This window comes from Labeo rohita, chromosome 20 (assembly GCF_022985175.1).
Source record: "Labeo rohita strain BAU-BD-2019 chromosome 20, IGBB_LRoh.1.0, whole genome shotgun sequence".
NCBI classification, from domain to species: Eukaryota; Metazoa; Chordata; class Actinopteri; order Cypriniformes; family Cyprinidae; genus Labeo; species Labeo rohita.
Window position 1 is genome coordinate 9,661,523 of NC_066888.1, and position 66,435 is coordinate 9,727,957.

General features: G+C 35.1%; 2 protein-coding genes across 3 annotated transcripts in view; one reads left to right on the forward strand and one right to left on the reverse strand.

The window, feature by feature from the left end:
* The window catches only part of prkaa2 (protein kinase, AMP-activated, alpha 2 catalytic subunit), a 24,409-nt gene extending 13,067 nt beyond the window's left edge, over positions 1-11,342 (reverse strand). Inside the window, exons 1-2 of the mRNA XM_051138884.1 lie at positions 11,120-11,342; positions 4,394-4,535 (exon numbers count right to left, since the gene is read on the reverse strand). Coding sequence (XP_050994841.1) covers positions 4,394-4,535; positions 11,120-11,213 — 236 coding nt within the window. The 5' untranslated portion in view covers positions 11,214-11,342. The remainder of the gene's footprint in view (positions 1-4,393; positions 4,536-11,119) is intronic.
* Positions 11,343-14,168: 2,826 nt separating this feature from the next.
* On the forward strand, positions 14,169-59,882 carry plpp3 (phospholipid phosphatase 3). 2 transcript variants are annotated; one of them, XM_051138885.1, is made up of 6 exons: positions 14,169-14,670; positions 36,923-37,080; positions 40,066-40,346; positions 41,740-41,797; positions 49,158-49,334; positions 58,380-59,882. In XM_051138885.1, the coding sequence occupies exons 1-6, from the start codon at positions 14,535-14,537 to the stop codon at positions 58,506-58,508; spliced, it is 939 nt and encodes a 312-aa protein (XP_050994842.1). In that variant the 5' UTR covers positions 14,169-14,534; the 3' UTR covers positions 58,509-59,882. The 2 variants fall into 2 exon arrangements, with proteins under 2 accessions (XP_050994842.1, XP_050994843.1); XM_051138886.1 differs by lacking the exon at positions 36,923-37,080 and adding an exon at positions 36,422-36,576 and having other exon boundaries at positions 14,170-14,670.
* The last annotated feature ends 6,553 nt before the right edge of the window (positions 59,883-66,435 follow it).

Here is a 66,435-nt window from a genome sequence, read left to right on the forward strand (position 1 = left end):
TAATATATTATAACAAATAAAATTATAATTACTTTAATAAGAGATTTAATTGAATTGAATTTATTTAATTTACATTTTTTATTAAACTTAATTCAGTGTATTATTTCATTTGATTTAATTCATTGCATGTAACAAATATGTTTCCAACAATTGAATATATATATAATGTTAAGTTGGAATTATTTAATAAATTGTTTGTTAACTGAACTGAGTTGAATTTAACTTCCTCATTATATATAAGTATGTTTCTATATAAAATGTAAGTTATAATTATTTTAATAAACAATTTATTTACAAATATGTTGCTAACAATTAAATATAATTTTAAGTTTAATAAATTAAATAAATAAAAAGTTTGTTAACTGAATTGAGTTTAACTGAATTGAAATGTACATTTTTAAGTTAGAATTATTTAAGAATTATTTAATTTAATCTTTTTGCTGGCACATAACAAACACGTTGCCAACAATTAAACAATTATATAATTTGAAGTTAGAATTATTTAATAAATTGTTCGTTAATGAATTTAAATTCATTAAATTTAAAATGTAATTTAATGTAATTTAATTTAATGCTGCCACATAACAAATATGTTGCTTATACATATTGCTAAAGAGAAATTCAGTCAAGGCAGGGTTTAGTCTATAAAAACATCTCTTTGTAAAAACAACTAAAATGTATTGGATAACAATACAAGACAATCAGCATGTTGAGGAGTACTACCCTACAGTTCTTAGAAACAGAAATGTTGATGAAGGTCAGAAATGTTGATTACAATTTCTGCAGGGAAACCTCCTTCTCTGCTTTGTAGTTGTCCCTGTTTATATTCAACAGAAGAGCCCTTATAATGGGAGACAGCCTTTCAAACAGCAGTAGAGAAGGACCTGAGAGAAGGCCTGTATTCCTCAAAGGGGTTTAATATGGAGAATACTCAAAGAGTCTGCGATACCTGATGTGATTTTAAATAAACATAATGTAATTCTACAGAATCTAATCACCGAAAAAGAATGATAAAAGCAGAGAACAGAACATGTTGCGATAAAACAGAGCAAATTCACAGAGACGCACAGCAGGGGCTTAACGTGGAATGTGTCCAGAATACAATAACACCTATTGCATTATGATTAGAGACAAGGGGAATAAGTGAGAGTGGAGAAGGAGACTGAATGATTGAGACACGAGAGAGTACAAAGATTATGCTGTCACTATTTCTATCACTAACTTCTGATCACAACAATCCTGAAATTAGTGAATGTCAGAACAAGAAATGCACTGCATAAAATGTAGCTGAATGTCATTCTACATTGGTCCGTTTTATCCAAATTAAAATATGGAATGTATTTGGTTGTCTTTACACTTTTGTTGTGTGACTTTTAATTTGTAGGTCTGTCTTGTTCCTGTTCACCTGTGCCTTATTATCCGATTAGCTTTTGTGTTTGTTGCTAGTATCTTGTTGGACTCTTGCTGGTGAGTTTTGTTGCTTGTTTCTTGTGCTCCTTGGTTTTGGTTTCTTGATTTATTCACAAAAACAGATTTTAAAGTAGTGATGGGAGAAACAGAGCTTGTTGATATTTTGAGTCAAATAAACCAACTGCTTCAGGAAATGATTAAAACTCTTCAAACATGCATAAAACACCTTTTACAAACGTTTTCCTGAATGTGCAATCACTTTAATGCTAATCAGACAAATAAGAGGCACTTAACTACTACATGTTCTGTGTTGTACAAATGCTAAAAACTAAAACTGACCTGAGATCAGTTTAAAAGCCATATCAGGGCTCAACGCTAAGGATTTTTTTCTACTGGCCCGGTTTTAATATTTAGGATAATATTTCCAATATTTTGCGCTTTGTGAACCGTGATCTTGCTCTGCTTGCTACAGTACGTTTTCCTATTTGAGTTCGTCTTCAGCGTCTCTGGTCTCTGTCATCGGGTGTTTAAAGAGTTCGTAATATTTCCACACACATGACATTTTGAAAAATGATTGCATACAGTTCGTGTGCAAGACTGGAACAGAGATCGGTAAGTACTCCACTGTATAAATTAAATTAAATATAGATAATTCATTGTTAGTCGTCAAGTTAGTCGTCAGGATGAGAATTTTGGCATACTTTTGTAGGCTAATTGTCTGTCAGAGACATGTCTCTCTATGATAGCTTGACATTTTTAATTAACAAGGCTTAAAACACTTGCAAATAATAAACCTTTGTGGCGACGCAGCAGTGGCCCGGTCGGGCCAGTGACAAATTCGTCAACTGTCCCGAGCGTCTTTCACGCTGGCCCTGGGCCATCGGGCACTCCTTATTGTCGAGCCCTGCATATAGAAACAGGTTCACTGAGATTGTGCCCTAGCAGTGACCCACTAAAATTTCAAAAGCCTGAAATGTGACTTTGGCAGCTTTGACATGTGCTCTGAACTACTGTTTGGAAATGTGCAAAGGTTTTAAAACTTTAAAAAGCATGTTTTGGTGTTTTCATGTGTTTTCATCAATCAGCCATATTGGTGCCACGGAACATAAACAATCTGAAACTAACAAAACTCGCATATTTTGCTGATTATTGCTGCTGAAAATAGTCAATTACTGTCATGTTTTGGGCTGTACTAATCGGTTGGACCGGGAAGAACATTTGGAGTACTATAGACCAGCGTTAATGGACTTCATTGGTGCCCCGAATTTGAACTTCCAAAATGTAGTTTAAATGCAGCTTCAAAGGACTCTAAACAATCCCAGCTGAGGAAGAAGAGTCTTATCTAGTGAACTGATCAGTTGTTTTCGGAAAAATAAAAATGTGTATACTTTTTAAGCACAAAAGCTTGTGTAGCACAGGTTCTGGGATGCGCGTCCACGGGTCGTTCTTGAACGATTCATGCAATTTGAACAAATCTTTAATGTGACTCGGGAAGAACGAGTCGTCTTGGGGAGTGATTCGTTCATGTCTTGCATGCGCAACATCCTATTAGGTTCTGTACTGGAATTAGTTCACCTGTTTCCGAACTTCCCATCACTACTACGAATCACGTCTTCGAGTCACCACATGTTCATCGTCTGTGTACTCCGGCTCAAAAAGGTAGAGTATGTCGAAAAACTCCATCTTATTTTCTCCTACAACTTCAGAATCGTCCGACATGTTGTACCTTTTTGTTTGTAAACAGCGTTTGACTTACTTGCACTTTCTTAGTCTTTGTAAACACTGGGTCTGTAGTTCCACCTACGTTCGGCGTGACCTTTTGACATGATTCGTGAACGCGCATCCCAGAGCCTGTGCTACATGACCTTTTGAGCTTAAAAAGTATACAAATTTTTATTTTCCGAAAAAAATGACAGATCGTTTCGCTAGATACGACCCTTCTTCCTCGGCTGGGATCGTTTAGAGTCCTTTGAAGCTGCATTTAAACTACATTTTGGAAGTTCAAAATCAGGGCACCAATGAAGTCCATTATAGGAAGAAAAATCCTGAAATGCTTTCCTCAAAAACCATAATTTCTTCACGACTGAAGACAGAAAGACATGAACATCGTGGATTATTATACTTGGATATTATTTTTTTCCTGTATTTTTGATCAAATAAATGGAACTTTAAAAATCGAAATACATGGAACATTAAAAACCTTACTGAATATTACTGTACATACACAAAATATTACTTTTTGAAAGTCTTATGCTCACCAAGACTGCATTTACTTAACTATTATTTTAATATATTTTAAAACGTAATTTATTTGTGTGAATGCAAAGCTGAATTTTCAGCATCATTACTCTTTAGTGTCTTTAGTGTCACATGATCCTTCAGAAATCATTCTAATATGCTGATTTCAGAACAGGCCATTTTTGCAGCTTAGCTTCAGTAAATGCTAGAGAACATAATTGCTATACGAGCTTCCAGCACACACCAGACTGGACCAGGATGAAAACATAAGCAGGTCAAAGTTGGTCTTTTCAGTAGGACTCATTAAAATCAATTACTCGCACACATCTAACCATACAGTGAAAAGAAATCTGTTCTGACATCTTCAGTCAAATCGCTTCTGAAGCATTTGCCCAAAAAAAGCATTACTCATCAAATCTTTGTCGTTAGTGAAGTTGAAGCTCATAAAAGTGACAGACATCAAGTACATAATGTCAGCACGTGTAATGATCCTTGTAATACTCCTAAAGTTTTAATTGTGCTATTTTAAAGTCTTCTGAAATTGCAGTTAAAAGACACAAAGCTTCTTAATATCTTTAAGAAGCTTAAGTTGTCAGTTAATCTAGTGTAAAAAATGATTTTTCTTTCAAACAAGGTTGATAATCGGCTTACCAGTGCACTGCACAAACATACTCATTATGATTTTCAGCTGATTTTGTTTCTATTGATTGTGTTTTTCGTGTTTTTCTGTGTGCGATTGACTCACAGCTTGATGATGTGTGGATGTCTGAAGAGCTTGAGGTTCTGAATCTCTCGTTTGATTTTCCCCACAACATCGAGACTGCGGATCTTCTGTCTGTTGAGGATCTTCACAGCAACTTTATGTCCTGTTAGCTGGTGCTCTCCAACTGTTGGCCAAACATACACACATCAATGAAGACTCAGCTGAAATACCATCACCAGCAGTTCGGTATTGTAAACACAGCTGATGAAAGATAAGTTTTATTCCAAAGAAAGCAAGCATCGGCGCTGTGGGCCGGCGACCTCCAACACAAACCTTTTAAGAAAACAAAGAAAGAGAGGAAACTCTCATTTCAGGTCTGAGCCCTCTATTCAAACAAACAAAACCTGATCTACTCGAGAGTCTGGACTTTCGTATACTAGCCTTAAGACAATTGCTTATATAGTATTATATAGTGCTCAGTAAAATTATGAAAACAAATACCCAAATTTGTTTGATTTGATATATTATCAGTCCTGCACGTTATTGTAGCAAGCAAGAGATATTTCTATAAAATGGCAAAGGTGGGGATCCACACACACATACAAGACCTCCCATAAACTGATATTGCTATTTAATTATAATAACTACACTCTGACCTACCCCACACAGTGGGTATTTTCTTGTATGCGTGTGCGCGTTTTTTTTGTTTGTTTTTTTTTTTTGACCCTTATGCTCACAAAACAGTATTATTTGAAAAAAAAAATAATTGCTGGTTAAATAAATATATTTAATAACATATTTAATGATACATTTTATATTTAATAAAAATGTAAACATATTTTATACAACTATATAAATATACAAAGTTTGGGATTGAAAGGGTTTATATATATATATATATATATATATATATATATATATATATATATATATTAAAATTTATTTTATTTTTAAAATAAGTCTTCGTGTGTACCAAGGCTACATTATCAAAAATACAGTAAGACTACAATTTAAAACATATTTGTAAAGATATTTATACAACTATAAAAATACACACGTCTGAGATTAGAAGGATAATTAAATGAAATTTAATTTAATTTAATTTAATTTAATTTTATTTAATTTTATTTAATTTTATTTTATTTTATTTTATTTTATTTTATTTTATTTTATTTTATTTTATTTTATTTTATTTATGTTTTTAAAATAAGTCTTTCATGTGTACCAAGGCTACATTATCAAAAATACAGTAAAACTACAATTTAAAACATATTTGTAAAGATATTTATACAACTATAAAAATACACAAGTTTGGGATTAGAAGGATAATTTAATTTACTTTAATTTAATTTAATTTAATTTTATTTTATTTTATTTTATTTTATTTATGTTTTTAAAATAAGTCTTTCATGTGTACCAAGGCTACATTATCAAAAATACGGTAAAACTACAATTTAAAACATATTTGTAAAGATATTTTATACAACTAAAAAAATACACAAGTTTGGGATTGGAAGGATTATTTTATTTTTATTTGATCTACTCGAGAGTCTGGACTTTCGTATACTAGCCTTAAGACAATTGCTTATATAGTATTAGATAGTGCTCAGTAAAATTATGAAAACAAATACCCAAATTTGTTTGATTTGATATATTATCAGTCCTGCACGTTATTGTAGCAAGCAAGAGATATTTCTATAAAATGGCAAAGGTGGGGATCCACACACACATACAAGACCTCCCATAAACTGATATTGCTATTTAATTATAATAACTACACTCTGACCTACCCCACACAGTGGGTATTTTCTTGTATGCGTGTGCGCGTTTTTTTTTTTTTTTTTTTTTGACCCTTATGCTCACAAAACAGTATTATTTGAAAAAAAAAATAATTGCTGGTTAAATAAATATATTTAATAACATATTTAATGATACATTTTATATTTAATAAAAATGTAAACATATTTTATACAACTATATAAATATACAAAGTTTGGGATTGAAAGGGTTTATATATATATATATATATATATATTAAAATTTATTTTATTTTTAAAATAAGTCTTCGTGTGTACCAAGGCTACATTATCAAAAATACAGTAAGACTACAATTTAAAACATATTTGTAAAGATATTTATACAACTATAAAAATACACACGTCTGAGATTAGAAGGATAATTAAATGAAATTTAATTTAATTTAATTTAATTTTAATTTATTTTATTTTATTTTATTTTATTTTATTTTATTTTATTTTATTTTATTTATGTTTTTAAAATAAGTCTTTCATGTGTACCAAGGCTACATTATCAAAAATACAGTAAAACTACAATTTAAAACATATTTGTAAAGATATTTATACAACTATAAAAATACACAAGTTTGGGATTAGAAGGATAATTTAATTTACTTTAATTTAATTTAATTTTATTTTATTTTATTTTATTTATGTTTTTAAAATAAGTCTTTCATGTGTACCAAGGCTACATTATCAAAAATACGGTAAAACTACAATTTAAAACATATTTGTAAAGATATTTTATACAACTAAAAAAATACACAAGTTTGGGATTGGAAGGATTATTTTATTTTTATTTTATTTATTTTTTTATTTTTTGTATTTTTATTTTATTTTATTATTTATTTATATTATTTACTATTTTATGTTTTTAAAATAAGTCTTTCATGTGTATCAAGGCTACATTATCAAAAATACAGTAAAACTACAATTTTAAAACCTATTTGTAAAGATATTTTATACAACTATAAAACATATACAAGTTTAAGACTGGAAGGATTTATTTTATTTTATTTATTTATTTTTTTTATTTATGTTTGTTTTTTATGTTTTTAAACATATATGTATGTGTGTGTGTGTGTGTGTGTGTGTGTGTATACAGAAGTCAGTTAATAGAGCTGCACCCACAATCTACATGTCTACTAACAGTTGAAGAGTCACTTGCAAACAAATGTTCCTCCCCTGTGGATATTTAAGTCCAGTGACACCCTAAGCATGCAGTATGGAGGGAGTCAAAGTGGCTATATTCATACAACACACCTCACTGCTGTACAGCAGGGCCTTCAGTATTACCAGACCAGGAATAAATCGTTTTTAAACTGTTAATAAACTGCTTTTAGTATTATGGGTTTCTCTGAAGTTACATCACATGAGAGCACTTAAACCCCAGTCATGGGATCTCATGTGGAGCCCAATGGCTGTTAGATTTCCCGTCTTGATAAAATTCCTTAGGCTCTGCTCAAGGACATTTGCTCCACTGGTGATTGATGATAAATGCAAACTGTTCAACCTGTTTTGCAAGTGTTAGACTTTTGGATTTGTCTCAAAATCCGAAAAGCGAGACTACCTAGACAGCAATAATAACCCCTAGACGTTGTATCTTTCGTTATGTGAATGCAAGGAGCATCTTTCTCAATTGATGGCCATACAGAAACATCTGTGCATTCGTATGAAATGCACAGATCACTAGAAAAGAAACCATTTTAACCCCCGCTCAGGACCCCAGAAGTTAGCCGTTTATCATGCCAAAAATACATCGTGTTATTTATTGTGATATACTTTTCTTCTTATTCAAAGTACCCAATACCCTCAATATGTAGTACAAATACTGTATATAGTGGTAGTGTAAAAACTTGTGCATATACAAACCTGGGAGGGTTAATCAGTTAGTGGTGTGCTAAACTCTCTTAATCAGCTAGAAGGAGGGGTTTCCAATCCTGCTCCTGTCTAGCAGCTATCCTGCAGTTTAGCTCCAATCCTAATTAAACATACTTAAACTATCTAAGGTCTTCAGGATTACTAGAAACTTTCAGACAAGTGTGTTGGAGCTAAACTGTGCAGGACATTGGCCCTCCAGGACAGGATTGAACACCCCTGAGCAAGAGGTAACGCTAACGGGCTAACTAGTTAACTTGTGAGCTCACTGAAAAACTGAAGAGTAAATGCAAATTTGATCATTGATATCTATTATATGATGCAAAATGTTTTAAAAGACCTGTTTACATAGGCACTGAATACAAACAGTCTTTCACATATTTAAATCTATTTTTAAAAATACCATGTTTAACACCTGAATGGACCCTTTTCACAACCTGGATTGAAATTTTTCCCGTTATTAACATTGTAAGCCATTGTAGCCAAGCTTTTTTTTCCCCCTCATTTGTAAAGTTATAGTTACATCTGGAAAACAGGATGGAGCTGTAATCAAAACTGTGTACGAAAACGATAACAAGTGCTCACTGTTTTACTGTCTCTGTTGAAAACTGCAGTGATATGTACTTATTGGTACGTAGCCTAATTTGCTGCTTATGAAAAAGTTCCCAGAGGTTTTATTTTTAATTTTATTTGTTATAGTTTCCATTCATCTCTGCAGAGGATTACTCATGATGACTTCTGCTCCATGGAATCATGAAAAATGTAAAAAGTGTCCTTATTTGGCGAAAAGCAACATTACCCATGATTCTGCAGAGAAATCTCCACCAATCAAATTGTCATCAGGGTCAGAAATTAATGAAGGCTTGTGGCAAAAATGGCAGTAAAATGAACAAAAATGCCTCATAAATTCAAGACAAAGCGGCAAAAAATGCCCCTGCACAATTAAACAATTATGTCGTGATGTCGTGAATAAAATGAAGAACGAATCAAGCACGTTTCTGTTAAATTTAGGAATGCATTGGCCAATCAGAGGCACTTAGATTTTTCAGTGCTTAAAAATGCTGGAGCTGTTGTTAAGTGTGCATGATCGCAAATTCCCTCATGATAAACAACACAGTGCAGATACAATGTAAATAAAAAATTAATTTCAAAACTTCAGTGATTATAACAAGGTCTTTTGCATAACGTCATGAATCCAGAACGTGATGTGCCCAAAATGAAACAAAAATATTTTATATTGTTTTCTACATCGATGTTAATAATCATTATTACTATATAAAGAACAATAGTCTATGATGTATAATTTAGATACAATTTTAAACAGTCTGTTGTTATTGACAACAGTTAAAAATATTGATTCAAATAACTGGGTAAAGTAAAGACAACATATAATTTTTATAAAAATAAGGTGATTAGAAAAATTTACCTCACAAATGTAAAAATAGAGAGAAAAAAAAACAGGAAATCAATTCCAGGGGGCAAATATTGCCCCTAAATAAATATTATATATATATATATATTTTTTTTTTTTTTTTTTTTTTTTTTTCTAAACTATAGCAAATAAACTGTGATAATGTGAGAAATTTTAAAGGTGTCTGAATAAATTTTGGTTTGACCGTAAATCATTTTTGATTATCAAAATACATTTGTTCAGACACAGTTTAACTCTGAGTTTTTGTCATATTTTATTACCATTTTCTAAACTATAGCAAATAAACTGTGATAATGTGAGAAATGCTGAAGGTGTCTAAATAAATTTTGGTTTGACTGATATATATATATATATATATATATATATATATATATATATATATATATATATATATATAATATTCATTATTATAAAATTACATTTTTACATCTGTACTTTGTAAGTCTTTAAATCATTAGTTTATTTTTCCATCGATTTTAATTTCTCATTTGCAATGCTTCATGGGATTGCAATTCTTTCTTAAATTAAAGCCATTAAGTATGCACTCTTTTATGATTTTCAAATACCTTTTTGCTTCAAATAAAAGTTTCTAATGTTGTGATTTATCTTGTAGCTGGTTGGTTTGGTTTACAGAATGTAAACAGACTTTTCAAAATTCCAAATAGGAAAAATACTTCCGGAACCAAGGCCTGAAAAAGGGGGTGGGCTAAGTTGCACTCTATAGAATCAGGTTGGGGTAAGAAGAAAGTATGATTCCGCTGGGGGACTGAATGTTTTCAGACGCCTGGGTCCCTCTAGCAGCTGTGCAAGATGGAAATGAATGAATGGAAATCCTTGTTTAGGAGCCACACTGTCTAAAAATGCTGCAGAGGCAAGCACACTGTCTAGATAGGCATCACAGTTTGAAAACACAGCATTTGAAATAATGCACACAGGGCATCAATATATTGTTTTATGTGCAGATGCATGTCTTTTAATGCGATTACGTCTAATGCAATAAAGTTTAACGTTAATAATGCCCAGCAAAGCTCAAACACGGGGTTATACCCGTGCGAAAGGTCATTCCCAAAATGAGCGGCATTCCCGCTCGCGCTTAGAATAGAAAATGACTGCAAGGTCAAAGCAACACTGCAGGTAAAATATATTCACAACAACATTTATTCCTGTTCTGCTTTTACTATAATCAGAAGAATATACGTTTGAGACAAACGTTTTAAAGATTTCGCAAATTGGGTGCTGGGAATTTATGCAAATAACATGTTAAAGAGCGCAGCTCAATGACTGGTCGCACTTCAGGGAGGATGACAATGCATTAAAATTTGTAAAATACCAAATACTGAGAAGGCGTAAATACGACAGCCCTAAATATTCCCGTAATACCAGACAGTTTCCCAAATGTTGTCATACTAAACATATACACAAACAAGATTGCAAGTGTAGCGTCTACTGTGGTGCTGAAAGAATTTCCAGCTCTGCGTCGTATTCACTAACAGCACACGCACTCTGGAGGACGTTAGCGCAGGTTCTCCCTACGCAATCTACACTACGTAAATTGCGCACAACGTCCGCCGGCAAGTTCAGCACTAGCAAGCCCGAAATCATACGTTCGTACTGTCATTCCATGCAACATTCAGACACGTATAGGAAACGAATAGACTTAACTCTTCACTTTTCCAAATGTCCCGACTCCCAGCGTGTCTCCGAGGATGTAGTGTCCTATCTTTACCCTGCCTTCGTGTTTCTGCTTTTCAGCCATTTTACTATGCGAGATCCTCGGGCTGCCTTACAGGAGGCGGGATTGAGCACATGAGGTAGAGAGAGCTGTACTGAACCCCTCTAAGTGCTGATCTGAATTCAGCTTCAAGGGAACTCTGGAAACTGTACACAAACAGACAGCTCTCGGATCAGCTGATAAGGCGTTCACTGGGGGGAAAGGGGGCGGTTTAGGTAAACAAGACCTCACATAGCCTATACGTCACAACTTAACCTACAAATAAATATAGCAACATTTCCACATTATCACTGTTTGTTTAGTATAGGTTTCTATTGTAGTTAGGTAAAATACTTTTGTAGTTTTTATTAATATTTTCAATTGTTTTTTATTTTTTCATTTTATTTTCAGTAATTTGTGCTTTTGTCATGTTTAATAGTTTTTTGTATCTATATAATTTTCACTCTGTTTCAGTTTATTTTAGACCAAGTTAAATGAAATGAAAATGAGAAACTTATATTTCTTTTTTTTTAATTTTTATCTTAATTTCTGTTTTATTATATTTAAGTTAATGTTTAGTTTCATGTAACTTCATTCTTTCTTTCTTTTTTTCTTTCTTTCTTTCTTTCTTTCTTTCTTTCTTTCTTTCTTTCTTTCTTTCTTTCTTTCAGTTTTAGTTAACAGTAGTAACCCTAACTATAATAAATGTTTTATAACAACACAGGGAAAACTACAACATACCATTTTATTTTATTTTTCTCTGTATTTTTTATTTACATGTCATTTACTGGACATTTAAGACCACCATAATAACAAATTACATCATAGAGTAAAATAATAGAAAAAATAAATAAATAAATAAACAAAACATGTAAATATGTGTCTTTTAAAGAAACATGGCTATTGTCCTGACAGAAGAAAGTGTTAATTTAACATTTTTTTTTCATAAGATTTCACAGCTGTGTGCTATTTTGTTTATCAACAGATATGTTTTGATGCCATAGTATATTTATGAATACCTTTATAAAATCAGGTAAAATCAAAGATATTCTTCATTCTGAATAATACTAATATTATAATAGTATTTTATTAGTTTAATAGTAATAATTGTGGTTAGTGAATACTTGACTTTTTGTATCTGATGGTGTGGAATCATATTGGTTTCATATCACACAACACTGCACATTTTCCATGTTTCCTTTGTCTCACACAGTCATTTCAGGGGCCAGTTACATAAACTTAGGGCATTCACACCAGGAAAGTCTGCTAGTAAAGTTTACTTGCTTTGTTTCGGACCAAATACAATGTTGATTTTTTTGTTGTTGTTGTTGTTTGGTGCAGTTTCGCTTTCACACTGCCCTTTTTGCAAGTTAACCAGAAGATGTAAACAAAATCACACGTGTGCTTAAGGTCATCCACTGATTAGCTGATGCATTCAACCGTACCAGAGTTCGTTTGGAACCGGACAGAGACCACCTTTTTAGCTTGGTCTCGGTATGGTTGTTTAGTTCTCATCCGAGTTGCACCAAGGGGGGAAACTAACTTGAGTTCGATTCAATCAAACCAAACAAGACAGGTGTGAATACACCCTTAGCCTCTGTGTAACGACAGTGTCTTAAGAGTTTGACCAACTAGCACTTAACCGGGGTAATCAGTCTTATATTTTGGATTCAATTTAGACTAATTCTCTTTATGTAACCGAATTTAAAAAAATTGACCAGTCTGGAAACCACTGGTCTGGTATACTTTAAGTGTATTACATGCTTTTCACCACTAGATGGAAGTGCTTCATCAGTGCTGAAATGGAGGGATGTTACGGTTGCCTATAATTTGTCGGTATTCCGTATTCAAGCCAAAATTAGTTTCATATATTTGAAAAAAAGCTTATATATATGTGACTATATTAAAATATATCCATAAAAAAGAAAATAAAATGGCAAGTGTTCTAACCACTTTTGCTGCAATAGCTTTTTTTTTTTTTAAAGATTATTTAGTTTTATTTTGCCACATTTGCTGCAATAGCATGATAATTGCAAGCTTTTATTTTATTTATTATTTTTTGTTATTTTTTATTTTATTTTATTTTGCCACTTTTGCTGATATTTTATCTTTTGTTATTTTGTTTTATTTTATGTAATTTTATTATTTTATTTTATTTATATATTTTTGTTTTCTTTATTATTATTATTATTTTTTTTTTTTCTGTTATTGTAATGTATTGTATTGTATTGTATTGTATTCCTGCAGGTTAGTCAATTGATTCTTGAGCACCACAATTATCTGATGTGGTGCCTAGATCCTCTATTGGACTGGGGTCAGATCTTTGACACAGGCAATGTAGCCCATTTTCCTCATTGTTCTGTTGCTAGTCAAATGTTAATTTAATCTTTATGGGTGGGATCATTGTCCTGCAAAACGATGAACTTCTACCATTACATTTTTATGACCACTTCTTTTGCAGCATATCCTTTAGATTTTAATGTCTTTTAAATTTAATGTGTTTTATAAACGAACAAACATAAATAAATAAATAAATAAATAAATAAATAAATAAATAAATAAAACTTTGTAGTAACATAAAACTGGCCACATTTATACAGTTTTATTATTATTTATAATAAATGTATTTATTATTATTTGTTTATTATTATTATTATTATTATTATTATTAACGAACAATTATTTGAAAAAAAAATCACAGTAAATCAAAATTTTAAAGGAAACACATTTTATGATATTTTTATTGCTTATACCTTTTATGAATAAACATGGGGTATCAAGGGAAAAAAATATGTACTGTTGAAAAAATAATTAAAAACCACATCCCTTTTGGTCCATTTAATCCTTCTTACGTATCTTCTGTTTAGGTGAACTGGTTGCAGGTCTGGTTACGGTGTGTTACAGCAGCGGCCGCTAGGGGTTCGATTCTCGGTGTGTGTGAGCACGCGTGTCCCGAAAGGCTGAGGGTTTCATTCAGCGTGGCTTTGGGACAGGAGAAGGGGGCTGAGCGCTTACTGAAGAGGAGGTGGAGACCAGAGGAGTATTCATAAACAGGAGTTCATCTCCTAGTTTTAAAACGCCGCTCTCTGTTCAAACCTTCAAGTAGCGTAGAATCTCACAACTCTCTAAGAGAAGCACTGCTCTGTGACGCCGCGGTTTCACTGGACAAAGTTGAATGGACTTGATTGCGCGGACAGCTCATTGTTTTCATTAACTTTCCAGGACGTCTTCCCACTTTAGCCGGGACTTTAACTCCCTTAAACTTTATACGACACGTCCTTGCTGACAAGACCACTGAGACGAACCGCTGCTGCAGTGAATCTGTGGGATTTTAGGAGGAAGACATCAGGAGGAACTCTCTCGCAAATGCAAAACTATATGTATGAGAAGGCGATGGCACCCGAAACAAGAAACGGAGGAACATCCACGTTAAATAACAACGGCGTAGACAACAGCAAGAGGAAACTTTTAATAGCACTAGACATCTTCTGCCTTGTTCTGGGTGAGTGTCCAACATGCAAAAAGTTTGTAACAATGAAAAAAAAAAAAATGCATTGTGTGTAAAATCAATGCATCATACACAGATTTAGAAATGGGAGTTTGCATTCAACACAATGTTATGCTATCATTTATATTGTTGTTAATGTTATGCATTATTTAAAACATAAATAACTTTAGAAATAAATCATTTTTTAATATGTATGATATAATTTAATAATTTTTGCACAACAATACAGAATGCTGGGAAGAGGAGAATGTCAAGCAACGGAGAAAAAAGTAAACAATAAAACAAAAAATGCATACATAGTACAATGTTTTGTACAACATGTTAGAACCAGGTGGAATAAATTTTCCCAAGTAAAGTTAAACTGTTTTAACTGTTATTCTACAGGAAAGTATGAAAGCTGAAATAAGTAAACTATGTTTTATTGAGATAACAATACAAACAAGCCATAATTTGCATTGTTATCTTGGTAAACAGAAGAATAACCGTTGAGCGCTCTTATCGCAGCCAGTAGGATGGGTAAAGTTGGCACTGTTAATGCAAACCACTTGTTTTTTCTTCATCAGATGTGTAAGAAACATCATTTGGATAGTTTAATGAAAGCTTTCCCGTTTATCAAATGAAGGAGGCAGTTATGTGGCCCCTTTGCGCCCTATTGACATCTTTTGAAGTGGCATGGGAACATGCCTATTATGGTTAACCTATCGCTTACATGTAACAAAATCATCTGTAGCCAAAACAAGTTCTGTAAACATGACTTTGTTCACAGCTTTTTATAGTTGTGATGCAACAGATTTTCAGGCAGACCATCACGACCATATGTAATTGATTTGTCTGATCTGCAGACAAAAGTTTATTTAGATTCAAAGTTCAGTACAGTCAATTGTCCGTGACAGAGGATACACAGTGATAGCTGTAAATTGCTCTCAGGTGTGTGTATTTTCTTTCTTTTTTTCTTTAAAAGGTGAGTTTTAGATTCGCAGCTTTCAGCGGCTCAGCTTGACGTTGATTAAAGTGGTTAAAGATGTGCACTTGTTAACCTAAAGGTTGTAGGTTCAGACCAACAAAGGACAAACACAACAGTGCCCTTAAGGAAGAAATGATAATTCCAGAAGAATTGTACCTACAGTGAGTCAGTATTTAGTCGCTAGGTGAATCCGATTTGTATCGCTTGCCTCCGATGCCTGGAAACCATCCCAGCGTTGGGTTCTCATCTTTCCTCAAAGCCTGTCAGTTCGAACCCTCCTCCTTCAGAATGAAAGGATTAACAATCTTCAGCCCTCATCTTTACACATTCTTCTAGAAGAGACCCTCCAACCCCCCGCCAGCTGGCATATGCCTCATTTAACTCCAGCCACGGCATCATATCAACTTTCTCCTCGCTTTTAGGGGCAGAATGAGTCCCGCTGCTTTTGTTCCCAGGAATGCGGAGTAGAATGGCTTAAACATGTCGCTTTGGAGAAGCAGGACAAGGCTTTTGTAAGCAATTAGAGTCTGTGGTTTTAAAACGCCTGTGAACCTTCTGCAGCATCCAAATGGGTTGTTGCGCTTTCAAAAGCGATGACACGTTAGGGCAGGTGGAGGCGGGAGAGGAGGACTATCGCTGATCCAAAGGTTTCTGATAGCTTCGCTTTGAACGGTGGTCCTAAATTAGAAGTTTATAGCGAGGTTGGTGACTAATAACTTCCTTTTGCCCCCGTATAGTAAATGAAAACGAACACCCAGCTCTTCCTGTGTGCGTTTTATGGTCGCTTTCAAACACGGCCAAAATAAGACATGTTGTCGTGTGGTTTATATAGATGTCCATATGTAGCAACTTCACTACACTCTTAAAAGTAAAGCTTCTTTACTGGCGTCAGCGGATTTGTGAAGAACCTTTAACATCCATTGAACCTTTCTATTGCATACTAGTTCTTTAGGATGGAAACTGTTTCAAAATTCATTTATTGGCATTCATGGAGCCACAAAACGTTCTTCAAAATGTTTAGAATGTTCTTCAAACTTTGAAAAAATATTATTTTAAAGAACTGCTCAGTAAAAGGTTCTTTGGGGATCGAAAACAGGTTCTTCAGTGGAAATAGAATGGAACCATGAAATGGAAACTCTTTTTTTTATTGCCATTGATGGTGCCCTGAAGAACCTTTAACATCCATGGAGCCATTCCATGGCACAGAAGATTCTTTAGAATGTTTAGAATGTTCTTCAAACTTTAAAAAAAAAAAATATATATATATATATATATATATTTAGATTTTTCCCTGAAAGGTTCTTTGGGGAGCCAAAAATGTTTCTTTCATGGAAATGCAATGTAACCATGAAATGGAACATATTTGTTTATTGGCATTGATGGTTCCATGAAGAACATTTAACATCCAGGGAGCCATTTTTTTTAGGATGTTTAAATGTTCTTCAGATGCCTAACTGTTCCCTGACATGTTCTTTGAGAAAACCAAAAATGGTTCTTCCATTAAAATAGAATGGAACTGTAAAATGGAATGTCTTTTCTATTGGCATTGATGGTTTCATGAAGAACCTTTGACATTCATAGAGCAATTACATTGCACAAAGAGTTCTTTAAAATTTTTAAAATGTTCTTCAGACTTTGAAAAAATGATTCTTTTGACAACTGTTCCCTGAAAGGTTCTTTGGGGAGCCAAAAATGGTTCTTCCATTGAAATAGAACCGGAACCATGAAATGGAACCACTTTTTTATTGGCATTGATGGTTCCATAAAGAACCTTTAACATTCATGGAGCTTTTACATGGTCCAGAGTGTTCTTTAGAATGTTTAGAATGTTCTTCAGACTTTAAAACCATTATTCTTTAAAGAACTGTTCACTGAAAGGTTCTTTGAGGAGCCAAAAATGCTTCCTCTATGGAAATAGGATGGAACCATAAAATGGAACCAACTGCCATTGAAGGTTCCATGAAGAACCTTGAACATCCATGGAGCTTTTTCATTGCTTCTTTAGGATGTTTAAAATGTTCTTCAAACTTCGAACTGTTCCCTGAAAGGTTCTTTGGGGAACCAAAAATGGTTCTTCCATGGAAATGGAATGGAACCTCTTTTTTCATTGGCATTGATGGTTACTTGAAGAACCTTTAACATTCATGGAGCCATTCCATTGAACAAATGGTTCTTTAGTATGTTTAAAATGTTCTTCAAACTTTGAAAAAAGTTTTTTTTAACGACCTGTTGTCTGAAAGGTTCTTTGAGGAACCAAAAATGGTTCTTCCATGGAAATAAAATGGAACCATGAAATGGAAACTTTTTTTTTTTAAATTGGCATTGATGGTTCCATGAAGAACCTTTAACATCCATGGAGCCATTCTATTACACAAAGGTTCTTTAGAATGTTTAAAATGTTCTTCAAACTTTGAAAAAATCATTCTTTTAAGAACTGTTCACTGAAAGGTGAACAAGCCCTGTTTGAAACCTTTATTTTTAAAAGTGTAGAATGTTTCTTGCAAGTCGACACTCATGTTATGTGCTTCAAAAGGAGGCATAAACAAACATGTTCTTTGTCATGTTTAAGATAGTGGGCTTGGCCTGTTTTTGGTGGTCTTTGGGGGGCTGTGTGAAAGAGAGGAGACTCATTTGGAGGGGATTTGAAAAGGATGGCTGAAGAATGTCTCTCAGTGAATAGGCTTTGTTAGCGCTGAAGCTGCGGCCCATCCAGTGGTCAGACACTTGAAGTTCCATCTGTTGTGGAGATCTGTAGATTAGCACGTTATCACCGTCTTTCCCTCTCCTTGGATTTCTCTCTCGCACTCTCACCGTCTCCCACATCAGATACGGAGCTGATAACCCCTTCTGCTCTCGCATGGCTGTTTTATTACAGTTAAATCTCCTTCAACCGTTGGTGTTTACATATTCAGTACATTTATCCACACTGAGACGGGCGATGCTTTTGTTCCTGCTCATTAGTAGTTTATCACTGAGGGCATTGTATCCGCAGTGCGTCTGATGCATTATGAATGTAAATGAAGACTCAGAGAGCAGCCAGACGGATTGTAGTATGTGTAGCGTTGCCTCCTGGTGAGATGAAGTAGAGAGGCTGCAGCTGAGCTCATTAGCATACAGTAGTTATAGTAACGTAAAGGAGGCGTGTCTCTGAGTGTCACTCCCCCCTGAGGGTGTCTAGGGTGGTGGGTCACACACATTCCTGCCCATGCCACTGATAGCTGAAATAGTTTACATACAGACACAAACAGCCACCCAGACTCTTTCTCTCATCCACACTGACTTTGCAGTTTGAGATGCCAGTGGTTTGGTTGTATAAATGGTTGTGATTTAAGCTACCTTTCTGGTACTGAGTGAATCATTTTAAGAAGGTATTCAGGTTTTCTTTTTCCCAAATCAAAAGAAAATAAATAAATAACAATTATATTAACATTTTATAAATGCATATGTATGTAAAGAAAATTATATTTTTTTAGCTGCTTATTTAATTAAAATAGTTTATACATTTTTACATGTTATATAATGTTAAAAATATATATTTATTTTAGTATTATTAACATTTTATATATAACATGAAGTATATAAAATTGTAAAAAAAAAAATACAATTATTGTTTTATAATATAAATAAAACAATTATTTATTAATGTATTACAATTAAATATGTAAACAGTGTGTGTATAAATAATATAAGAAAGTTAATATTTATTTATTTATTTAGTATTATTATAATTAAATATATAACATTATAGTATATTATATTGTAAAAAAAAATTAAATCTATAATTTATTGTACTTTTATTATTTATAACATTACATGTAATAATGTATTAATATATTATTTTATTAAATCTGAAAGTTTTCGTTTTGAAAGTTAATATTTATTTTATTTTGAATATATAACAATATATAGAATATTACATTGTAAAAAAAAATAAAATCATTTAATGTAATATTATATATAACATTAAATGATATATGATATATATGATTTATATGTAATTTATGTGTGTGTATATATATATATATATATATATATATATATATGTATATAATATATATAAATTGTATAGTTTTTGTTATTTAGTTTTCATTTATTTTTATTTACACTTTATAATATATAATATAAGAAATATATGCACATATGTATGTATGTATGCAATATATGTACATATGTATGTATGCATACCATACATACATACGTATATGTATATATGTATGTATGTATGTTCACATTTTATTCCAATTTTAATTTTGTATTTTTATTTACATTTTATAATTTTTAATATTACAAAGATTAATAATTATTAATATTAATTATTATTGTATTATTTATATATTTATATTACAATTTAATATACTTAATAATATTATTAAGTATATTAAATTGTAAAAAAAATAATTCTATAATTATTTCTTATATTTTTCTATATATATAGAGAGAGAGAGAGAGAGAGAGAGAGCGTAATATAATAAATAATTATAGATTTTTTTTTTTTTTACAATTTAATATACTTATATATACTACATATATATATATATATATATATTTATATATATATATATATATATATATATATATATATATATATATATATATAAGTATAAATAATACATAATACAATAATTATATAATATAACAATTGGGAATGGCAATTGGAATGGAAATTACGTAGTTGTCATGAAGGTAATGAAAAAAGAAATACTGATCTAAACATTTATTTTTTGAATTTGGGTTGAAATATTTTGATAGGCTTGGTGAAATTCATCCTAATATGATAAACGCATAACATTGGCGCTTTTTGCATGGTTAGTGATTGGTGGAAATGCCTGTTCGTGTGCTCCTTGTTCATACTCCACAGATGTGAAGCATACTTGGCTTACCAGTGACATGCAATCCAGTTTGCCGGTCTGAAAGGTTTGGCCAAGCTGCTTCCTTGTACCTCTCGTGGGAAGCATCAATTCTTAAAGAGTTTTCTTGTTTACTTGTTGGAATGAAAATGAGAACTCAACTCCAATACTGCAAGATATCACCACCGTCAACACTCAGCCTGAATGAAAACAATGTCTGAATGACTTTGGCCCTCAGTTGTTTACAATTAGTCATGTAACCTAGTGATGAGATCAAAGCGAAGGAAAAGGTTTCGGTCTCGTGATTTCTGGTCGTTTTTAGCTGCTTTTAACTTCTCCTTTATCCGTGACATTCCAGGAGGGCGATGCTAGAGTTATGGAGTGCCAGAGAACCCTTTGGGAGTCTCTCTCATTTAGGTCTGACTGCATTAACCTCCACCTCTGAAGCTGAGAAGGTCTGGCCCACCTCTATAAATATTTTCCAGAATTTCTCAAATTCTTCTTCGCAGACCGAGGGCGGCTTTCACTCTTGAAGTGACATCTGGTATAATTTTCTGTCGGTGTGTATGCAGGGGCAAACGCAGGAAAGGGAGGGAAGAGGAAAAGGTAGTCTCGCTAGGCCGTTCTCCTGTTTTCCCTCCCTCGCTACGACTCTTTGCCCTAGGTGTGGCCAGCTGTGCTGTGAAATGTAATCCCCCCAGTTTTTTTTTTCTGCGTCGTTTCCCCGAGCCCCAAACCCTCCCTCTTTCTCTCATTCACAGGGTGTAATTGCAGGAGACTGTCTAAAGCCGCCACATGGTGTTCAGGAAAGACTTTGACCGGCCGTAGCTGTCAGTCAGATGGACGGATGAAGTCCTCCTGTAGTAACGCTCCATTAACTTTTGCTGTTGCGACATTTCCACATCCTGTTTATATAGTTTACATGTGTTTTGCAAAAAGTTTGCGGTGCTTTTCAGCAATTCTTTTTAGTAAGGTCACTCAACTTTTTAGTAAGGTCACTCAACGGAGCATGTCCTCCGATACTGAAGTTACATGGTTTTCATGTAAGAAAATGGTTACTTTAAATTGTAATAATGTTTCACAACTTTGGTATTTTTATCAAATAAATGCATTCTTAGTGAGTAAAAGACGCCTTATAAAAACTTTTACAGAACTTGAACAGTATGTTTTTATATGAAGTTTTTATTATTATTATTATTATTATTTTTTTTTAAAGAAATTAATACTTCTGATGCATTAAATGCCTCTGAAGTAATAATAAATACTTTTATAATGTTACATAAATATTTGTCAAATAAATGTTGTTCTTTTGAACTTTATATTCATAAAAAAATTCTGAAAAAAATACATGTCCACAAAAATATTGTTCAGAACAGTTGTTTTCAACATTGATGATAATAATAATAAATGTACTAAAATATAAAATATATTAAAATAGAAAATGGTTACTTTAAATTGTAATAATATTTTACAATTTTTATTTTTACTGTATTTTTATCAAATAAATGCAACCTTAGTGAGTAAGAGGCTTCTTATAAAAAACTTTTTTTTTTTTAATTTACCAACCCCAAACATTTAAACAGCAGTATGTTTTTATATGATTTTTTTTTAAAAAAGAAAAAAGAAATTAATACTTTTGATGCATTAAATGATAATACCTTTATAATGTTACAAAACTATTTATATTTCAAATAAATGCTGTTCTTTTGAACTTCAATTAATTCTAAAAAAAATCCAGTTTCCACAAAAATATTAATCAGAACAGTTGTTTTCAACATTGATGATAATAATAATAGTAAATATATCAACATATATAAATGTATTAAAATAGAAAATGGGTGCTTTAAATTGATAATAAATTGATAACAAATTGATTAATAATATTTAATAGTTTGTTTTTACTGCATTTTTATGAAAAAAAATATACATACATTTAAGAAATTATTACTTCTGATACATTAAATGGCTCAGAAGTGATAATCAAGACCTTTGTAATGTTACAAAATTATTTATATTTCAAATAAATGCTTTTCTTTTGAACTTTATATTCATAAAATATTTCTGAAAATATCCAGTTTCTACAGAAATATTAATCAGATCAGTTGTTTTCATTTGTTGATAATAATAATAATAATAATAATAATAATAATAATAATAATAATAATAAATATATTAAAATATAAAAAATATATTAAAATAGAAAATGGTTACTTTAAATTGTAATAATATTTCACAATTTATATTTTTATTTTATGCAGCCTTAGTGAGTACTTGTTAAATAAACAACTTTTGAACAGTTTTTATATGAAGCTTTCCACAAAAATATTATCCAGAACATTTGCTTTTAACATTAATAATAATAACAAATATGTTAAAATATAAAAATATATTAAAATAGAAAATGGATGCTTTAAATTGTAAAAATATTTCAGTTTTTTGTACTGTATTTTAATCAAATAAATGCATAAAAACGTTTAAAAAAACAACAACTTTTGAACAGTTTATATGAAGATACAAATGAAAGATATTATAAAGTGTTACCAAAAAAAAAAAAAATCTAGCTTTTTTATATTGGTGACCCCTGATTTGACAGGCGTCGGAAAATGACGCGAGCAGGACTCAAACTCTAGTTGTCTGAAAGACCACCATGGCTTAACATTAGAGCTTGTGTTACAATAGTAACCTGCAGAATTAAGCTACAAGATTAGAGCTGGATAGAAATTCGACATTTAGTGAGACTTATTGCAGACAACCTTCAGCCTTCAGTGACTTTTTCCAGCAACTTTATATCTAGGAATGACAAAAGAATTGCTGTTTCTGCCTATTACATAATGGCGTGACATATTAGACAATAAAATAACACCTACTTTGCCATTGACATAAAATCAAGCTGAGTTCCATGAAACATAAAGCAGAAATTCAGAAGTCATTCCTCTGAATCAGAAGCTGCCACAGATCTTTGGAAAGCAATGTTAGGAGTCTCCGGAGGGAGCTGTATTTTGTAATACTCAGCATTAAGGCTGGAAGGTTACAGTGCGATGTAGGAATGGTTTCCATATGAGTGCACTTGGAGTACAGTAGAGTCATCTGGGCCTCAGATGGAGTCACAGACTGCCTCGCCTTGCCTCGGCTTCACCGCTGGTAATGACGCTGTCAAAACATAGTGCCCACGCTCTGCATTTGTGTATGTCTAAGTGCACATGTGCAATACTATGTGTTTGACTGTTTGCACAAGAACCTGCGAGGGTGTTTGTGTGCGTCTGAGAGAGGCTGGTTTCTGAGGTCGCTGCCATGTGGTTTAATTACATGCTTGTAGAGTTTATGCGATGAAGTGGGCTGCCGTAGGTAGCAATTAGACATGAGCACGAGTGACCATCAGCTGGCTGTATAGACTGTGTGTGTGTGTGTGTGTGTGTGTGGTTAGACAGTCGGGTGCATCTTTATCACATCTTGGAGCACATGTAACACACTCTTCAGGTTTGTTACGGTCACTAAATTCCTCCTAGTATGGACACTGTGATCTCCGACCACATATCTGACGGTTTACGGCTCTCTGTTTGCTCTCGGAACAATAGCGTAAGATCTTCAGGACTCTGGAAGCAAGGATGAGGAGCCCCTGCTGGTTTGTATGCCTCTCTACGAGGTAAACACACAAACGATTTGTTTATTTATTCTCAGTCTAATTGTAGTCTATTTCCTCTCGCTAGTCCATATTGTATCCTGTCAGCTATTGTTTTAGCAAATGAGGCATTGTGTGTGTGCGAGTCTGTGGGATGCATGAGGATGAGAAACAATCGTCCTCCAGTTCGCTCAGCTTCTTGATTTTAATTCCAGGGTGTTGGAATTTTTCTGGAGTGTGTGCATGTGTTTTCTGGAATGGGATTTCTTCAAATCCAGTGTGGGCATCTCATCTAGCACCGAAAGGCCAAGGCTGACCTCTGCAGCCTTCACACGACAAACGCTCTTTCACTTTTTCTGGGTCATATGGATTAAGTCCAGGGTGCTCAGCATTCCTGAGTGTAAGCCTAGCTGGCCCCTAAAGGGCAGTCACCCTGCGCGCATTCATATGCTAATGAGACCTGTGTCACCGAGGGTAATATTCTAATGTGATGGATAATGCACAAACAAATGATGTAGCTCAAATATATCTTTTGGTTTCAGTTTGTCGCACCCTTAGGTAAGGAATCCTCTTACAGCTTGGTTGGTTTATTAAAGATGAAGTGTGTAATATCTGAAAAGCTGGGGTGAGAAGAGTGGGTCTAGAAGGAAATGATGTAAAATCCGTTTCAGCAGATGACTCAAGTGTCAGCTTGTTTATATATAGCAGTGTCATAGTTAAACAATTAAAAGTTGTTTGCACTATTGGAAATAAATCTTAAACACAAAATATTAAATGAAAACGGTTCAAACTGAAAGTTTACGGTAACTCTTTATCTTAAGGTCCAATTCTCACTATTAACAAACCATTAGTTATGACTTTTGGCTCTAATACTAAAATAGTACTGATGCACACAACACATTCTTTAATGAAATTTAGTCTGGTATGTGTTTGTGGGTTTCAAAACTCAATTTTCATATAATTAAATTTTCACCCTCAGTAGTAGATACACTACCAGTCAAAAGTTTTTGAACAGTAAGATTTTTAGTGTTTTTAAAGAAGCCTCTTCTGCACACCAAGCCTGCATTTATTTGATTCAAAATACAGCAAATGCAGTAATATTGTGAAATATTTTCACTTTTTAAAGTAACTGCTTTCTATTTAAATACATTTTAAAATGTATTTTTTTTTCTGTGATCAAAGCTAAATTTTCAGCATCATTACTCCAGTCTTCAGTGTCACATGATCCTTTAGAAGTCATTCTAATATGTTGATTTGCTGTTTAAGAAACATTTATTATTATTTTCAATTTTCAAAACAGTTGAGTGCATTTTTTTTTCAGGATTCTTTGATCAATAGAAAGATCCAAAGGTCGGCATTTATCTGTAATAAAAAGCTTTTGTAACATTATAGAAATTATAGAAAATTATAGGAAATTATAGAAATTAATACTTTTATTTAGCAAGGTTGCTTTAAATTGATCAAAAGTGATGATAAAGACATTTGTAATGTTACAGAAGATTTCTATTTCAGATAAATCCTGTTATTCTGAACTTTCTATTCATCAAAGAAACCTGAAAAAATATACCGTCATTTCCCGCTATCATTTTAAGCACTGTTGAGCAGATTCTTAAATTGTCCATTGTGTTCACGCGCTTAACAGATGGATCCACAGATAGACTCGGCTTTCAAACGCTTCCGTGTGTTTCTGCGTAAGTGCTCAGTGAAGAGCGTGAAGCGATGAGCATTGTAGCCAATCACAGGCCAATCACAGACTTATCTGTTGAACGCGTGAACGCAATGACCAATCAGAGGTTTTTAAGAATCCGCTCAACATTACTTTAAACTGCTAGCAGGAAGTGCTGGTATTGTCACGTCTTTAAAATTTCAGTACCAACTGGTACCGACGCCAGTACTTTTGACGTTAGTTTATAGTAGAGTTTAGTCTTTCTTTTTTTTTTCTCTGGGATGTTTCCTAGTGGGTGGAGTAGTAGCAGGAGAACAATGCTGTGATCGTTTACACCTTTACTGTTATTGTTACTGTCTGCGGAAGCACACACCCACAATAAGAAGTGCAGCTTACACAAACTTGTCAATATAATACACTCATAGACATAATAAACACATTTAGACATTGCCATTTCCATGATCTCATTCCCATACACGCCACACCAAAAGCTTAAATGCAGCTCTCACACTTTGGAAGAGCGTAGATTGCTATTTTCAGATGCTTTGGTTGTAGTGTTCAGTCTGTGGCAGTTTTTTTCTGTTCAGCTTTAGGGCAGGGTGGGAGATGGGAGCAGTTCCTGGCCTCTACCCCAATGAAGATGCTCACACCAGGCTGTGGTGGCCTAGGTTAACCCCTAAATGCACACACCTCCAGAATCATAACACACCACTGACCCTAGGGTCTGTGAAGTGGCCGGTAGGGATGAAAGGATTGATGGAGAGAGAAAAAGGATACGCCAGTCCAAAGAAGCCACTTCTCCTGAGCTACAAGCATTTATTACTTTATTTTATGGCCTTGGTAAAGAAATGCATAAAAAGAGGCTGAGAGACAGTTGGTGTTCATTTGTTTAATTACAGTTTACTGTGAGAAGAAAAAGACTGGGTTTGACCCTTGACCTAGGGAAGCTGGCCAGCAGTTGTGCAGTTGTACATTTCCTCACCTAAAGGAAAAGTAAACAGACCTTCCAAAGAATGTGACACACTTGGCACAAGGACTTTTTTTGGGGAACCTTTGCCTTGCTTGATTTAGTGGGATCTCCAGACTTTTTTTTCGACATGCTTGGCCTATTTACTGCATGATTTAAATAAACACAGGAACACTTATTCACAGAAACCACTGTAAATTCTATTTATGTGTCCTCATGTATTCTGTAAGATAAATATATTTGGTTTGCTGGTCTCCTCTAGGGGCTGTTTGTAGGTGGGGAAGAGATCAAAAAGGTTAAATAACAGAGCGGCTTCGACACGTTTCCATTACACCCCCGTCCACTGTGATTTTACTCTTGATGGGTGATATGTTTATATATTTATAATTTTAATAAACATCTCATTTGGGAATGTTTGTTAAACACAGACAGTTTGACTCGAAGCTCTGTTAATAATTCTCCTCTAGTAAACACTTTTGACATGTTTGGGAATTGGAGGGCTTTTGTATTGTTGCAGATCATCCTAAATAGTATGCAAAATAAGAATTACTGCATCAGTATGTTGATAAAAGTAGGCTAAATGTGCCTAGTGCATATTCTTTTTCATCTGTACTACCCACAACCTCTTGCACAACACAAGGAGACTTCTCTTTCCCATCATTTTTTAATATGCATTCACCCAAAAGTAAAGAAACACCAGTATGCCTATTGAAACACAGCCCTAGGCTGTATCCAAAATCATCACGTAAATACTCATTCTGTGTTTCCTATATTAGCTCACTAATACAGTCCACTTGAAAGAATAAATGAAAACGAGTGAGCTAATCCAGACAAGGAGTGGCCCAGAAGTGCTGCAGATGTTGCCATCTGCTGAGACACCTCCTTATTATGATGCATTATGGGACTAAATGAGTGCACTCGAAAACGTCCATTCCGGACACCTCTACAAATGGGTATCCCTTCAAATAGTGCACTATGTAAGGTTATGGTGGGTGATTTTTGGACATGATCCCAGTCATTTCCACACAGCGTTATCAGCTCCCTTGCAAGGCTGCACTCAGATGCCCATGTGAAAAGGCACGACCCTGGCGTCGATTTCCGTGAGTTAAAATTGCTGTGCGTAAGCACATGTTTTGAGCTGGGCCCCAGCCCCAGAGCCTATCTAATGTATTGAGAGAGTGAGAAAGGTAGGATTGCCAATGTGCACGGCTTTGCTGACCACAGCAGCTTGCATAGACAAAGCTAATGGAGTGACACTGGTGCGTATGAGAGAGCAGAGAACAGTGACAGAAGGGGTCCCTCTCACATACAGTACTTAAAAAAAAAAAAAAAGTGAAGTTTTGGTCATAAACCAAACAAACATGCACAAGTCTGTTTTTCTTCCAAGTTGCGCACTGTGTCCTAACCAGGCATGATGCTCCTGCAACAAGTGGAGAATAATTTGCTGTTTTCTTGTTTTGGTAAGTTGTGTTTGATACCTCTGACCAAGGTTTGGACCAGTCTCTTTGACATTGTGCTTTTGGAGACAACAAAATATGTGATGCACAAAAAGTGGCCTGGTGGGCAGTGCATAGAGTGTGGTGATATTTCCATGTTGTCGAACTGAGAGACACAGATATAATTAGCATTGATTAGTTAGCCCGTTGGGTCAGATGGAAATGGGGTTAGTAGATCCAAGTTTGCCCACATTGATCTGTATTGGAAACGGTCTCTTTCTGACATGGATATCTGTAAGTGATGGGTCACGGGTATGGTTTTAGTGTTCGGGTCAGTGCTTCTGTGCCGCAGTGGGGGCAGAAAAGAGGAAAACATGCAGGGTGCTACTGAGACCACACATTCCAGAGGTCAGAGTGCATAGGTCAAAGGTGACAGTGAACGTTAATCTCTTTGTGTGTACTTCTGTGTGTGTTTTAGTGTTTAGTCTAGGTGGGTTTGTGGATTATGTGTCCGGGAGCCAGAATGGATCTGCGTGTGTTTCGGAAATGTCAATCAAGTTTGAAATGCACCTCTGACTTCTGAAGAATCCCACACAGGGCATTCTCATTCCACTGAGCAAGTGCAGAACTTTTTATAAATGGCATGTCCTCACCAAAGGGTCAAGGTCTGACTGGTTATCAAGGGTATACTATATACATACCAAGTTATACTAAGGCCCTGTTCCAAATGGTGCACTTGATTAGTCTTACAGACTTGCATTTCTTGGAATGCCTGTGAAGGTCATAGGGTATCCCATTTCTTGCTTTGCGCGTCGATGCACACTTTTGCAAGCGTAGACTTGGCTGAGCACCGCAAAGTTTTAGGGTGCCATTTGGGATAGGGTGTAACTCAGATTAGTCACTAGTGAAAGGTTTGGCCCTGTGCATGCTCTTGTGGTGACATCATCCAATCAGGATTGTCATGATATCATTTTCTGCCAAACTCTACAAAGTGATTAGTCACAGAGCATTTTATGTCATAGGTGATTGGGTCACAAACAATTGCATTGAGAAACTTCAAATCAGTGACTTCTTGAGGGTCCTGTGCCAGCTGAGCAATTGCTGTTGAGATGAATGGTAATGCTGGTATGGCTTTTTCCAGGTATTACAAACCTCGGTCCACTCAAACTTTGTTCTAAATATACCTTATGCTTCCTGTTTTGGCGTTGCATTAGATTTCAGTGGCCACCCTCTCTTCCTCCAACCCTGTCGCCATCCCTGCATTTACCTTTCTCCCAGTAATTAATGAAGCCCTCCTCTTACATTTCCCTTGTTCCCAGCAGGGGTGGCTTTCTCTTTTGTGTTCGGCTTCAGTCTTTCAGCCAGTGAGAGTCTCATGAGAGTTGGCAGTGAGCCACTCATTCTCAACAGATTCCCACAGGGGTTACCATGCCCGTTCTCCCTCACTCTGCATCCTCCACAGGCTCTCGCATTGTGTGAAGGCCCTGGCCACAAGCCCTGTGCAGATCACTGATGATAAAGCCATCAATGGAGCTAAACAACAAACCCTCACGTCACCCCTCAGTGGCCTCAGAGGACATGCTTGTATCTAAAATGATTCTATTCTTGCGCACTGTCTTGTGTGCATTGTTTCCACAAGGTGTAGTCCTGATTGTTGCTATTGTAGATTGAAAATGGTTGGAAAGGTCTTTCCTTGTTATGAATCACGTTCACCCCAGACTCATTGTGTCTAATTGGGATTCAGGTTGCAGGATCTGCACATTCATGGGTGTGTGGCCAACATGTTCTCCAGCCAAGAACCTGAGAACAAAGTTCTGGCCAAGGAGATCTTAGTACCTGGAAAAAAATACCTTTTAGCATTCCCATCCAGCTCAATGGCAGTTGATTTGGCTAATAATGGCCCTGTTAACCAGCCAAATCTTGACACCTTAGTTCTGGCACAAGGAATCACCTTCACCCCACTCACTGAATCCAACTGGGACTCAGTTTGCAGGAACTGCATGCTCATGGGTGGGTGAGCAATATGTTCTCCAGCCAAGAACCTGAAGTGTTGAACAAGAGCATTCCCATCCACCCCAATGGCAGTTGAGTTGGCTCATATTGGCTCAGATTACCAGCCAAATCTTGACACATTAGTTCTGGCACAAAGGTGAAACCTATGAGTGAAGTGAATCACCAGAAGTAGTCATTCACTGATTAACTTCCTGTACACGTTATCTAAAACAACTTTCAACAACATTCATTTAATCATTTATTTAATGTAGGAAATTATGCAATCGAAGCCTGGTATGTTTGACTCAATGTGTCATTGAGCAATCTAAGCTCATAAAGACTTTCCTAAAGAGCATAAGCTGTAAAACACCCCTGTTTATTTTACATTATATGACCATTCCTTTTTCTTAGCAACCTTTAAGCGTGTTTCTGACTCGTGACATCTTTGCACACTAGCTACAGGAAGACTGAATATGCATGACTCAAACAGGGGCCACGTTATGAGGAGACATGACTAGAATATCTGTTGTGGTAATTGTGGTTTCGATTTCAGAGAATCTGTGTTTGTCTGTGTATTTCTTCTGCCACAAAGGCATAGTCACGCTAACCTGCATCTGAGTTCTTAATTTGGTTCTGCTCTGTGCATCTAAAGAAACCTTCGACGTAAATGTGTATATGTAAGTTTTTCATGGTTTTTATGCTTATGCAGGATATGTTGTCCTCTCAGTGAGGTCATTGTTCAATGGCAGACGGCCCCTGACGGGAGAAGGCCTTTCTTGCATACGCATCTCTTCACAAAGCCTTCTTCCCGCTTCATTCCTATTCAGAAATGCATCTTTGTCCTAACAATGACAGATCGGCCTTTAATAGTCATTCAGGGTTTCTGCTTCACAATGCAGTTCATTTTCACCCCATCACACAGTCAATACCACTACTTCCTTTAGAGCGAGAAGCTTTCAGAAGCTTTGAAGGAAAGGTCAAACATTTCAGATATTCTGACTGCAGTTTTAAGTCCTAATGGTTTAGGATTCTGAACAGATGTCTAATAAATAGAATAGCCTTTAAATTTTGCGCTGTTTGAACATCTCAAACAGCCAGACCCAGCAACAAAGTGATTCTGTCAGACTGCATTACTTCCAGTGGCCTTTTCTGTTGGATATGACCCAGTTGGACAACATGAGCAGTCAAAGTCAATCAAAGCTTATTATGCCACAATCTCTTACACATTTACACAACTTCATATAAGATCTGTCAATGTAATCTCATAGCAGACACACATACATGTTTTCCCTCTAGGCTTCAACTAGCCACCAATAGTCGATGGCGTCCGATAAGAATAGTCCCATTTCTTATATAAACATTGATTTTCCACAACTGATTTCCGTTCTGGCCTGTCGGCCAGAAGTGCCGGCTCAGTGGTTGCTCATAGCGACTGACTGGCGTCTAGCCGTTCCCCTTCTGAGAGCAGAAAGGCTGCATGCCCACATCTGATAACGCAAATAGAAAAATTTCCCCCACAATGCACCACTCTGCCACCCACTTATAATTGTTTTGTGAGTGTGTCTGGTGTATAGTGCATGAGGTCCCAATAGATTTTGGCCCCATTGTTTTTCATTAAGCTCATATTGAGCGTTAAGTCAGAGACTGAATTGAGAGTTCGTACGCAGTGAACCCAGTGGTCCAGCGCCACTTTGAACTGACTCTCTTTAACCATCATATGACAAACTCTCTGACTAGGGTTATCACTGCTTAATTATTTTCTTTTTGTTTAATATGTGGAAGTAATCTTTTAAAATTATCACGTTAAAACATCATATTTTTAAAAAGCAATGAATAACATTGATTCCACCATTGTATGATTTGCACATTGACTGCAACAGTTCTAATCTGGTTATATCTGACATTAAGTAAATACATCTTGTACATACGACTTGACTTGACTCTGTTTGACATCAGTTAAGCTTTTAATATTTTTCACATGGCTCCCTTGACACGAGGATGCGATAAGAGCTGTTTAACTTGGACAGCTCCCTCTTTGTTTCTGTAGGTCACCACTCAACACTCTTTGCTAGTGGCCATGGGTTCATTGTGAATCAGCCTAAATTTATTTCTATTTAATTAACTTTGCACAGACCTCAGGCTCGTGGTTTCCTCCCTTCCTTCTTTCAAAGTTACTGAGCCACATAGTTACTATTGTACCAGGAAGGTTAAGTAGAGAGAGTTATAGTAGATTTAAAACAACAAATCACATTGGACCTAGTCCCATCCTCAGTTTGTTAGTGGCATTGAACCTTTGAAAGATCTTTTGAATTTTGTTTGAAGCACTTCAGAAAAAGTTAACTAGATGAGAAGAATTCTAATTTATATTCTTTCTCTAAAATAGTCTATATTTGTACCTTTTCAAGCCTCTGGACTACATTCAAACTTTTGTCTCCCACATAAGAACCATGGCTCAATGTTAAGAGTTTTAAGTGAAGTTGCTCTTCAGTGTCTTTCGGCATGAACGTTGTTGGTGAGTGAGAAAGAGCTAGATTGAGGAGAGTCTCAGCATACAAATCCACTCTTCTGGTGATGGCATGGGTGGCAGAACAACAGCGTCCTGGCATGACATGGGCTTTCGGCCAACATCATTGGGCACAGACAGAAGGCTTTTCACAAACACATGGAAGTAATGTGGAGATCTTCATGCACAAACACACATTTCAGAACTATTCGGGTTTTCTGCTTAGTGCTCCTCTTTCAGTTGTGCTAAGTTTGTACTATGGCAACCACAAAAATTATGCCCTGCAACATATTTAATCCCCCAATACTACAGTAGATCATTTTATAAATTAGTATTTTGTGTCGTCTTTTCCACTAAAGATGCATTGTACTCCAGCTTTGAAGATCATTTGGGTTCTTATCCCCCACTTGTCCAACATACTTGTTTACAATTTGATTTTATCCTTGTGCATATATATACACACCCTAACAGCAATGTATATGGTCTGTTGTCTGTACATGAACATGTGTGTGCATATGATGAAATATGATCGCTAGGACTTGGCTTTTTCCAGACACTCTAAGCAAATTTGACCTTGTGGTCAGAGCAGATCTGAAAACATCACAGGCAGTGCCAAGGAGGAATGTGCGTCCATGTCTGCATTGCGTTTCCGCATGTGTACCCCAGGTCCGTGTATTCCCTCCACCCAGTCTCATACTCTGAGGTTAACTTAGCAAAGTCAAGTTTCTTTGAGCGTCCCCAACACACTCCCGTGAGAACACTTTATGCAAACTCCTGTGGCTCAAAGCCCTATATTTTTGCAGGTGTAGAAAGTGTCTACTTCCTTAATTCTGGTAATGCCCATCTGTCTTAATAGTAGAAGAGCGAGAGAAGAAAGACAGAGGTGTTTGACCACATGTAGATGAAGTAGCTTATGTTATGCACGATTTTATGTCAGAAAGCCACAAGATCATGTTCCTTTGAATGTTATTTTGCTTAAGAACGTCGTCATGAAGTTTTTGGAGGTTGAGGAATAAGTAGGTTTCGCTTGCGAAAAGAAGCAAAGATGCCTGAGGGTAGTTGTTTTTCAGAACGTTCTGGTTCCCAGTGCTGATATGATCTTACATCTTAAAAGTTTGGTTTATTGTATGTATACATTTGTGTGTTAGAAAGGATCAGTCACCACGGCTGCAGCCTTCCCTCTCTCCAACCACAAAAAGCCCAAACGCCCCCTTCTCTCTTTCGCTCCAAACACCGTTCCAGACATTTGGGTGGTCGGCGTAAGCTAAGCTTTGTTTTTCTTGCTATTCACACATTTTACAATCCTTCAAGGAGAACTTTTCAAAGCTCCCACCACAACTTTGAGTCTGATGTTTAGTTTGCTTTGATTTGAAAATATGTATTTATTTTTCCCGCCGTTGGCTGGATGATGACAGCTGACGTGTGTTTTGCAGGACGTGTGACATTTTAATGAGTCGGCCATTTTGGGCTGAGGTCCCAGCCTGGCATCTCTCCTTTCCCTTACTGAATAAATACACAGGTTTAGATGCATGCCAAATAATGTGCATGCAGTTTGTTGTTCATTTCTATACCAAGGGAAACCCTCCACGACATAAGTCTTTGGGTTTTTGCTTTAAACCACAAAAAGTGCTTCCATCATAGTTCCTTCTTAAAGCAGAAAGACATAAACCAAACTGCCGTGAAAATGTTGTAGCAAAACCACAAATGAACCTGAAAACTCCACATAACCTGTCTCCAAAATATCCACATGCTATCTGTGTTCCAAACCTTAGTGAGCTGCCTATATAGACAGTTTTATAGACTCAACAACTTGAAACAATTACCATCTGAGATTACTTCTCAGATTCTTAAACAGCTTTGTATACTTTTTTGTAAACAGTGCAGTCCCACGATGCTTTGCGATATAAATCGAAATGGTGGATGAGCCAAAATAAAGTGCTAAAAATGCTAAATGGGTTTACTCTAACCCATTATTTGCATGTTTTGTATGTTTACGTTTATAATATTGCAGTTAGCTTAGCAACATGCTAACATCAAACTTTTAAGTTATATTAAAAAATGGCTCTTCCAAGCTTTATAATGGCAGTGAATGGCTGTTGATATAAAAAGCTCTCCACAAGGCTCTAAAGGATTAATAAAGGCCTTCTGAAGTGAATAAATGCATTTTTATAAGAAAAATATCTATATTTAAACCATAATATCACGAGAGAGTTGCGTTCCAGCAATTGTTTTGATAGAGGGAACCAAGAACCCAATTCTAACTTCAACATTGTTTCTTCTTTAGACATTTTTCTATAAATAAAATAAGTATCAGCTGTATAGAAAGTGACCAACAATTGGTTTTCAACCACTGAACATTCAACACTATTCAACAATCTGGATGTGGAGCCTAATTGTGATCCCTATATCTCTGGGACTGATTAATGTAGGGCCTTGAAAATTAAGATTCCAAAAGAAATGTTTGTAAACAACTAGAATCTAAAAGCATATTACAATATCTTTAAAACTTTTAAAAAACATATTTATGGCACTCAGACAGGTATGTTCGATGCAGTTGTCTTGTCGGAAGGAAACGAGATACATCTCTAGTTTCAACATTCTTAGTTTTTTTAGACATTCCTCTTTAAAATAAAGGAGTCTTATACTGTTGCAAACTGACTCACATTATACTGTTTCCCCATTTTTGAATGGTTGCCACTGGCACATAATGCAACAAAGATTGCTGAAGTCAACAGGTTTTACTAACAAACCTACCAATCTCTGTGTAAAAATAACATTAAGATGCTGACAGCTTTCTGAAGTCATTTTTACCTCCCTGTAATTTGACTCTGAATCTCAGGTGAAACCTGCCATTTTACTCAGTAAATATTCATCCACGACATTTCATATTTTGGCTTTCGTCACTATACATGTCTATCTTTCTTCAGAAAAAAATATTAGCAAAATCAAAAATTTTGAGCCGGGGATGTCACGGAATGACCCTTTTACAACTGAGTTTGAATTACTCAGTATAACTACAAAACAAGTAATGAAGGACTTTGATGGGTTTGGTGGTCATTATAAGGTCTTATCTGTGTTGTATTAGTTCTCTGAAGCTCTCCATACAGTATTGTTTGCTGAAAAGCTTTGCTTAATGCCATTAGGCTGTATTGTCTTTAGCTCTAAGCTACTTTGCACTGACAATAGCCCTGAACCCAAGCCAAAGGGAAGGGAAGCTTCTCTCGCTATTGTGGCGCTTTGCGCAAATTACTTAATTAGCAAACACGCAAACTGTTACTTCAAGACGATGTGTATTGGATTCACAGCACATTATGTGCGCTCTCTGAGGTTTTGTATGCACAGTTCTTGTAGTAGCAACACTTTGAACTAGTGCTTTGTTTGGGAGATTAGATAAAAGCTACAAGAACTTCCTAGTTTGCCTGTTGGTGTCAATTTTAATTTATTTCCAATGACAGTTGCTTTATTTAATGCCATTTGCTCAGTTTTAATGCTTTTTGCATTGTTTTCATGCTTTTTACACTGAAATCAGTATTTTTGATCTTGTTTCCCAATAAAATGTCTTTATTATTTTTGCTTTTTAAATTAAAATATATGCCTTAAGATAAAAAAAAAAGCCAAAAATACTGATTTCACAGTTTTTCGTTATATCTTACACATTATGAATTTAAGTCATGTGAAACATCCCTGCCCTCTCAGGTAAGTGTGTATCATGACACGCCCTACGGGGTCTGTGTGTGTGTTTTTTGCGTAGTTATGCTGCCCTCGATGGTGTTGCATAAATCGACAGTGCAGCCGTACCAGCGTGGGTTCTACTGCGCGGACGACAGTATCCGCTACGCCTATAAAAACAGCACTGTGCCCTCTTCTGTGCTGACAGCCGTGGGCCTCCTCCTGCCCATTGCCAGCGTAAGTGCCCCACAGAGGGGCCTCAGACAGGGGACATGGGGCCAGGCGAGTGGGGCGACTGCATGGGAAATCAAGTCTTTTGAGAGAGTTATTGTAGTTTATAGCCTTTACATAGGACAAACTGCTAAACTTTAGCTATATGTAGCCGTGTACTCTCTCAGAACTTGAACTACCATGTCAGACCTTCCTCCCCTGCCTGGTATTTCCCATAATCCTCGGCTGCCGTGTGCTGTGCTGTGCCGCTACCTGCGTGTGTCTTTCTGTGACTGACCTGAAATCTCTCTCTCTTTCTCTCTCTCTCCCCCTCTCTCTCTTTATGTGTGTGCGTGTGTGTGTTTCGCTGTAGCTGGCCTGCCTTTCCTGATAATTGAAACTAGCACAATCAAGCCGTACCATCGCGGGTTTTACTGCAGTGACCAGTCCATCCAGTACCCGTATAAAAACGGGGACACCATAAGCGATGCCGTGCTCTGTGCCGCAGGCATTCTAATTGCCATCTTTGCTGTAAGTTCCTCTCTCATGTGTATATATATATATATATATTCATATAAATATACCACTGATTCATATAAACATCCCATCTACATCCCTCACCCCCTTTAGACCAGTAGTAGAATAACCGTGCAAATAAATGGTGACTTATAGCAGAGAATACTTCCCATAATTCTTTTAAAATCTATTAACCAATACTCCCCATCCCATCCTTGCATTTAAAATATTTGAATAACTCAACATCAAGAGATTTATCATGGTCAGGGCTATCGCTGTCTCTCTTCTTCTTTCTGTCTCGATCTTATTCTCTTTTCTGTTCTGTCTTCTGTTGTTTGCATGTGTTTTGTGATTATATTGCTCTTTTTGTGTTTTTACTTTTTTTTTTAAAAGTAATTCTCAAAAACAGCAATATATTATACATAATTGTTTATTTATTATACATAATAAATGTACAGAGTTCACACACATTATGTAAGCAAAAACGTTTATTTTGGATGCGATTAATCGTGATTAATTTAACAGTTAATTTAACTAACATGATTAGTTTAACAGCACTAGACTGTATACCTAAGTGACTTTAATGAATATTACCTGCAAGTAATTTTTTTTGTTTGTTTGTTTTGTTTTTTAAATACTCTAAAGTGCTCATTTAACTTTTTCACAAGGTTTTAAAAAATTACTTAAGTAATTAATGAAATTAATTTTAATTACAAAACAATTACAAAATGAGTCATTTAAAATATATTTTAATGTCAAGAAAACAATTAAGGATTTTTTTTTGCATTTTTGTCATCATTATTATAATTATTTTCATAATTATTATAATTATAATTATTTTCAAAAATTTCTTAAGTGTAACTGAGAATTTGGGTGGAAAATATGATTAATTGTCATGAAAATAATATCAAAATGCTAAATAAATAAATATAGTCATAATGGTCCTAAATATGCTTTTTCTAAACGTTCATATTTATCTTATTTCGTATTTATAGATTATTTTATTCATTTTGATTTTGGTTTGAAATATGAGCAGGATATGTTCTTGACAGATTTTGTGAGATAGAAAAATTACAAAATAAATTAGCGATGTCAAACGATTAATCGCGATTAATCGCATACAAAATAAAAGTTATAATAAAATAAAAGTAGTATAATATAACTATATACATGTAAATACATGTAAATATTTTCAAAATATATACTGTATGTGTGTGTGTTTATATATACATAAATATGCACAGTACATCTATTATGTAAACAATGCGATTAATTGCGATTAATCGTTTGACAGCACTAAAATAAATAAAAAACACCTTAACTAAAAGCCTCACAAAATTAAATTTGAGTGCAGATAAATCTGGATAAGAGATTAAACTGCCCCACAGCTGCTGAGGTGTAGAATTAGCAGACATTCACAGCTTTTGTGACAGCTGCCGAAGGGTTAACCTCTTACAAATGAACCTAGTCACCTGGAGAACACATGTTCGACGAAGAACAAGAAAAAATACAACATCAAACCTACTTTTAGCTCTTGTGAAACTCCAAGACAATATCTGAAAACAAAAATTCAACATGATGCCAGGCGAACCCCTTGTGAAATAAAGTGGTGGAGATGAGGGAAGTGGTCTTGCAGTAAAAGCCCCTGTAAACTGGCATGACACCAAACCATGACTCCATGGAGATCCCATAAGGAGACATGCATGCCTCACTGTCTGGGGTAGACATGTTCCCATGCTCAGCAATTCTCCTGATTAAAACAAGGACTGTGTGCGCATATATATACGTATATATATGTGTGTGTGTGTGTGTGTGTGTGTGTGTGTGTGTGTGTGTTGGCACCCCTCACACAGCTGTAGTTAATTAGCAGTGTCTCCAGTCCTAGTTTGGTTAGGCCTCAGGGAAAGCAGTCCCACTCTTCACTACCACCACAACAGCGTTCCTCTACAGTCCGACGAGAGGAAAGAAAAAAAGAGAGCAAGTGATAGTAAATATCTCATTAAGGCATGGTTTATACACTTCATAACCCATGCCTCTCTGCTCAAATTTACGTCCCACTGGTTTCAAATCCCATACTCTAACTGCTCTAAAAAGCCATAACCTTTAGAAGCATAATACGTTCCATATCATTAAAATATCACCAGCAATGGGCAGGCCATGCTCAGTCATAACTCAAGTTACTCGTTTTCTCTCATTTCTTTCACTCATTTCTTCTTGCTTTTTTGATTCATGTGCTTTAATAAATGGTACTTAATTTGCATGTTTGTCTAACTCCACCCTGCATGCCCTTCACCTGACCACTGAAATCTTGTGATATACAATGACACATTAATGTTTGTGGTATGACTTCACAAATTCACCATCGCTTTTTGATCTTAATGACATTTAGCTTTGTTCCAAAACCTTGCTTACTAGTGCCTATATAGGCAGCTGCCTACATAGGCATCCTAACCAACATTGAAACAAAAAAAGAGCAATTTGGAACACTATATACACTGTAAAAAACAATATGTTGAGTCAACTTAAAATAATTTGTATCCTGGCTGCCTTAAAATTTTAAGTTCAGTCAACTCAAAAAAAGTTTATTCAACTTGAAATGTTTAATTATACTAAGTGACAACTTAGATACTTGAGTTGAATCAACTTAAATTTTTAAGGCAGCTGGGTTACTTACCCATCTGTTAAGTTTAGCAAACACAAATATCTAAGTTGTTACTTAGGACAACTTAACATTTCAAGTTGACTAAACTTATTTTAGATGACTGAACTTAAAATTTTAAGGCAGCAGGGTAACAAATTATTTTAAGCTGACTCAACAAATTGTGTTTTTTATTTTTTACAGTGTAGGCGGTAGTTCTGAGCATCACACTTGATACATTTGAATTTTTGAATTGGCTTTTTCTTAGAATTTCGCTAGGTTTTGGAACAGAGCTTGTGTGTAATATTAATCTCAGCTATCAGTGATTTATGTTTTTCGTTGTAAATGAATCGTTCCTCTAGATTGTGATTGGCGAATGCTACAGGATCCATTACCTGAACCAGGGCTCCAAGTCATTCGTGGGAAACCCATATGTCTCCGCCCTTTACAGACAAGTGGGCGTGTTCATCTTCGGCTGCGCCGTCAGCCAGTCAATCACAGACATCGCCAAAGTCTCGGTTGGACGGATGAGGCCGCACTTCCTAGCCATTTGTCAGCCTGACTACTCTACCATCAACTGCTCTCTGGGATATATTACTCAGTACAAATGTCTTGGAGATCCCAGCAAAGTGCAAGAAGCCAGGTGAGATATTTAACACTCACATGCACATGGGATAATAAAATGTCACAGTTTCAAAAAAAAAAATTTAGCAGCACAGCTGCTTCCAGCATTGATAATAATAATAAATGTTTCCTGAGCACCAAATCAGCATATTAGTATGATTTCTAAAGCATCGTGTGACACTGAAGACTGGAGTAATGATGCCAAAAATTCAGCTTTGCCATAATAGGCATAAGTTACATTAAAGATATATTAAAATTTTAAACAATTTTAAATTTAATAATTTTTCACAGTATTAGAGTTTTTACTGCATTTTGTGTCAAATAAACACAGTCTTGTTGAGTTTTAAAGACAGTAAAATGTTTTTAAAAATGTATTCTTTTTTTATTTATTTTTTTTTTTATGAAATAAACAGCCTTGGTGAGCATAAAAGATTTAAACTAATAATTTTTCACAATTTTACTGTTCTTGCTGTTTTATCAGACGCAGCCTTGGTGAGCATTAAAGTCTTGCAAAAACAATCAAATGTTTTTAAAAATGTTAAATTATTGTTATTATTATTTTTTTACTTTATTTTTTATCAAATAAATGCAGCCTTGCTGAGCATTAAAGATTTTAAATTTAAAATTTTCATAATATTTCTTTTTACTGTATTTTGTTTTAGCAAACACAGCCTTGGTGAGCATTAAAGACTTTCAAAAACAATAAAATGTTTAAAAAAAAAAAATTGATTGTATTTTTGTATCAGATAAGTGCAGCCTTGGTGAGCAATAAAGACTTTCAAAAACAATTAAATGATTTACAAATGTTTTATATTTATTATTATTTTTTACTGTATTTTTAAATCGAATAAACACAGCCCTGGTAAGAATTTTAGAATTTTAAGAATTTTAAATAATTTTTCATAATTTTAGATAATTTTTCACAATATTCCTGTTTTTACAGTTTTTTTTTTTTTTTTATTAAACAGCCTTGGTGAGCATTAAAGACTTTTAAAAACAATAAAATGCTTTTCAAAACTCTAAATATTTTATTTTATTTATTTATTTTACTGTATGTTCAATCAAATAAACGCAGCCTTGGTGAGCATTAAAGATTTTTAAACTGTTTTTTAAACTTTCACAATATTCTTGTTTTACTGTATTTTTAATCAGATAAAGCTGGTGAGCATTGAAGATTTTAAATTGTAATAAAATATTATAATATTATGTTTTTTATCAAACGCAGCCTTGGTCCTTGGTGAGCAGACTTTCAAAAACAATAAAATGTAATTTAAACTGAAACTAAACTAAAATGTTTACTTTAAATAAATAAGTCAATTTCATACATCATAGAAACTTGACAAATAAATTTGAATGTTTTTGTGTGTTTAATAATAAAACGCGTTGTTAATTAATTTTTTTTCTTCCTATAGGAAATCCTTCTTTTCTGGACATGCTTCATTTTCGATGTACACCATGCTGTATCTTGCAGTAAGTACATACATAGTGTGGTGCTTTTACACTGTCACACTTCTATTATTTTACTAAAAAGCCATTCATTCATGACTGTTATGTCTAGTATGAAACAGAGACCCTCTATCGCCCTTTCACCCTCCTCTGTGGGTCTCTGAAATGTGGGTCACCCTTATTTTCCTTGTTCATCTCCCGGATGGACACACTCCACCTGTTTTTATTTGTGCAGCTGTATAGACTTTCCTCCTCTCTGAAGTTGTCCTTCATTTCTCTCTCATTCCTTATGCTGTATTTATATTCTCTTTTTGAATGGATCACACTCCTTTTTTTACACTAATTATGCAGAATCTCCAATATAGCGTTGCATACACACAAAGGCAGATTTCACTCAGCCACCTAGAGTCTCTCACTGTATGTAAAGCCTTTCAAAGGCAGCAGACTTTTCACACGCTCCTCCCTCCTTTTATTCTAATCCTTTCTTTCTAAATCATCAGCATCTCCATGGGCCCCTTCACCTTTCAGATGGCAGGAGGTGGAGCCGCTCGGCTAATGGAGGTTGCCAGATGTTCATTCTCAGTGTTTTGAGAGATGTGCGTTAAAGTGTGTTTGAGGTCGCAAACCTGTTCAGTCTCACGCAGGTTTGTTTCTAATACTCTCAAAACAACCATTAAATTAATGTGTGACTTTGACAGCTGGGCCTGACGCCCGAAACGCTGGCCTGTGCAGCACTTCCTATGCGAGAGGAAGCAGTACGTTAAGAACCAGACCCCTGGAAGGTTCTGTTGAGTGTTTTGTGACTAAAACAATCAGTTTTTACACATAGACGTGCTGTATTTTAAACCATTGTGATTGGCCACAAGGCAGGAGAGATGTCAGCCAGTGTTACACCTTATTATTCATGGAGAAAAGCAAGAATTTGGAAAAACAGGATTTTAAAAAGCTGAGTTCTTCCAGGAAGCAGACAGCAATTTTGGGTCTAAATTATGATTTTGATTTGAAAGGCTGCATTTGTCTCTGAGGGGCAAATTGTCAGATGTTATCAGAAATCCTGGCTAGATTTCTCACAGCCATAGCCAAAGTGTAGTGAAATCTATTATAAAATACAAACGTGAATAGACGATTATTTTAAGATACAGGATGACTCTCTAAGATTATTTTAACATCTGCTCTTGGCCTTCAAAGTTAAAAATGAAAGGCTAGGAGAGTACGTTTCGAGATATCAAAGCATAAAGCGTGATAAACAAAATTACAGTGCTGAATAAATCTGGAGAATGGGAAAAACAAATGCTTTCTGAGTAGGCTGATCAAGCGATACCCTTCTTGGCCTCTCTCCCTGTAATTTTCTCAGTCTAGCTGTCATGCTTCATGGGTCAGATGTTGAAGTCATAATGAGAGCTCACACCAGTCTTGTGATCCCCTTTTATTTGCACAAACATAACCCTGGTTAAAAATAGACTGGTCTTTGTTCTTACCAAATTTGTGAATGAATCACAAATGTTTCGTCACCTGTTTCGTCACTGACACATATTAATAAATTTAGCTCACTTCAGCTTATGATATTCCTTGTAAAAACCTTAGTGGTTACATAGAAACTAAGAGGAATTTCCATTAAGTCTGTACTTTTCTTTCATAGTTTTAATATTTGCATTTTTAAGTCGCTCTATTAAATTTAAACTTTTACTTTTTCTTAGATCATTGTCTATTTTTAAAACAATGGATAATGAGACAAATTAAAACATGATTGATTTCTCTTTTTCATTGTTAGGTTAATATACATTTTCTATTATTTGCAGCTTAATATTTAGACAATAAATGTTGTCATAACTTGTGAAAGTTACATAAAACTATGAAATTAATTTAGTTTGGTAATTTATTGAACTTTTAGTTACATACTATATATTATATTATTTTTCAGGAAGGATTAATTTGATCAAATGTGACTACTGATTTAAAAGAACAGCAGTTTTATTTTGAAGGATTTTTATTTCAGATAAACTGCTGCTGTTTTTTTATATTTGTCAAAGAAAACTGAAATTACAAATCAAGCAATATCAAGCAATATCAAGCAGCACAATATTTAAACATTGATAATAAAACAAAAAAAAAAGTAATAATTTGAATGATTTCTGAAAGATAATGTGATTGGAGTAATGGCTGCTAAAATGTTTTAATTTGGACAGGAATACATTATTTATTGTTTTTATTTTTTTTTATGTTTGTATTATAAATGATAGTAATTCTTATTGTTTTTAATACTATAAAAAATAATTTGTTATTAGTCAGTTAAAATGACCATTTTCTAAAATATATATTCCAAAACACTACCAGTCAAAAGTTTTTGAACAGTAATATTTTTCATGTTTTTTTTTTTTTTTGTTTGTTTTTTTTGTCTTTTGCTCACCAAGCATTTGTTTGATTCAAAATGCAGCAAAAGCAGTAATATTGTAAACTATTTTTACTATTTAAAATAACTGCTTTCTATTTAAATATATTTTAAAATGTAATTTATTCCTGTGATCAAAGCAAAATTTTCAGCATCATTACTAATCATTACTAGAAATCATTCTGATATGCTGATTTGCTGTTTGAGAAACATGTATTATTATTATTATTATTATTATTATTATTATTATTATTATTATTATTATCAATAGTGAGTCCAGTAAATTTTTTCAGGCTTCTTTGATGAATAGAATGATCCAAAGATCAGAATTTATCTGATATAAAAAGCTTTTGTAACATTATATACTATATCATTCAAAAACTTGGAGCTTGTATTTTTTTATATTTTTTATTTACTTAATTTTTTTGGGTGGGAGGAATTATAGAAATTAATACTTTTATTTAGCAAGGATGCTTTAAATTGATCAAAATGTACATTTATAATATTACAAAAGATTTCTATTTCAGATAAATGCTGTTCTTCTGAACTATCTATTCATAAAAGATTTTTAGTTTTTAAGTTTTTTTTAAAAAGGTACAGATTTATTTACTTTTTAGTTGTTATTTATGCTTCAGGTTTATCTAAATTTTTTGGTCCATCACCATGTGTTCCTCACAGCGTCGTTCCTCAGATATTGAGATTGTCGTCAGCTTAAGCTCTGCCCCCTAGAGTGACTGTTAGTACTATACATTTATGCGGTTGAATGGTGTATTTCAGAGCTGTAGTGAGCCACAATATCCATGCAGCTCAATACCAGAGTGGCTGGTCAACCTCATGTGCTCATTGGATTGAAACAGCATATCAGTTTGTTCTGGAGAGCAAGTGTATGTGGGTATTTTGTGGACAGGGTATTTCCTAGCTTTTCTATGACCTCCAAACTCATAGTCCAATGAATTCTGGTTTGGCTGCTGCATCACTGCACCTCTCGGACCACATGGTGACACAAGATGTTCTAGTAAGCCGTTGTGACCATAGAACCATGGGCAGAGTAGAAACAAGCACAAGCTACTCATAGGCAAATCTTCTACCTGCTGTTTTCAAGCTTAATTTCTCTATATTGTGGTCATTAAACATGGCTGCGTTGGCTTTGGAGTAATATTTTTGGGCCTGAGGTCAGAACAGAAAAGGCTTTAGCGGTCAACTTTGACTGTTTTCTACCAGAACTGGCAAGATTCAAATGCAAATACACTTCAGAATGACCCACAAAACCACGCACAGCGCCATGAAAAACTTGCCTTTCCTTTCAAAATATTGCAAAATGAGAGTATAGTTTTCCTCGCACTCACCTTTTTGGTTAAGCTAATATGATTTATTATACCACATCGCTCTTGCTTTTTCAGTTTCCCATCCCAAGTTGGCCTAAACATGCCATTTTGTGGCTTTGTTATATGACCTGAAGTAGTCAATTGCTTGGCTTTGGAATAGTTTATTCATATTGTTCCAAACCTGTATGAATTTCTTTTACAAAATACGCAATATAATGCAAAAGTGTTTTAAACTTTTGAAAAGAATGACTACCATGGGAAAAAATAGTTTTAAACAACAAAAAAATATGAGGAAAAAACAAATCCTTTAATATCCCACCATGATCTTTTCCATTGTCCCATTTGATACCTTAATATCAGTTCAGATGGTATGACCCATATGGCCTGCAGGGAGGAACTAAACAGAGACTGTCAATGGGACGGTGCATGTTATCTGCACAAGAGTGTGTTACTTCTCGTGGGCACAGGGCGTGTATGTGTTTTTGTTTTGAGTTCGGATGTCGCTGGAATATCTAAGACCACACCGTCTGCCATTCCTGCTGCCACCACCTCCGAAGCACAGAGATGAGAGAGCCATATACATCCCACAACGTCTGCGGCACGTTTGGCTTATCTGAGCTCTGATAGCAAGATGCTAAGAGGCAGATTTGACGGGCTGTATCTGAGCCCTCAGGGTCTGCTGTTCTTATCAGCGTTTGGATGCCTACGTGTGGAGAGGACCCCACTCTCGCCCTAAGGAACAGAGCCACTTTAAGAGTTTGGAGAAGTCACAGAACTCATCTCTACATCTCCAGACTCAGACGTGCTGGCTTACAGCTAAAGAGAATCCGCGTCAGCAGGACTCCTTGTGTGTCGGACGTCACCCTTCCATGACCTCTCACAGTCCAACATATACCAGAGCTCTCTTTTTGATTTGTGCTGTGGTCACTTGTTGATTTTTAAAGAGAAATGACGATAGCATTACACTCATTGCGCAACGTTCACTGTTGTGTGAAAGAGAGCATAAAAAAGTCACTGTCAACTCAGTTCTTTAAAGGATTAGTTCACTTCCTGAATAAAAATTTCCTGATAATTTACTCACCCCCATGTGTTCCAAGATGTTCATGTATGTCTTTCTTCAGTCAAAAAGAAATTTGGGTTTTTGAAGAAAACATTTCAAGATTTTTCTCCATTAAAAAGTTGAAGCTCCAAATTGCAGTTTCAATGCAACTTCAAAAGGCTCTACACAATCCTAGCCAAGGAATAAAGGTCTAATCTATTGAAACGATCTGTCATTTTTTTTTTTTTTTCTTAAAATGTATATACTTTTTAACCACAAATGCTCATCTTGCACTAGCTAGACTTCACGCATTAAGTAATCACGTTGGAAAAGTCACGCGTGATGTAGGCGGAACTAACCGACCCAGTGTTTACAAAACAAATGTGCATGAAAGTCAAATAACCTTTACAAAAAAAAGATAAAACGACTTTGGAGGAGAAAATGAGATGGAGTTTTTCACCCTACCCTACCTTTTTGAACACAGGCGAAGAACTAACCACGCGTGATCTTTCCAACATGATTACGTATATAGTAAAGTCCAGCTAGTGCAAGATAAGCATTTGTGGTAAAAAAAAAAAAAAAAAAAAAAAAGTATATAAAATTGTATTTTTTTAGAAAATGACCAATCGCTTCGCTGGATAAGACCCTTGTGTAGAGCCTTTTGAAGTTGCACTGAAACTGCAATTTGGACCTTCAGCCCGTTGATCACCATTAAAGTACACAACATGGAGAAAAATTCTGGGATGTTTTCCTCAAAAACCTTAATTTATTTTCAAAAGAAGGAAAAAAGAAAGACATGAACATCTTGGATGACATGGGGGTGAGTAAATTAGAAGGGATTTTTTACTCTGGAAGTGAACTAATCCTTGAATTGTGGAGAACCAAACTGCTATTTCTAGCTGTTATTTATTAGGTTGGAAAATGCTCAAAGCCTTCATGAATAATCGAACAGTAAACATAAAATTATTTTGTTCTCAGTTTGTCATCTGTGATGTGAGAAAAAACTTAAAAGGCAATAACAAAACAAGACCATTGAAAAAAAGAGGAAGGGAAAACCTCAGGGATTACTCATCCAGTTCTTCATTTTAACAATTCTAATTTATTGATTTTCTTTTCTGATTTAATTTACTGTCACGTCAGAAAGAAATAAGCAGACAGACCTCTGTCTCCATAAGCCACAGATCTGCGGTCAAAAAGCATTCCATTGCATTCACATGTCCTGATCAAAGATATTATTGACACGTTTGTTTGTAAGTTCTCCGCAGGAACTTTTTTCGGCATAGGAATGCCAAGCGTATTAAAGTCTGTGGTCGAAATAGCTACAGATGCCTGGTTAGAAATTCTCTCTTTACTGCCAACACTGAGGCCAAGCTGGAATGAAATGAACATGAGTATGAATTTATTTATTTATCTTTTGCCTCACATGAACTTTAGCCATATAATCAACCAAGTTTCTCCATTTCAGTCAGTCATCTGTAAAGTATAACTCTTTTATTTAGGTAGCTGTAAACCCAACAGCTCATATACAGTAGCGTGAGAGGAAAAAACGATTGCTGATTCAGGCATTTCGGTATATTTTTAAGCACTTCCTGTTTTGGGCCACAATGTAAATTGAAATAATGAGACAGCAGGCCATATATTGATTCCAATCGGTTTGAGGCACAAGCGCACAGCCGCACATAAACACTCTTAGATGCTATCGCGCTACCATCCTTCCGTTCTGAGGGGATGTTTTTATGAGATAAGATCAACTAAAAAGGATTGAGGAAGCCTCTATTTATCTTCGGTCTTGCTGCCTCTAAGGTGGCGTGAACATTTTTGGCGCATTTTGGCAGTAACTCTAATCTTCCGCCTAGTTAAATACTCCAGAAATCCAAACGCCTTGGGTCATTTATCAAAATTGGAGACTCGGAGAGCTGTCAGTCTACTTGTGTAGGCACACCCATCCTCGCATCTTCTGAGAACTTCATCCAGTAAGGAAACTCCAACTCCCAAACATCCTCAGGGAGGGATTCCTTCCTCTATACGCACAACAATGCCTTTGGTGTGAGGAGAGAGCCGTTCAGGAAAGCAGACATGACCTTGTACACACCTTCGTTTGGGAGCTCAAAGCTCAAGATGGTTATTGTTTGTTTTGTCTAACAGATTGTGTGATTGAGTGTTTTATCAGTTAGTGTCTGTGTGTAAGGGTGTGTTCAGAGATTTCTGTTGTCTGCTGTGGCTTCGACCGTAATGGAAGTTTTCCATCTCGTGTGATGATGGATGGTTACGAGAGGGTGATGAGTACAGGGTCCTTGACTGACCCAGTTTGAAGGGTTTCAGGACTGATGGGCCGCCACAGCGTCGTCAACAGTTTGTCCTCGTGACCCCCATACTCCCCTTGTCTTTGTAACCCTCAACCATTTGTTTTCTTACCCTAATGAGGCTTCCTGTTTTCAGAAAGCAAACTCTACAAGTAGTCCTTGGATTTAGGTGACTATCCTTTTTTTCAGCCCTTTCCAGCGCTACTTTGGGTTTTTAGCTTTTCACTACACTTTCCTTTGTTTTCTAATTTCCCTAACCCTAACATATTTTATTATCTGATGAAGATGTTCCCATTGCTTAAATTGCTTTTCATTTCTGTTTCTGTAGTTCTACCTGCAGTCTCGGTTCACGTGGCGAGGCGCCCGTCTGCTGAGGCCACTCCTCCAGTTCACCTTGCTAATGATGGCCTTCTACACCGGATTATCACGCGTTTCTGATCATAAGCACCACCCGACTGACGTTCTAGCCGGCTTTGCCCAAGGAGCCCTGGTGGCCTACTGCATAGTAAGTACATCTTTGTATTTCTATCCATGTCAGTCTTCCTTAAATAAGGTTAAAGGGACAGTTGGTCCAAAAATGTAAAAAACTAACATTAATTACTCGTTCCAAACCCGTAAGACCTTCATTCAACTTTGGAACACAAATAAAGATATTTTTGACGAAATCTGGGAGCTGTCTGACCCTGCGTAGACAGCAACGCAATTACCACGTTCAAGGCCTAGAAAGGTAGTAAGGACATTGTTAAAATAGTCCATGTGACATCAGTGGTTCAGCTGTATGTTCAACTTCATGAAGTTGCAAGAACACTTTTTGTGTGCAAAGAAGTGCACAAATAATGACTTAAGAACAATTTCCACGTACCACGAAGCATGCATCATAACATTATGGTTAAACCACTGTCACATGAACTATTTTAACAATGTCCTTGAACGTAGCAGATGCATTGCTATCTATGCAGGCTCTGAAAGCTCTTGGATTTCATAAAAAAATATCTTAATTTGTGTTCAGAAGATGAACGAAGGTCTTTTTTGGCACAACATGAGTGTAAACCAATCTGAAAATTGTGTACTTTATGACATTTAATAACCATTGGCCTTTGATCTGGTTGTCGTCACAACATCTGGATTTTTTTTCTAATATTGGTTAACAAACACTTTTACATGGTGTTAACACCAAAGAACTAATTAAACATTCCTTTTATAAATATGTTGGCAATTAACAACCCAACAAGTTTGAAAATATAGCTTGTTGTCCCATTTCCCAGCCTTCATTTTAAAACATGAAAATGTTTTGCTTTTTCTGTTTTGTTATAGTCCATGACTATGTTTAAACTCAACCCGAGGCAGATTTATCAGATAACTTGTCAAAAGAACCATTAGGAACAGTCTTTATCTCATGTCTTCTGAGTAAAGTGAAGACAGCAGACCATCCGGGGTTTGAGGTCGGAAGGGGATCTGAATATCTGGTACCAGACCACAACATTCTCCAGACCCCACCCTCTCTCTTTTTCACCCCTATCCACAAAATTACTCATCCATCAGAGTGAAGCATAATCTTTTTCTTGCTAATGCAGAGCATATTGCTTCAATTGCACCATTACCAACTCTCAAATGAAAAGAGGAGGAGGAGGGTTGTGGAAAAAGGAATTTTACACTTCATAATTGTGGCACATGTCACTTTTGTTGGTGCCAGACTTTCCCTGCAGTAAGCAAAGCTTCACTTAGTTGGATTGTGTTTGGGAAAATTGAGTCGAGGGGAACTGAATGTACAAAGAGGGAGAACATTTACTCTTTAGGAGAAATTGTTTTATCTGTATCGGAAAGGGGGGCAGTGCAAAGATTTGAGCCCATTTGATAAGGGGGAGGCAAGACACCAAGACCTCTTCCCCAGATATCACCTCATCTACAACATCTGAAAGACAAATATCTAAATTGTTAATGTTGAAACTGATGTTGAGTTGTGTTTCTCAACATTACAATTCCCAGAATGTCTTAGCAGTGTCTTTCTTCACTCTAATTAGCTGTGACAGGGCCACACTTTTTATGGTCCACAGATGTTCACCAAACATCTCTCTACTGGTATCATGAACCTTCAAAACTTTTCATCCTCAGTCCTTGAATTTGCTTAACCTGTGTGGTTCAGTTTTCAGTTGGCTCTCGTCGTCATTTATTGACATTTTGATTCTTTCAAGAGCAGTTTAGGCTTTCGACCACCCCTTTAATGAGCTCATTAAGAAAGACAATTTTAGTGAAAGAATCTTGTTTCACTTAAATTGTCTATCCACTATCCAGCCCTTCAGGTTCAAGGTGTAGGAGCTAGTCTTTAACACCTGGAGAAGTTTCTCCCCAGCATGAAAAACCAGAACATAGCAGATAAGTACAAACAAGAGAGCAGAAATGAGATCCTTTCCACTACAGATCAAGGCGCCCATGTACTTGTTTTTAACAAGCCTACATTTGGAATCTGTTCCGCTCGCCATCTGTGAATGCTTTAGAGCGCCAATTAAAGTATCTCTAATGACCAAAACTCAGATGGAGCCTATAGAGGTAATGCAAGGTATGTGTCTTTAAAAGAAAAGTTATGCCCCCCTACATCATGCATTGGTTTTGCACCATAGGCGGCGGTGCAGCTTATCCAAACTTCTCAGCAAGTAGTCTCCGACAGTTCATGGTTTGTGGAGGTGCAGCAATTCTTCTGAGCTTGGCTCTAGGTGCTGATTTCTGCTTAAGGGGCTTGTGTTTAAAGACGTTTAAAGGTTGTAAGTGCTGTGGGTCGGTGTCCAACTGGCTGGCTTCAAAGAAAACCGTGGAAAGTTACAGGTCTTGGTGAGTTTTGGCTGCACTGCAAAAGCTGATTACAGACTTACTGTATGTTCCATATTAAAGAGGATCAGTTCACATGGTGCTCTTGGACTGCGATGCCCACAGAGAACTGATCTCAGAACAGTCGTGCGAGAGAAACTTAAAACGCCGAGCACAACGTTAACTAGGCCATCAGTTTCGTTCAATCTCAAAAGGAGGCTTCTGAAGTCCTACATTCAATACTCTGGCCTGGTTTGTATCAGAAATTTTGGCAAGATTCGCTACAACGTTACGTTGCTGAAGTCAGGCAGCCTGGCGTATGTTTAAATTCTGATGTCTGAATGTCTAAAAGAACGCTTGAGAATCAGCCTTCAGAAACCGCATTTTCCTTCTTTGTCTTTTCTGGACTGTTGACTGCAGCCACATCCTCCGGTCCTTCCTGTTGGAGAGTGGCGTGAGCTGTTTGTTCATGTCATCAAACACGGCCCACTTTCTAAGCTGCTGACATGGATGGAGAGAGTGTGAGAGGTTGGCTGCTCGTGAGGCTCAGTTGCAGAGGTGTTTCCTGCAGGACTAGACAAGGGTGGAAACAGCTGGAGGCCAGCTCTCAAACAGCCTTTTCCTCTTCCCACTCTCTCTTTCTCTATCCACGGCACCCCTCGAGTTCTCACACCGCAACAGTTCCTGGCTAACAGTATCCCACCGTTCCTCAAGAGCACAGCGGGTCATGTTCAATATTCCAGTTCCTCCAGCGATAACGGCTCATAGCTAAGTGCTTCTGGTCTGGCTTGGGTGGCAAGATGGTTGTCCCGATATCCTATCACTCCCTCCCATATGTCAGGCTCTGAGCTTGACTTTTTGTTTCCACTGGCTGCCACAGCACTCTCCATGTAGCTATGGCAATGGAGGCTGTCTTAAACTGAAAATAGTGCGGTGTAAAAAGAAAGGAAATTTTAACAGTGTTATTAAACTTCACTAATGTTACGCTGGAGAGCGCTACAGCCAAAACACAACTTGGTCTCCACAATTATTATGCCGATGTGGCTCAGTGCCTGAAACTACAATTTAAGACACATGCATAACATAAGCAACACACTCTCACACATAATCATGTGCTGTGTTTGGCACTTTGAGGATCGGGCACACCCAAACCAATGGAAGACCACACACATGTGCACACACCCAGACATATTGTCTATGAACCTGTTCACAGTTGAATACCAATGCCAGTGGCCATCAGTGAAAACCGGTAGAAGTTCAGTCAAGCCAATGTAAGTAGCAGAAGTAAGTTTCATTTGAGTTGACTCTACATGGACTTAGTGTGCCCTCCCAGCTCTAGAATCCAAAATAAATGTACATTATGTTGATCTTTTGACTCTTGGCACCAGTGTTGGATGGTGACAAATTGTTTGGTGTCATTTCCTGTCTGAATAACTGAATGTGTATGAGACAGTGCTGGGTGGAGCAGTTAGTTTGCCATGTAGATGATGTCAAACCACTTTATAATACAGTGTAATAAAGAGATGGAGGCTAAAATAGTATATTAGGCAACTTGACGCCTTGGTGTTTTTATGTATGTTAGAATTTAAAGAGAATGTGTTTTAGGAAACACATCTATATCTTGGTCATAAAACACAAAGCTGTCTAAAAATGGGTGTTCCATCACATCACATTTACATATATAGTAGATGTCTTAAAGGTACAGTAGCTTATTTACTTAGCTTATTTAATTTTAACTTCGCAAAATAATTTTTTTTCACTTTATTAGGATAGGACAGTGTAGGGCAAACAGGAAGTGAAGTGAGTGAGAGAGAGAGGGGGACGGGATCGGCCCTCAAGATGGGATTTGAACTCGGGACGCCCGTAAGACCTTCGTTGATCTTCGGAACACAAATCAAGATATTTTTGATGAAATCGTAGCTTCATAAAATTAACGTTGAACCCCTGAAGTCACGTGGACTATTTTATCGATGTCCTTACTTCCTTGAACATGGTGGTTGTGTTGCTGTCTATTGAGGGTCAGAAAGCTTATGGCTTTCATCAAACATGTCTTAATTTGTGTTCTGAAGATGAACGAAGGTCTTACGGGTTTGTAACGACATGAGGGTGAGTAATTAATGAAAGAATTTTAATTTCCGGATGAACTATTTCTTTAATCCTTCCCCCAGTTAGTGGAACCACAATAAGGTTAGCACACACACACAGGCTTAGACAAACACGCGAAACAGCTTCCTGGTGCTGACTGGGCATTCAAACACAATAGAGCGAGTTTGCTGTGGAAGAACACTTTCAGACAGAGGGCCATGACACAGGAAGCACTCACCCCGTGACACGGGTTCATTGGCAGCCTGTGATTACAGGTCAGAGGTTGTAGTGCATCAAGAAGCCTATTGTGAGAGACAACTCTCGAGTCATGCTGGACAGTATAACTAAATGCAGGCCTGCAGCTGATGCCATATGTGATAACACATAATTACACAAAAATTCCAGATATGGAGACATTTGGCTATTATCAGATGCTCTGTCTTGGATCAGCCCTGTCAATGTAAAACAAAATTCTTTTGTGTATATTATAATTGCCATAATTAAATGAAATGTCTGTTTACATTAAGTGCAAATAACCCGCCTTGTTGGCAGTTGGGCTAGTCAACATTACAAAAGACGCCAGCTGAATAACATCTTCAATGGTGTAGGCGGTAAAGTGCGTAGCGTAGTTGACACGATTGACCCGAGTTCGAATCCGCTCATTCTTCTCCCTTTTCACATCACATATCAGATCAGAAAGGCATTTATTATCAATGAAATTAAGGAAATAATTTATTGTCCAATAAGGTGAGATCCATTTAATAATCTAAATAAAAATTATCATTTACACTCAATACGTTATTATTGCATACTGTTTTATAATGTAGTACAATACCCTTACACTATAGCATAATTATTATTCTTGCAAAGAAAATGCTATTTTTACACAGTGAAAATATAATATATTAGTGTAAATAGCTATATAATAAATATCTATTGCTATTTGCACTTTAGTTTTTTTTTTCTATAAAACTTGCTCACGTTTTTTAGCATTATATACACCAATATGCATTATTTATATAACAAAATATCAAACAAGGTGGCATTTATTTTAAAGAAATGTACTACAAGTGCATTTTTCAAGCGACGTTTTTCACAAAAAAAAATAAAAATGCAACTCTTGCAGAAGGTTCAAATGCTCACTGATGCTTCAGAAGGAAAAATGATGCATTAAAAGATGGGGGCTGAAAACTTTTGAACTTGAATATCAGGGTAAATTTAACTCATTTTGTCTTCTGGGAAACATGTAAGTATCTTCTGTAGCTTCTGAAGGGCAGTACTAAATGAAAAAAATATGATATTTAGGCAAAATAAGAAAAATGTACACATCTTTATTCTGTTCAAAAGTTTTCATCTCTTAATGCATTGTGTTTTCTTCTAAAGCATCAGTGAGCATTTGAACCTTCTGTAATAGTTGCATATCCCTCAGTGTGAAAAGATGGATCTCAAAATCATACAGTCATTGTTGGAAAGGGTTCAAATACACAAAAATGTTGAAAAACCAAAGAATTAGTGGGACCTGAAGGATTTTTCTGAAGAACAGCAGGCAGGGACAAGGGACTCAGATGTGGATCATTCAGGTAACAACACGGTATGAAGAATCAGGCGTATGTAAACTTTTGAATAGGGTAATTTTTATAAATTCAACTATTATTTGTAAACATCTTTTGGGTGAAAAATCTTATTTAGATCAGTACTAAATAAAAAATAACATGCATTTTGTATGATCTCTCTTATTTTGGTAAAATAATTAACAATTTGCAGATTCTGCAAGTTGTATGTAAACTTTTGACTTCCATGAAATCCTTCAAAATTGCAAACAATCTTTCTGGATCCAGTTTCCTGATGTCATTCCATCGCAGTGTGAAGGTCACTCTGGAAATGTCATGATCTTTCTGGTGTACTTTCACTCATACAGGCCGAAGACGGTCACAGGAGGCCCTATAGGATGAACTCATCCGCTGTAACCTTTGGATAAAGCTCTCTTTGTATGCGAGCACAACGTCTTTCACTGAAAGGATATGCAAGAAACAGCTGCTGGAAAGATGATTCCAGAACTCTAATGGCTTTCTGTTCACTTTGTATCTCCTTCCACACACACACACTTTCAAACCTGTTGATAGTCACAGCTTTACCAAATGGGAAATCCCTTTTTTTAAACTCAGTGTGTAAGTCTGTATGCGCTTTTTCTTCCCCCTTGGCATCGACCAAGGGCAGTACGCTGCTCCGGGGTGCCGTGGCTGACAGCAGCTCCTGCAACGTGTCAGGACAATTTAGCTGTTAGCTACCCCAAACACTGCTCTCTTTTCCTGTCACACACTGGCCCCATACTCTTCACACGCTCATAAATAGCGTGTGTTTACGCTTTGGCAGGCTTTCTGGAATCGGTGATTCCACGCCGCTGCCGTCCAGCTCAGCTGTTCTGCATGCTTCAGTAACATTCATGCTGTACAGAAGGCTAAATATCCCGTAGGCCTCTCCTATGCCCGCATTGCCGTGAAAGCATCCCGTCTTTGGCATGAAAGGCCCGTGACTCAGACTTGTATATTTTCAGCTCTTTGTAAGTTCGCCTAGTCTAATGCCAAGGGCACACTTCCTCTCTTCCCCTCCCCGGTTTCCTGTTTTGCCAGTGATGTCATTAGGACGTAAAGAGAGGGCTGTCGGGCATCTTTCCTTGACAACAAAGTTCTTCCCACGCCAAGTGGTACCATTAATACTGACCCCAGTCCCTCGCAGTCAAGACCGAGACAAAAGAGCTGAGGGGTTTCCTCTTTATCTTTAGTACTGACTCAATGTTTTTAAAGGCGTGTGGTGTAAGTTGGCCGCTCTTATCAGTGCGTGACCTCATACACATCCGTATGTCACAGACAATGGATTGCCAGCCTTTATATTATCTGACATATTACTCATTGTGACCAGCCGAACATGCAACAGTGCTTCTGAATAACCATAGTAGGGCCATGCTGAATAATTTGTTGGTTACTTATTCATGATGCTTTCTCAGACTAGTTGCTGTTGCAGTTGCTCATCCCCTGTTAAGGCATTTTTGAAGTTTATAGGTATCTTTGGGATTTCTATCACTTAATTGAACTAAATTCATAAGACCTTTGTAAAATTCCAATTCAATTCTTGAATTTGAATTAAATTTGAATTGCAGTAACAAATGGGATCTGGAATTGCAACTTGAGTTAAATGAAGTAAAATGAATACATTAACCAAAAAAAAAAAAAAAAAAAAAAAATGTAGAATAAAAAAAGATTCACTTTGAAAAAAAAATCTTTTGAAAATGTATATAACAAATAAAAATAAAAAGTATTGAAGTTTAAAGGTATTGTTGACCTTTACTATTGACTATTAAAATGTTAGTTTCTAAAAGATTTAGTTGATATAAATTATATTTTTTAGTGTTTTAATATACACTACTTTTCAAAAGTTTTGGCTGATTTTTTTTTTTTTTTTATAATTTATTTCAAAGAAAAAAATTGTAAAAAGAAAAAACAAAACAAAACTTTTACTCATTATAAAAAATGTCCTCCTAAAATGTTTAATAATGTAATTTCTTGATGTAATTTTTTTTTTTTTTTTAGTTTTAATACTAAGTTTATTACTATTAGCTATTAAAATGTTAATTCCTGAAACAAATGTATTGATATAATATATTTCTTAGTGTTTTAATATATACAGTACTTTCTTTTAAAATTTTAAAACTTATTTTTGTTGCCAAAGATGCATTAAAAAAAAAAAAAAAAAAAAAAAAAGTTTACATTAGTTATAAAAATGTCTTCCTAAAAATGTTTAATATTAGGTCTTACTGACTATTGCTATTAACTATTAAAATGTAGATTTAAAAAATATAAATAATATAAATTATTTATGATATAAATAATATATTTCTTAGTGTTTTAATATCCACTACTTTTCAAAAGATGCGTTAAATTAATCAAAAAAACTTTTACAAAAATGTCTTCCTAAAAATATTTAATAATATATGAGTTTAAAGATCTTATTGGCTATTAAAATGTACATTTCTAAAAAAAAAAAAAAAAAAAAAAAAAAAAAAAAATTACATGATATAAATAATATATTTCTTAGTGTTTTAATATACACTACTTTTCAAAAGTTTGGGATCAGTAAGATTTTATTTTTTTATTTTTTTAGAAATTATTTTTTTTCTGAAGATGCATTAAATGAATCATAAGTGACTGTAAAAACTTTTACATTTGTTAGGAATGTCTTCCTAATTTTATTTAATAGTCAGTTTCTTAAAATAAAACATACAATGTTACAATATTATTGTTTTTATTGTATTTTTATTCTTCAACCCCAGTCTTTTGAATATATGAATTTAATACATTCTTTCTAAATAGAATTTAATAAATACATACCATTTTATAAACAAGAATAGAAGAAAACTTTTGAGTTTATCTGAAAAATAAAGCAGTCAATTCATTTTGCTGTCATTCTCAAAATTTCAATTCAGTTTCCTGTGATTTGTGGCCACTTTGGTTTAAATTTATGATTTTAAAACAAGCTAATTCTCGTTCAACCCTTTTTTTATGTACTATTATCATATTCTGCTGTTACTGTGACTTGATTTGCATCCTGAAAAGAGTTTGATTCTCAAATAATCTAATGTTTTTTCTCTCTCTCTTTCCTCTTCTAGGCCTTTTACGTATCGGACCTCTTCAAACCCAAAGCCAAGACTGCCACTCCGCCTCCCTCGCCAATCAAGAAAGAGCTCCTCCCCTCATCTGACATCATAGAGCGGAACAACCATCACAACATGGTGTAGGAGTGGGGAACCGGAGGCTCCGTTTGCAATCACCCCATCCCTCACCTCCCCCCGAATCCCCTGAAAAAACCAGAACAGCCACCTGTGACAGAGGAGCAACGGCCTAGCTGACACCTCCTCTCTCTCATCTGACAGTAGAATGTAGGGACAGGACAGAGACAATCCTATTGACTCTTACTATAATGACCTCACTATCCTAGAGCCCGATTCGAAAGGCCAAACAGACACAAAGCTAACAAAAAAAGCGAGTTCTCCCTCAAAATACTGCGGAGAATGAATTCAGCTCCACCGACGAAAGCAACACACAGAACGCGTTAACGAACGCCATCGAAGAGAGCGAATGTGAGGCTGGTCACGCGACCGGTGCTTCTCTCTTTCTCGTCTCTGTGGCCTTTCAGTATAGAACAACAAATTCCTTATTAATAGGAATGATTCGTTTTACCTGCGATGTAATTAGCACAGATATATTAACAATATAAAGAAGAATAACTTATAGCACTATATCCAAGTTCATTAAACGTCACCACTCGCTATCTGAGAAGAGTAGCTTCGAAAAGCTTGATAAAGTTTGTATTTACCCGTAAGATCAAAGCTGATCTTAGCTACCCGAACAGTGGCCTAACTTTTGGAGAATGCATTTTAAAGGGTTTTAAATGGTGGGTGGGTGGGTTTACACAACTTTTTTTCTTAGATTAAATAGAGTTTTATTTTAGATAACGATTTCACGGTGGCCGACGCCCACCCCTGCCTGATTCTCGGGGCGTGGCTGAGCCGTGCCGCCTCATTGGCTGATTGGTCAGGGGGCGGAGTTAGATATCGGGGAGGTGTGTCTCGTCACCACGGTCGCCGGGATTGACTCCCAGTGACCGCACTGGCACATTTTTTTGTTTTATTTTTGGAACCGGGAACGAGCTTCTTCCGCTGGCTGGTTTGACCTCTTTCCCTTCCAACTGCATAATCACTCAACTCTAGTTGTGTGTTTTTACCCAGAATGCCACCTGTGCCGAATGCCTGAGTCAAACTGGCCCGAAAAGGGGATGTGGGGTCCCTCGGCAGGACGCTCTGTCCCATTTGTGTGTGTTTGTATGTGTCGCGTGTGTTTCCGCACCCATGTGAAGAAACTTAAGAAAACTGTGGACTTTTTTTTTTTGTTTTCGATATGCCTATCGTGATGATGTCTACTGTCCCCACTAACAACTGTACAGTACTGCCTGATTATTACAGAAAACACATCCATACAACACGACTCAAGCTCCAAATGTGTTGCACATCCCTCCCATTGTATAGTCCGTCCTATCATTTCAACGAACCATTTTCTTTTCTTTCTCAGAAGTATATAAATAATGTATAGATCACTAAAATTTAACTATGTAAGATATTATTTCTGAACATGTTTAGATATATCCACTATGAATCTAAAAAGCAATGTGTCATGACCTGTGTTATTTACAAAGTGCTGCTTTTGAGCATTGATTGACAGATTTTTGTATTTAGGTAACTAAAATATTGTAGATTTGTGATAGTACGTTTTTAATAAGCATTGAATAAAACATACAATTGTATCAAATTCACTATTAGTATTTTTGTATTGTCTCATTTTGTACAAAAGAAATAATAGCAAAATGTTTTTGTTTTGTTTTTTTCTGCTAAATGTATGCTCTAATACATGTGCTTTTAAATAAAAGCTCGTTATAAACAAAAAAAAGTGTTTGGTGTCTTAAAGAATGTTTGCGGTTGAATGCAAATGATTATAACTATGGACAATATGGACAATATGCGGTTAAAAGCCCGTGCATCACTTTCAGGTAAGTTAAATTACATTCATAATCATGTGAAACTTTTTTTGGCTGCTGAAGTTAAAAGATTAGTTCACTTCCAAAACACACAAAAAAAAAATTACTTATAACGTACTCACCCCCTTGTCATCCAAGATGTTCATGTCTTTCTTTCTTCAGACATAAAGAAATAATGTTTAAATGGAGCTTCAAATGGCTCTAAATGATCCCAGCCGAGGAAGAAGGGTCTTATCTAGCGAAACGATCGGTTATTATTATTTTAAATTACAGTTTATATACTTTTTAACCTCAAACGCTCGTCTTGTCTAGCTCAGTGTGCATTATTTTTTTTCGGTCATGACAGTTAGGATGCGTCTAAAAACTCCCATCTTATTTTCTCCTCCAACTTCAAAATCGTCCTACATCGCTGCAGAAGTACCGACCCAGAGTTTACAAAGGGAACATGCAAAGAAGATCAAACACACTCTTCAAAAAAAAAAAAAAAGCGATGTAGGGAGATTTTGAAGTTGGAAGAAAAAATGATACGGGAGTTTTTAGACGTACCCTAACTGTCATAACCGGAATAAACAGTTCACAGTTAGACAAGAGGAGCGTTTGAGGTTAGAAAGTGTATAAAATGTAATTTGTTTTTAGAAAATAGCCGATCGTTTCGCTAGATAATACTTTTATTCCTCGACTGGGATCATTTAGAGCCCTTTAAAGCTGTATTTAAACTGCATTTTGGAAGTTCAAATTTGGGGGCACCATAGAAGTCCATTACTTAGAAAGAAATCCTGTAATGTTTTCCTCAAAAAACATAATTTCTTTACGACTGAACAAAGAAAGACATGAACATCTTGTCACAAGACTAAGGGGGTGAGTACATTATCTGTACATTTTTGTTCTAATTTCACCGCTATCAACAGATCTGTCTTAATATTCTAGTTGCCATGACTTTAAATGCATTATATATAAACAATGGGGCAATAATGATTGGTTAATTAATAATAATTATAAGGTTTCATTGAATAACACTGTTAATACATAATGTAATACAAAATAAACAATTTATGCACATTACATTATTACAAATGCCTGCAAAAGGCGCCAAAGGCCTGGTAATTGCTGTTGTTACACTTAAAGGACGATCAAAACCTTTAATAATGACCAAACATTTAATTCAGATATCCACTTAATTTTTAATTTATGGCTGCCTTTTTGTGATAGAAATGCTACATCCTCTGTAATTTCTTTAACAAAAACGTGGACATCACAACCCTTACAAAAATTAACAATGACTGTATCATAGTAAAACTGCTTAATTTTCTTTGGTGTGATTTCTGAATGCTTGAGACAATAAGTTTGTCTCAGGTGGTAGGTGTTTTTTTTTTGTTTGTTTGTTTATTTTTACTTCCATAATATTAATAATAGTAGAGGAAGGGGGCACAACAATACAATTCTGCTTAGGCACCCATTGGCCAGCGGTGGCCCTGAGAAAAGTTCTGTGCCATTTTGTATGTTCCTTATATTATTTCTATTTGTATATTTAAAATGTAATTTAAATCTGAATTTTCAGCATCATTACTACAGCCTTCAATGAGGATTCAGTGATTCTTCAGAAATCATTCTAATATGGGATTTTATTTTATTTGTCTGTGTGCTTATTTGTTGATAAATACAGTTATTTTTTTTATTTATTTTTAAAAGCATTTATTTGAAATATATGGAATCCCATTTCGCTATGGACAAAAAATGAAAAAAGGTAACTGCGACTTTCTATCTCACAATTTTTACATTTTCTTTTCAATTGCCAGTTTACATCTAGCAATTCTGAAATTCTGTCTTAGAATAACATAATACAAACTCTCAAATGCAAGTTAAGACAGAATTGCAAGAAAAATAGTCAGAATTGCAGGATGTAAAGTTGCAATTGCGAGGAAGTCAGAATTGTGGGATATAAACAAGCAAATGCACAAAATAAAGTCATATTTGCAAAAAAAAATAAGTCAGAATATAGGAATATAAACGCTCAATTGCGAGAAAAAGGTCAGAATTGCGTGATAACACACAACTGCAAATAAATAAAGTCAAAACTGCATCATATAAACTTGCAGTTGCAAGAAATAAAATCAGAATTAATTGCGAGTTAAGTTAGAATTATGGTATATATAACTCGCAACTGCGAGAAATAAAGTCAGAATTGCAGGATATAAACTTGCAATTGCAAGAAATAAAGTCATAATTTCAGTATTTAAAAACTCAATTGCGAGAAAAAGTCAGAATAGCATGATAACTCATAATTGAGAGAAATAAAGTCAGAATTGCATCATATAAACTTGCAGTTGCAAAAAATAAAGTCAGAATTAATTTTGAGTTAAGTCAGAATTACTGGATATTAACTCGCAATTGTGAGATAAAAGTCAGAATTGTGTGATAAGCAAATTCCAAGAAATAAAGTAAGAGTTACATTATATAAACGTGCAATTGTGAGAAATAAAGTCATAATTGCATCATATAAACTTGCAGTTTCAAGAAATAAAGTCAGAATTGTGAGACAAACTCATGCATGTTTCTATCTCGCAATTGCGAGTTTGTATCTTTTTTTTCTCAGAATTGCGAGATATAAACTCAATTGTGAGTTATAAAGTTCAGTTATATCTTGCAATTCTGACTTTATAACTCACAATCGCATGTTTACACCCCACAATTCTGACTTCATATCTCACAATTCAGTCTTTGTAACTCGCAGTTGAGAGTTTATAGATGTGAACTTGAAAAAGTCAGAATTGCGGGATAAGTCAAACATTTTTTTTGAAGAAACAAGCAGAAATATACATTTTTGTAACATTATAAATGTCTTTTAATGCCACTTTTAACCACTTTAAACTTTGTTATTATGGGTACATAGTGTTACCGTAAATGTAAAACTGTCCTAGTGTTTGTTGTTTCAAATAGAACATTTTTATGTGGTGTTTTACTTGTTACTCAAGTACCCATCATAAAAAGTTGGAGAAAGATGCCAAATGAATTGTCTTGGAATGAAATAATACGTTTTTAATACCGTCAGCATGTTTCAGTCAGGGCTGGGCGTTCTTGTTTTCGTAGCACCAGAACTGTGACTTCATATTTTGGCAGTGTGTAGATGTCTAATGTTGACGGCGACACGCTGTCATATTCTCCAACGTATAGCTGAAACATCTCTACAAATTACTGTAAAAATGCAACTAACCAATCAAATTGAACAGTTTAATAAGGGAAAATAATGGCGGCAAAGGCTGGTGCGTTGAATTGTGGGTACGTTACATCAGCGGGTTGGGCTCAGGCCAGGTTTGTGAGGTCTGATGGATCGCAGCGATGGCATTGAGAGCAGTTCTGGTTCTGTGGTCATGTTTGGCTGTGGGATGAGAGCCGAGAGGTCTGTAGGCAGGACTGATGCCAGTACTGAAGAAAACCAGTGAGGTTGTGTTACTCTTACTTACTCTTACAGCGCAGACTGTGGTTTTAAACATTGTATTTCACTTGTTTTGCTCTGACATCTACAGTAAGCCACTAAAACTAGTCCTGTCTCTGGTTGAAACCTAATTAACCTGAATTTGTATGTGTGTTTGTATAAGGCAGATTATACTAAATGTTGATTGCAATCAACTGCCGCAATGAAATGCTCCTGCAGATGATTAAATGTAACTTCCATGCTCGTCATGCACACTGTAGCTAATCTGAGCACTATTCCAATGCATGAATAGATCATGTAAATATTTAAGTTCATTGCGAATGAACTTAAATAGGGAACAGGGAAATGGAGCACATTCCTGAATCCAACTAGAAACACACAAAAATAATCACAAAGAGGAGAGAAAGAGAGAACGGGAGGTGGATGCCATATGCGCAACCAATCAAAATGTCAAGTTTGAATGCAAGGGTCAAAGGTGATGGTTTACAGAAACTACGCATTCAGATAAGAGTTAACTGTAAAATAAAGGTGCATTTTAACTGAAAGCATGAGCTTTTTTTCACAAGTTGTTATTTTAGCATTATTTTAGCTTTATATTTATTAACATACTGTTTAAGTTTAGGTTTTAGTCATTTTGATATATGATTTTGTTGTTGTTCTTCTTCTTCTTCTTCTTCTTATTTCCACTATTTGTCTTTAGCTATAATTTATTTTCATTTTAAGTTTAGTAATTGTAAGCCTGGTTTCACAGACAGGGCCTAGATTAAACCAGGATTAGACCATAGTTCAGTTAAGACATTTAGTATCTTTTTAGTAAGCATGCCTTAGAAAATAACATTGCTTGTTGTGCATCTTGAGACAAATAAGTAGCACTGATATATTTTAAGATCAGTCAGTGCAAGTTTACTGCAGTTAATCAGCCCAGACATGCATTTTTTTTTTAAGTATGTATGTATGCATGTATTTATTTATTTATTTACAAATTTAGCAATTGTAGTACTTTAACTGATTTATTTCAGTTAGTTGCCAAGACAGTTTTCTCATTTTTGTTTATTATTTTTTATAAGTTTAAGATTTTTATTTTATTTTGTTTAGTGATTTAGTATTTTTTCTATTTCTTTTTATTTGTTTGTTTGTTTCTATTTTCAAATTTTTGTTTATTATATTATTATTATTATTTTTTATTATTATGTTTATATAATGTATATATACTACTATAAGTTTTTTAAAGTTTAAGATTCTGTTATTTTTTTATTCTTTTTTTGGTATTAATCTTGATGAACTTTTGTCATTTTTTGTGTATTTCTGTTTGTTTATGTATTTATTTATTTTCAGATTTAGCAATTTTAGTACTTAATCTAACCTTATTTCAGTTAGTTGTCAAGACAGCTTTTGTAGTTTTTGTATAATAATATTTGTATTGTTTTTTTTGTGTTTAATCTTGATATGTGCTTCTGTCATTTTTTTTCTATTTATTTGTTTATGTATTTACAGATTTAGTGATAAGTACTTCTTAAATTAATTTATTATGGTCAGTTGCCATTTTATTATTTTTCTATATGTTTTTTTTTTTTTTTTTTTTTTTTTTTTAGTTTAAGATTTTTAATTTTATTTAATTTTATTTTATTAGTCTTGATATGTGCTTTTGACATTTTCCCACCTATATTTTTGTTTAGCTATATATGTTATAAAAAATGTTCACATTAAGAAAGTATTAAAATAATTAAAATTATATATATATATATATATATATATACACTACCGTTCAAAAGTTTGGGGTCAGTAAGACTTGTAATAGTCTTTAAAGAAGTCTCTTATGCTCATGAAGGCTGCATTTATTTGATTAAAAATATAGAAAAAAAAACAGTAATATTGCAAAATGTTTTTACAATATAAAATAATGTTTTTTATTTTAACATACTTTAAAATAGAATTTATTCCTGTGATGAAAAGCTGAATTTTTATCAGCTGTTACTCCAGTCTTAAGTGTCACATGATCCTTCAGAAATCATTCTAATATGCAGATTTATTATTAGAATGATCAATGTTGGATAATATCAACAGTTGTGCTGCCAAATATTTTTTGGAACCTGTGATTTTTTTTTTTTTTTTTTTCAGGATTCTTTCATGAATAACAAGTTTAAAAAGTACAGTGTTTATTCAAAATATAAATATTTTATAACAATGTAAATTATTTATTATTAACTTTTAATTATTAACTTAATATATCCTTGGTGAATAAAAGTATTAATTTCTTAAAAAAAAAAAATGTACTGACCCCAAACTTTTGAACGGTAGTGTGTATATATATATATATATATATATGCACTTTTTATATTATTTAAATTATTTGAATACTTTCTTAATGTGAACATTTTTTTGTGTACATTTTTTAGCTTCTGTATGTTTTTGCTTGTTTATTCCTCTATATAGTGCAATGTAGATTTTTAACTAATCTAATATTTTCTAAGGGGTTAAGCCAATTGAGATCCTACTTAAAATCAGTCCTGGTGACAAATGTTCAGTCTCCCATTTTATTTATATTCACACTATATTAAAGTGATATTCAGTAACATGTATAAGTATTGATGCAATTATGGTATAATCTGAGTAAAAAAAGTAGGGTAATATAATGATATTTTTCCAATGTCTTGAACACAGTTGTTGCTGTAATGCCTCTCCTACACTCAGTCACTGGGTT

Bases quoted from the DNA above. Each gene is read 5' to 3' on its own strand.
- plpp3 (XM_051138885.1), top strand. From the start codon at position 14,535: ATGCAAAACTATATGTATGAGAAGGCGATGGCACCCGAAACAAGAAAC. The intron at 37,081-40,065 runs GTAAGTTCCTCT...TCGTTCCTCTAG, and splicing joins TTCTAATTGCCATCTTTGCT to ATTGTGATTGGCGAATGCTA. The intron at 41,798-49,157 runs GTAAGTACATAC...CTGTTTCTGTAG, and splicing joins ACACCATGCTGTATCTTGCA to TTCTACCTGCAGTCTCGGTT.